The sequence below is a fragment of the Saimiri boliviensis genome, chromosome 18, assembly GCF_048565385.1.
Source record: "Saimiri boliviensis isolate mSaiBol1 chromosome 18, mSaiBol1.pri, whole genome shotgun sequence".
NCBI classification, from domain to species: Eukaryota; Metazoa; Chordata; class Mammalia; order Primates; family Cebidae; genus Saimiri; species Saimiri boliviensis.
The window spans coordinates 11,135,060-11,202,530 of NC_133466.1; the positions used below are offsets into that span (position 1 = coordinate 11,135,060).

General features: G+C 46.1%; 3 protein-coding genes and 1 non-coding gene across 6 annotated transcripts; all 4 read left to right on the plus strand.

Moving 5' to 3' along the window:
• Positions 1-10,120: 10,120 nt before the first annotated feature.
• Positions 10,121-24,044, plus strand: KCNE1 (potassium voltage-gated channel subfamily E regulatory subunit 1). Of its 3 annotated transcripts, none has more exons than XM_074389311.1 (2): positions 10,121-10,188; positions 21,758-24,044. In XM_074389311.1, the coding sequence occupies exon 2, from the start codon at positions 21,799-21,801 to the stop codon at positions 22,195-22,197; it is 399 nt and encodes a 132-aa protein (XP_074245412.1). In that variant the 5' UTR covers positions 10,121-10,188; positions 21,758-21,798; the 3' UTR covers positions 22,198-24,044. The 3 variants fall into 3 exon arrangements, with proteins under 3 accessions (XP_074245412.1, XP_010336596.1, XP_010336595.1); XM_010338294.3 differs by lacking the exon at positions 10,121-10,188 and adding an exon at positions 10,301-10,413; XM_010338293.3 differs by lacking the exon at positions 10,121-10,188 and adding an exon at positions 10,699-10,800.
• LOC120368519 (small nucleolar RNA SNORA11) lies at positions 14,524-14,651 on the plus strand. The gene has a single exon (XR_005582623.1). It is a non-coding gene; the product is annotated as a small nucleolar RNA SNORA11 (small nucleolar RNA).
• Positions 24,045-44,118: 20,074 nt separating the features above from the next.
• On the plus strand, positions 44,119-49,183 carry SMIM34 (small integral membrane protein 34). Its single transcript, XM_003927641.4, has 2 exons — positions 44,119-44,484; positions 48,294-49,183. The coding sequence occupies exons 1-2, from the start codon at positions 44,478-44,480 to the stop codon at positions 48,701-48,703; spliced, it is 417 nt and encodes a 138-aa protein (XP_003927690.1). The 5' UTR covers positions 44,119-44,477; the 3' UTR covers positions 48,704-49,183.
• Positions 49,184-64,008: 14,825 nt separating this feature from the next.
• On the plus strand, positions 64,009-64,764 carry C18H21orf140 (chromosome 18 C21orf140 homolog). The gene has a single exon (XM_003927749.4). The coding sequence runs from the start codon at positions 64,009-64,011 to the stop codon at positions 64,762-64,764; it is 756 nt and encodes a 251-aa protein (XP_003927798.1).
• Positions 64,765-67,471: the final 2,707 nt, after the last annotated feature.

Consider the following 67,471-nt stretch of genomic DNA (forward strand, 5'->3'; position numbering starts at 1 on the left):
GCATACAATGAGTCTTGGCTCTTTATCCAGCTGGCCATTCTGTGTCTTTTAATTGGGGCAGTTACCCCATTTACATTTAAGGTTAATATTGTTATGTGTGAATTTGATTCTGTCATCATGATGCTGGCTGCCTATTTTGCAGACTTGTTTATGTGGTTGCTTCATAGTGTCACTGGTCTGAGTACTTCAGTGTGTTTCTGTAGTGGCTGATAATGGTTTTTCCTTTTTCACATTTAGTGCTTCCCTCAGGAGCTCTTGCAAGGCAGGCCTGGTGCTAATGAATTTCCTCAGCATTTGCTTATCTAAAAAAAATCTTATTTCTTAATGTTGGCCAGGATGGTCTCAATCTCCTGACCTCATGATCCACCCACCTTGGTCTCCAACAGTGCTGGGATTACAAGTGTGACCCACTGCACCCAGTCAAGAATCTTATTTCTTTTTTGCTTATAAAGCTTGGTTTGGCCAGATATGAAATTCTGGGTTGGAAATTCTCTTCTTGAAGAATGCTGAATATTGGCCTCCTTGTGGCTTGTAGGGTTTCCATTGAGAGGTCTGCTATTAGTCTGATGGGTTTCCCTTTATAGGTGACCCGGCCTTTCTCTTTGACTGTCCTTAACATTTTTTCTTTCATTTTGATCTTGGAGAATCTGATGATTAAGTATCTTGGGGTTGATCTTCTCATGGAGTACCTTACTGGGGTTCTCTGCCCTTCCTGAATTTGAATGTTGGCCTGTCTTGCTAGGTTGGGAAGTCCTCCTGGATGGTATCCTGAAGTATGTTTTCCAACTTGGTTCCATTCTCCCTGTCTCTTCCAGGTAGCCTAGTTAGCCATAGGTTCAGTCTTTTTACATAATCCCATATTTCTCAGAGGTTCTGTTTGTTCCTCTCCATTCTTTCATTCTCTATTCTTATCTGCCTGTCTTATTTCAGAATGATAGCCTTCAAGTTCTGCAATTCTTTCCTCTGCTTGGTCTTTTCCACTATCGATACCTATGATTCCATCATAAAGTTCTCATGTTGTGTTTTTCAGCTCCACCAGGTCAGTTATATTTCTCTCTGAACTGGCTATTCTGGTTATCAGTTCCTGTTTGTTTTATCATGATTCCTAACCTCTTTGCACTGGATTACAAAATGCTTTGTTAGCTCAACAAAGTTCATTGTTACCCATCTTCTGAAGCCTACTTCTGCCATTTCAGCCATCTCAGCCTCAGCCCAGTTCTGTGCTTTTGCTGGAGAGGTGTTGTAGTCATTTGGAGGAGAAGAGGCACTTTGGCTTTTTGAGTTTTCAGCATTTTTGTATTGATTCTGATCTTTCTGGGCTTATCAATCTTCAGTCTTCAAGGCTGCTCACCTTTGAAGGGGGTTTTCTTTGTTGACATTGTTGGTGGTGCTTTCTGTTTGTTTTTCTTTTATCAGTCAGGTCACTCTTCCACAGGGCTGCTATGGTTTCCGTGGGATCTGCTCCAGACCCTAGTTGCTTTGGTTTTTCCCATACCTGGAAGTATCACCAGTGACGTCTGCAAAACAGCAGGACAGCAGTCCGCTCCTTTTTCTGTGAGCTCCATTTCAGGGATGTACTGACATGTTGCCTGCCTGATTGCTCCTGTAGGAGGTGTCTGGAGACCCCTGTTGGGAGGTCTTACCCAGTCAAGAGGAATGGGATCAAGGACCCACTTAAAGAAGCAGTATGGCTGCTTTTTGGTAGAGCAGGTGTAGCAGGTATGCTACATTGAGGGGGCCTTTCCTCGTTCCTCATCCAGAGCCAGCAGGCTGGAAAGACTGAGTTGACTGAACTGTAGAGACATCTGCCACCCCTTCCCAGAGGAGGCTCTGTCCCAGGAGAGAGCAGAGTTTTTTGGCCTATATAACCCTGGCTGAAGCTGCTGAAATTCCCACCAGGAAGCCCCACACAGTGAGGATTGGATCGGGGTCCCACTTAAAGAAGCAGTCTGGCAGCGATCTGGCACAGCAGCTGTGCTGCGTTTTGGGAGACTCTTCCTTGTCCAGACCATCTGGACTCCCCACAACTGGTAGGCTAGAATGGCTGAGTCAACCGAACCACAGAGATGGTGGCTGCCTCTACCCACAGGAGCTTGGTCCGTCTCAGGCAGACTCCAGCCTGTCACCACTGGCTAGCAAGAATTCCAAGCCAGTGAGCCTTAACTTGTGAAGTGCTGTGTAAGTGGGGCCTGCAGAACAATGCTTTTTGGCTCCCTGGATTCATTCCCCTTTCTAGCAGAAATACATGAATGGAACTCTCGCCTTGCTGAGATTCCTTGGGCTGGAGTATGTAAAAGTCCTGGGTCTTTGTGTGTGCCTAAGTGGCCGCTCTGCCATGGCTCTGCACAACTCTATGTGTTGGACCCAAGGCCCTGGTGTGGGCTCATGAAGAGATCTCCCGATCTGCAGGTTGCAAAGGTCCACAGGAGAAGCATGGTTTCCCAGGGGGTGTCGCACCATCACTCACCACTTTCCTTTGCTGGGGCTGAGGGTTCCTTTGGCTCTGTGCTGCTCTCAGGTGGGCCGTTTTCCCAGCTGCCTTTCTTTGTTCTCCGTAGGTCTAGCTGTCTGCCTAGGCAATCCCAGTGTGAGAATCTGGATATTTTAATTGAAGTTGCTATCACCCCATTCCCTGAGAGCTGTGGACTGCAGCTGCTTCAAATTGGCCATCTTGGCCCCTCAACCTTATTTTTCTAAAACCTTGGTCTCTAGGCAGCAGTGAGGCACTATTCTTTCTTTCAGGGCCCCACCCTAGTTCCTGACTTAAAGCAAGTAGTTGGTTCCTGTCTGCCATCTTGGGTGGGACATCTTGGGCTTGCCCAGCAGAGGTCAAACTCCCTGCTGATTTTAGACAAAGAGCCCAGTAGGTCAGAGGCTTCTGGCAGTGTCTCTTCTGCTTCTCTTGAGCCAGACATCTCTTTTTAGCTTTCTATTTTTATACCTACCTGTCATGGCTTTTTATTCAGAGCTGAGAGATGGATCAAAGCATCAACTCATTGAGCTGTCTTGCCCAGAATGTTCTTCCCTGCCTTTCTTATTTTCAATTCACTGCCTTATTGCACAGGGCTTTACAGAAGCTATTTTACTTCGTCACACTGACATTGAGTCAAATAGAGCAGGCATTCTTCTCATCTGAGCTACAAGTGAGAAAAACAAGAAATAAAGATCTCCAAGTACCTCAGCTCAGGTTTAGTGGATGGATGGCTAGCTACAGACCCCAAGCCCCATGCCTGGCTGCAGACCCCTGTCTCAGTTTAGCCTTTGAGTCTGTCTTGTTGCCAAGAGAAATGGGACCCTGAGCAATCATGGCATTTGTCAAAGATAATTCCCTTGCCTCGTTACCCATTGCTTTGATTCTTTGAGCATCTTGCAATTCTAGAAGGACAAATCAGAGGAGAAAAGGTCTGATCTTCTGTCATGGCAACAGATTTTAATTTAGATATTGTCATTCACACTTATGCCTCCCACTTACCTTCCTCGTCCAAATTTCCAGGCCCACCATTCCACTGAATTCAATTAGACTGATGAAATGTTCACTTAGTTCTGTTGTGCTAGGGCACCACCAAGTGATACAATGGGGTCTACAGTAAGTCCAGGAAGTGGGGGATCTCCAAAATCATGGATAGATGAGTAACCGGTTATCTACATGAGAAATATCTGTGAATCCCTTTTTAAGTATCAGGCAACTTTCTGGTCACAGTAGAGAGCTGAAAGGCCAATCATTTGATAGAAGTTGTTCCTTGGGGACTTGCAGCATAGAAGAGCTGATGTGGTCATCGATGGCCAACATATGAGGTGGAAAATGAAGTAGAAAATGGACAACCCAAAGAAAGATGGAAAGGATCTGACTGGGGTCAGGAGATCAGCCTGGAAACTTGTCAGATTCCTGGAAAAAGTTGATCCAGGTGAGCTTTGGTGGGGGCTTCAGGAATGAAGAGAGAGCAATAGTTCTAAGAGCAATGTGGGTCCCAAGGCAGTGGTCAGAGGGGCTACCCTGATGCCATTGAAGTCGATACATCTGTCCCAGCAGGGAGAGACCATTTCTGCCGGAAGTCTTTGGAGATGTGGGTGGGGGATGTGTTGGTGAGAAGAGGGGCGTTAGGTATTTTAGCTGTGTCCTGCACGGCGGGCAATTTTGGACACACACTTGATTCGTGCCCTATACTTCTATCCATGCAGAGACTCAGTAAATACTGAATTGAACCGACTAGACATCAAAGGCTTATTGAGAAAAATTTTAAGAAAAGGGTCTAAGTTCAGATTAGACCACTACTTAGAATAAGGATTTAAGTTGAAAATCATGATTGTCATCAAAATATTTTATACTTAAGCCTTTTTTTTTGAAATTTGCTTTTCTAAAGATTTCATTTGAATTTGTTTCCTCTCATCCTTCTTTGAGTCATGCCAGACACCACCTGTGTTCTATTCATTTGTTCATTTAATGCCCATAGAGAACCATGCCAACTCACATCCATCCAGACTTCCAGGCCTAAGATTCTGGTTGAAATGACACAGAAACCACAGCAATGACTATGGAAACTCATGTTTCTAGAAAGTGACCTTCACACACATTCCCATGAAGGCTACCTGTGGTAGTTTTAAATTCAGGGTTACCAACGTCCTTCCATTTCAGGGACTTCAACCACAACAGTGCTTCTATGTTATCAGGAATTGGACGTACACCAAAATAATAGCAAATATGCAAGCAACTAAAGAGATGCTAATCTTATTCCTGCAGCTCCTGGTTCTTTGGCTGGGTACAACACCCAGTATATTTTTACCTTTGTGATTTTAAAAATCCACAGCATTTAAAAGGATTATACCTATGTCTGCGTCAACTAGACTGATAGAGGTTTAAAAAAGCCATAAAGGCAATGTTTGTCTTTAAATGTCAAACATTGTGAGAGTAGATTTAGTGTTCTTTCCTACCCATGAATAACATTCCAGACTATAATTAATTTATCCACGTTCCTATCAGCACAGCATTATTCCGGGACAAAAACGGGGTGGAGAGTGACAGAGGGGGTAGGAACCTGTTATTTCTTCTGGAAAAGCTTTCTTAATTGGATTTGTGCTCTTTTCATAACAATGTGAAGGTTATGGTTACTTGTTAACTGCAAGGGCAGCTGTAACGCCCAAACCTGTGGGTCTACAGCCAACTGCATCTCATCTTCCCTGGGTGACTAGAGGGTGCTGTGACTTAGTGACAATGACTCCAAGACCTGGACAGAAGCAGCCTAAATGACCAGGTTAATGGACAGTCTTGCTATCCACCAGTCAGACAGCATTCAGGGGCATTTTTTGGGCACAGTACACAGTAGAGACCTATGAAATTGACTGTTATACAGTTGACTTTGTCTAATGGAAAAAACAGTCCTTCCTCTAAATCAGGGGTTCCTAATGTGGCAGCCATGAATGGCCTAGCATATCAGAGGTCTAGAAAGCTCTTGAATTGTAGATCAAATGTTGCATATGTGTGCATTGGGATGGGTGGGGGCAGGATGGTGGAGGAGAGCCATACTTTTTCTCAGATTCCCAAGAATCTGAAAAAATTAATAACCATTGTTGTAAAGTGGTAACAGAACATACACATCTGACATAGCCAAAAACACTTGCAACACAACTAATCAGCAAGGTCAAAGCAATTCCATGAGGAAAGGAGTTCTCAGGTATGCCATGGGAAGAAACAGCTGGGTAAGGGGCTTTGCAGAAAGTAGATCCTGGAACAGAGTGGCAAACGCTACCCCTACAGAACCAGCAGGGCCGTTCAGCACGGGAGCCTGCTGAGGGTCCTTGTGAAGGAGAATGAGGATTAGCAGGGCCTGTGGTAAACTCTGGTTTGCATTTTGTGTAGGAAGCTGACAGCATCAGCATCAGTTTCTGCCAGTTGGCCACTCTGCCAAAAGTGAGCATGACATTTCCAAGTCCCCTGAATTTTGTTGAATATGAGAGCTCTCCATTTTTAAATCTTAAGAGTGAATTCAGAATTAAAGTAAACAAACAGACCCTATGCCTAGAGGCTCAGAGCTGGTCAGAGGTGCCCATTCTTAGATCTTTGATGCAGAGCTGAGGTTTGAAAAAGTCCTGGGCCCCATTCAGAGGCAGGCGTCAGCCTGTGCTGTGTAAAGCTGGAAACATGCTAGACCCATGAAGAAGAGTCTGGAAGGGGGAAAGGTGAGTCATGCAGAGAACAGAGGCACCTTGAGTGCTGGTCTAGAAGCTCTGCTCGAGGGGCAGAGGAGTGGGGAATGAAGCTGGTGAGCTGGAACAGCCTGCAGGGCTCCAAACGGGTTGTGGGTGGTTTCTTTCTGGAACCAGAACAATCCTCTAGGAGGTCTTAGGAGAATGCCAGGAGGCCACACACATCGCTTGGGAGAGAGGCTTCTCATGTGTAGCATTCGTTCCCAGGCAAAAAGAGTCCTGGGAGAAAACTGACACAGGCCACCTATGCCCAAGCAAATCAGACAGGGAAATGTTGGTCAAAGGAGGGAAACAGAAGAGACTGGAGAGCATCCAATGGCTCTCAGAAGACATGGATGTGTTAAGCCACCCGTGTGGGAAGGGGATAGAGCTGGGGGAGGGGGAGGGTAACACAGCCAGTAGCTGGCTGGGGTCTCTTTCATTATTCTGTACCCCACTAGTGGGGCAGAATGGGGACTTCAGGGCCATTGTTTACCTTGGACTTTCTCATGGAGAGGAAATATTACGCTTTCAGCATACTGTGACACCCAGTTTATGCTCTGCTGCTGCTTAAGAAAGATTGTTGCCAGCCAGGCAACTGCAATCTCAGCTCTTTGGGAGGCCGAGGTGGGTGGATCACAAGGTCAAGATATCAAGACCATCCTGGCCAAGATGGTGAAACCCAGTCTCTACTAAAAATACAAAAATTAGCTGGGCATGGTGGCACACGCCTCTAGTCCTAGCTACTCAGGAAGCTGAGGCAGGAGAATCACTTGAACCCAGGAGGCGGAGGTTGTAGTGAGCTGAGATTGTGCCACTGCACTCCGGCCTGTTGACAAAGTGAGACTCTGTCTCAAAAAAGAAAGAAAGAAAGAAAGATTGTTAACCTTTAGGGATGTGTCTTGCTGAAGATCCAGAAGTCCCAGGGCAATAAGAGTTGTCCCTGAGGATAATAGAAACTACAGGGTAAAGGAGTAAAAAAGCAACAAGGGGCAAGGCACATTGGATCACACCTGTAATCCCAACACTTTGGGAAGCCAAGGCAGGAGGATCACTGGAGGTCAAAAGTTCGAGACCAGCCTGAGACTCCCATTTCTACAAAAAAAAAAAAAAAAAAAAAAAAAGTTTAAATTAGCCAAGGCATGGTGGTGTACAACTGTAGTTCCAGCTACTCAAGAAGCTGAGCTGGGAAGATCTCTTGAGCCAGGAGTTCGAGGTTGCAATGAGCTATGATTGCGCCACTGCACTCCAGCCTAGGCAGCAGAGTTAGATTTTGTCTAAGGAAAAAAAAAAAGTCGACAAAAGGGGCCAAAGGGCAAGGAATGTCCCCAGGTGAGCACAGGAGCATCTGGATACCAACTGAAAGGCAGCCAGTGGGAAGAGTAAAGAATTGCCCACATGACCCTGCATCCTCAGTGGGTTCCACTGCAGGTCTGCCCTTTCTGGTGGCAGGCTGAGCCTCTCTTCCTTTACTATCCTCTGAGCAGAGTTAGGCGCAAAAGCAGGACATCCAAGTTTCAAGTTAAGACTTGAGATTTTTCTGAGAAAGGATGAGAAGTGGCTGGAGCTTTGGCTTTGATCACATGCACTGAGGTGAGAGCTCATGAAAAATGAAGATAAACCCACTGAGGGGGCAGGGAGCCATGCTCACCACCCCTCGAGCAAAGGGACCAGGAAGAAAGGGAGAGGAAGAGAGAGAAATAAAGACAGAGTGAACCAAGGACTCTGTGGGCTATGGTTCTGTTATCATCATTATTTCAAGATCAGTCATACCTATAAGATGGAAAGAGGCAAGCATGAAAGAATGAAGGGAGAAGGAAGAAGAAGGAAAAAGAGAAAAAGAGTAAACCATTTCAAGCTCATCAAGGATAACAAGATACTCTTTCTCATCTGTAATCATGTCTTATCATTTCAAATAGAAAATGACAACCACAGCATCATCATAATAAAATAATTCATCATATGTGGGATAGAGAGGGAGAAGAGGAGACATAAAAACACCATCCATCACTTACCTAAGCCTTTACTTTCTGACAGAGCTTCCATTCATACTGTCTTCACGGTAACCAGGTGACAGGTGGGCAGGTATTGTCCTTCACTCTGACGGGAATAATGTTCCCTGCAGCTGATCTGGGCTGCTCCACACATGTTTACCTGGTCTACAAATTGTTACTAAAAGGATTACACATCAAAGCTTGGTGGGACAAACATTTTGCTTCGATCCATTATCCATTTGGAGAGGTAGGCAGGAGGATACTGCAAATGTACAGCATGACCTGGAGGAGAAGAATCCAGGGGATTTTCAGAAAAAAGTTTATGTAATGTTTCTTAAATATTAAAGTACGTAGAGTTTGATACGGTTTGGCTGCATCCCCACCCAAATCTTATCTTGAATTGTCATCCAAACTGTAATCCCCATGTGTTGCAGGAGGGACCTCGCGGGAAGTGATTTGATCATGGAGGCGGTTCTTCCATTGTTCTCGTGATAGTGGGTGAGTTCTCACGAGATGGAATGGTTTCACAAAGGGCTTTTCCTTCCTCTTTGCTCTGAACTTCTCTCTCCTGCCGCCATGTGAAGAAGGACATGTTTGGTCCCCCTTCAGCCATTGTAAATCCTTGAGACCTCCTCAGTCATGCTGAACTATGAATCAATTAAATCTCTTTCCTTTGTAAACTACCCAGTTTCAGGCAGTTCTTTATAACAGCGTGAGAATGGACTGAGTTGTTGCAAAACAAAAAAAGGAAGGAAAACATAGAGTAGCATAAATAAGATATTAAATCCCTGGGAGGCCTACCACTAATAGACAATGTTAACATGGTGGTGTGCTTCCTTATAGAAATAACGCTTGGCATCCAATATGTATAATTTAGGGCCTTAAGTTTTGTGGGGGTTTTGTTTTTTGTATTTGTATTTTTCACCTAACATGATAATATAAAGATCTCCCACGTCAGTTTTTTGTTTGTTTGTTTGTTTTGAATCAGAGTTTGGCTCTTGTTGCCCAGGCTGGAGTGCAATGGCATGACCTCAGCTCACTGCAACCTCTGCCTCCTGGGTTCAAGTGATTCCCTTGCCTCAGCCTCCCAAGTAGAGATTACAGGTGCCCACCACCACGCCCAGCTACTTTTTGTATTTTTAATAGAGATGGGTTTCACCATGTTGGTCAGGCTGGTTTTGAACTCTTGACCTCAAGTGATCCACCCACCTGGGCCACCCAAAACGCTGGGATTACAGGCATGAGCCACTGCACCTGGCCCCATGTTGTTATAAACTAGTTGTAAACATTATTTTAAGGACTGCATATAATATTCTACTATGTAGAATAATATGTACTGTAATTTACCTATTTTTCAATTTTTAGATGTTTAGATTCTAGTTATTGTAAGTAAATATACAAAGAACTTTGACATGCATAAGGTTTTTTCTACAGCTCTGATCCTTTCCACAGAATAGATCTCATGCAGTGCAATTTCATGTCATAGGCTATGAACATTTCAGGACCTTCCAACCCGGCTGTGTGGGTTCATTTTGCCCCCACATTGCAGGGCAATGCTGGTTCTGCCTGTCACAGACACATCGGTGCCCTCCTCGGAGAGCCACCAATCACCCTGGTTGAGGCCCAGGGTGACCTGCCGAGGAAGACCATGGGGACAGTGACCCTAGAGAATGTCTTCTAGCCCTAGGTCAGTAACCTGCCTCTGCGACCCCGCTGCGGAGCAGGAGCCTGAAGCTTGGGTGTCATTCCCCAGAAGATTCGTGGGATTGTCTTTTGGGGACTGCCCCTTCTCACTCTTCTCTGCCAAGCTGGTGAGCAATCGCTATGAAATTTGTTGGGAAGTCACTGGGGTCATTGCACGGTTTGCTCCCTGGAGAAAGACGGAAAGACGGAAAGGTCCCCAGTACGTTAGAGTGCGCGCCAAGGCTTTGGGTGCCTCCAGCGACTGCCTACCGCTCTGGGTTCCCTCCAGTCTGGCCCACAGCTGCACCCCGGGCTCAGGGCTGCACACTCAGTAAGTAGGCGCTTAATAAATGTTTGCCAAATAGGGGTGTGGCCGAAGCTAGGGTGCGGGATGAGGCTAAAACGAGCCGTGGGGGCGGAGGATAAGCGGTCTTTGGAGTGATTATGCTCGGAGATGTTTGAAGGCCCGCGCGTCCGAGGGTGGGGCGTCTCCCAGAGGGCCTTTCTCCGGGCTGCAGAAGCTTCCACCCTAGCAACCTCAAACTTTTGCCGGAAGGTAGGTGGCTCTGTCGGCCCATCGGCTTTCGGGATCCTAACGCAGACGTTCTGCCGGCCCTGAGCTTCTCGGGCAAGATCCAAAGCGCCTTCCCGCGCGCGGGGCGGCGTTGGTCTGGGGTGCAGGGTGCAGAAGACCCGGGTGATTCGGGGCTGGTGAGGGGTGGTCCCGGGGGACCCTGGGCTGGTCCGTGCGGGTGGGTGGAGTGGGGCGGGACACGTGGCGGCTCTGGGAGGCCCCGGGAGGTCCCGCCGGCCCCTCCCCGCCCCCAGCGCAGCGCTCAGGCGCTCAGAGGGTGCCACCCCGGGGCTGGGCTGTCGGTGGCCTCAGCGCTCGGCAGGCGCGCACTCCCCTCCACACCCGGCTTTCTCGGCATCTCAGACCCAGGTAAGTCAGGGGCTCCCACCTCCGCGGCCCTCTTCCGGGTCGCGGGTGACCTAGTCCGGCGACCCGGGGGGCTCCTAGAACCTGCGTCTCTGGACGCGCAGCGGGCGCGCTCCAGGCTAGAAGCGCCGCGACCCCCAGAGTGGGAGACAGGATAGGATGTTCACCCTCTCCCCTCCTTTCCTTCTGCCGTTCTCACTACTTATGCAACAAACGCGTAGGAAAGCATATCACCAACATAAAACAAAGAAAACATTCCGCCATTATTAAGTTATAGACATTCTTGTGAAATATTTGGAAAACACCTACCTGCAAGTTTCAAACGAAAAAGAAAATAAAAACCACTCACGGGACCTGAGTCCCCACTTGGTTTCAAAGATCTTCAGCTTTTTTCTTTTTCTTTTCTTTTATTATTATTATTTTTGGGGGCCAGCTCCTGGGCCTTGGCATCTCCCTGCAGAAAGGGCATGGGACTCGGAGAACATTTCTGATATCCGATCTTGATTGCCGTAATGGGAAAACTGGGGAACTTCAGAAGAAAGTTGACTAAGCAGCAGAGACATATGCATGTGCCCAGTCTACTGCATAACACATCGCCTCCCGGATTTGTCACATTGCTCTATGAGAATTGACAGTTCATCTGAGTCCACATTCAGATTAAGAAGGAGGTTCCAGCTGCATTAAGGAAGTACCTTGTCAATAACCGCAGCTATCATTTATGGTCCAGGTGGTGGGGACTTTGCTGAGTTCACCCAGTTGCTTAAATTCAGCCACGACTCTGATTTTCAGTGACCAGGCAAAACTGAGCTGCTTTCTCTGGCCAGTTTCACACAATCATCAGGTTAGCTGAGGAGCCCTTGGAGGAAGATATTCTCTGTATCCAAAGGAAATAGTCAAGGATGTTCAGGTAGGACCTGCTTTGGACAGGTTATTGGAAAATGAATTGTCTTGAAAATAAAGCTCACTTAGAAGACATCAGAGGGACTCACTGCTGTCGTCTTAAATCTCTGAGGGCGAGACAGCTACTGTGTGGTTTCGGTCTTTCTGGTAGTTGAATGGAACACTTATTATTCATGTGTTCATGCATGCCTGCCTGCATTTGCTGAATGTTTATGGTGCTCCTACCATATGCCAGACACTGTTCTAGCTGCTTGGGATGCAATGAAGAACAACCCAAACAAAGATCCTTGCCTGCAAAAGCTTGCATTTTGGTGGGAAAGACAAACATTGAACAATCAACATGATAATTAAGAAAACTTGATTATATTGGAAGGTGACAAAGACTATGGAGAAGGAGGAGAGAAAAGGTTAAGAGTTACTGGGAATGGGGAAGGAGGGAAGAAAATTGTGCTCTACTGTTAACAATCACTGAATGCCTGAAAGGGTTTTAGAAATAAAGTGGGTTGCAGATACATAGATAAGAAGACTGTAGATCCTAATATACAAAATGAGTAATGATAAAAATATATTTTTGTTAATTTATTATTTTACTATTATTATTTTACTATTAATTTACATTAATAATATAAATATAAATAATATAAAATTTAATATATAAAAACATGCTACATTGCAAGAGTTTTTCCTTTGATTACTAAACAATCTATTTTCAGAGCGTTGTATACTTCATCAGTTATTCACTCACTTTCCCATTGTCATGGTAGTGAATCTAATTCTTTGCATTCCCATTTAGTTCAGGAAAACCTTACTGAAATATTCTGGGTATTGGAGTGGGGACAAAGGTGAGCAAGTTGGTCTCTGTCCTTTGGGACCTCGTGGGAGGAAATGCCCAGACAAGTCTACAAATGGTTAGAAGTTAGAATATGGCCAGCACTGCAGGAGAGATATAGACAAGGTATGAGGGGTCAATGAAGGGGAAGAGATTCTGGATCAGAGTCAGACACAGTGTGGATATGAGCTGGATTTTGAAGGACCAGTAGAATTTTAACAAGGGAATATGGTGGGAATGCCTCACCCATAGAGGGAACAGCAAACAAAGCAAGAGGCCGAGCACAGTGGCTCATGCCTGTAATCCCAGCACTTTGGGAGGCCAAGGTGGGGCCGATGGCCTGAGTCCAGGTATGCCGAGCCTGGGCAACAAGGCGAAACCCTATCTGTACTAAAAATACAAAAAGTAGCTGGGATGATGGCACACACCTGTATACCCAACTACTCGGGAAGCTGAGGCATGAGAATCACTTGAACCCAGGAGGTAGAGGAGGTTTTAGTAAGTTGAGATTGTGCCACTGCACTCCAGCCTGGGCAACAGAGCAATACTCGGTCTCAAAACGAAAATAAAATAAAGCAAGCCAGGAAGGTTGGGGGCTGATCCCATGCTGCACAAAAACCTGGGGCATATACCCCAAACGCTCACACATGTTTTCATAGAGTTTGATCGAGTCTCCTCACCACCTTGCCCACTTAGTGCCCCCTGACTCTGGGGAGAGGGGAAAGACAGAAGACCAGGCACAGCCAGCCAACTTCCAGGAAGCATCTGGTGGCTCTGGGTGGCTTCTTTTCTGTAACAAGGTAAATGTGTTTCCAGAATTTGGACATAGTGTTGTGATAAAGATGAAAACAATAGACAGTTGCTTCCAAGGACAATTGACTCAGAATTCTTGTCTCAATAAGATCATATTCACCAAAATGAGGCTTACCCCATTGTGTGTGTGTGTGTGTGTGTGTGTGTGTGTGCGCGCGCGCAATTATATATAGTATATAATGAGAGTAGATTCCATCATTTCCACTGTTCAGGTGAGGAAACTGAGGCTCCCCAGATTTATTTCATTTGCTGAAGTTGAGATTCCTTCCTTCCCTCCTGATGGGTGACTTCAGCTGCCAAACACTCGCCCATGTTTTCATATCGAGTTGGATGGAGTCTCCTCACCGGCTCGCTGGCCTGACTCCCTGAGCATTCAGTGTTTCTATTTCCATCCTTTGCACCCCAAGCCCTCTCTCCATCACCTGCAGAGAGGTCCAGGAAGCTCCTGGTAAAAGCACCAGACTCAAGCCACACCCCGCGTCCCACTAGGATGTGACAGAAAACACTTTTCTGATCAGAGAGGACAGTCTGATTCTGGGCCTCTGCACGGTTTCATCCTGATTCTTGAGAGACCCTGGCCACCTTGGTGCCCACTGACTCTGGGAAGAGGGGAAGGACAGGAGACCAGACAAAGCCAGCCAACTGCCTGGAAGCATGTGGTGGGCCTGGGTGGCTTCTTTTCTGCAACGAGGTAAATAACGTTTCCAGAATTTGGACACAGTGTTGTGATAAAGATGAAAACAATAGACAGTTGCTTCCAAAGACAGTTGACTCAGAATTCTTGGCTCAGTACGATCGTATTCACCAAAATGAGGCTTATCCATCATTGCTTTTACCCTAATTCTGCTTCTTAAAAGAAATGAGGCCAAATGATGACGTTAAGAGTGGGTGCTCTTTGAGGAAATGTGTAAGGAGTGCTGTCAAGCGTGATAAAAATGCCACCCCAGTCAACCTAGGGAAGTAAGTTAAGGAGTCATGTAGTTTATCTAGGACTGAGCTGGGGCTGGAGCCCAGATTCCTGAGCTCTGACTCTGACATTTCTGTCTTCCCTACTCACCCCTAGAATCTATTCCTTTTAGAAGAAAGCTCGGAGTCAGCCACAAGAACCTTACCCAGTCAGTAAATGGGTAAGAAAGACTGATCGGGATCTGGGAGGATTTGCTAATAATAATAAAAGAATGAGAGGGATGTGCTCAGGGCAGGGGGCCTGAAGAACGGCTCCTCCCTTTTAAACACACTCAAAAGGAGTCCGAGGTCACAGGGACGAGGGAAACAAATTTGTGGCCTCCCCATGAGCAAATGCCCCACGCATCTCCCCGGCAGAATGAATGGGACAGGGCTCAATACTGGAAGTCTGCAGTATTTACTGGGGAAGGCTGCTGTCTACAGCCCGACCAGCTTATGCATGGGTAGGCCACAAATGGTCTTAGAAATAAAGACTTTGGAGAAAGAAAGTGAGAGAGAGAGAGAGCGCGCGAGAGAGAGAGAGGGGAAGGAAGGAAGGAAGGAAGGAAGGAAGGAAGGAAGGGAGAGAGAAAGAGAGAGGAAGAAGGAAGGGAGGGAGTAAGGGAGGGAGGGAGGGAGGGAGGGAGGGAAAGAAAGAAAGTTTCTCTTGCTGGGAAAGCTGTTCGGAAAGCTTCCAGGCTGTTATCAGTGCTGATAGGCCACACAGCTGGAGCACGGGGGATAAATCAGAAGGGTGGTGTGTGCTGGGAGCAGCGAGGCGCCACCCACTGCCCTCTTCTCCCCTGGATTCAGCTGGGGGCCTAACGGAACTCCAGGGAGCAGGAGTCTCCGTTGGTCCGCACCTACAGGTGCTTCACTCAGCTCAGCTACCCAGAGCCCTGTGTCCTGAATGATTTCCAGCAGACCAGCAGCTCTGGGTCTAAGCTTTTAAGAAAACAAAAATTATGCTACCCTTGATAAGGGGCAGCATTCATGTCTCACACCCAGGCAGAAGCAGAAATGGCCAGAATCCACCCCTACTTTCTGGGCCAGACAAGGCCACAGTTTGAGAGTGTTCAGCACACGCCGAGCATCAGATGGACTTTGTTTGGAGTTGAACATCCCTGACCCCTACCGTTTCTGTCTTCCTCATCCCTTTAATCACTGTGCAAGCCACAAAAAGCTGAAGGGAAAGGAACAGGGATGACTTCTGATGGCATATTTAGGTAAGAAGCCAACCTCCATTTGCATAGATCCAATGCTACCTGACAGAAGTGGCCTATTCCTCAGCTACTTTGAGCCTCAATAAAGGGTCGGTTTCTTCTGTACAAAGTCCTGGGAATTGCTCTCCTTCTAAATCAAATACGAGTCAATAGCTAAGAGGTTACATTTTAGATATATTTTTGGTTGTTAGTTTTTGTTTTTATTTATTTAAGTTCCAGGGTACAAGTTCAGGACGTGCAGGTGTGTTACATACGTAAACATGTGCCATGATGTTTGTGGCACCTGTCAACCCATCACCCAGCTATTAAGCCCAGCATGCATTAGCTCTTTTCCCTAATGCTCTTCCCCACCCACCTTCCCCCCACCCAGCAGGCTCCAGTGAGTGTCGTTCCCCTCCCTGTGTCCATGTGTTCTCATTGTTCAGCTCCCACATATAAGTGAGAGCATGCAGTGTTTGGTTTTCTGTTCCTGCGTTAGTTTGCTAAGGACACGTATTTCTGATAGGAGAGATTACTTTTGGCAAGCCATCTCACCTCTAAGGAGCCCCATTTTCTGTAAATTAAGATGGTTGGATCAGTTGCTCTCCCACTCTGTTGGAGTCCAGCAGTCTGAGAGTGCAGCCACAGGGGCATGTAGTGCTTTGGAATCATGTACAATAGAACGGAACCTAGAGAATCTGACATAAATTCCCAAATGACATGCAGATCCCAGACTCTGTGTCATTTACACGACATTAACTATTAAGAAGACATTGCCAAGAGCGAAATGAACCAAAAAACGAAAACAAAAAAAAAACAAAAAAAGAAAACATTGCCAAACTCATTTTGGGACTCATTACAGAAAAGTGCCATGGTGACCCAGCCTGCAGGCATTGGGAGTATGGAGGACATTCAACAAAAGCCATGCAATAAATTACATGTAAAGTTTTTTAAAAATATTTTAAAAATATAGGGTTGTTATTTGAAAGGCGGTTAATTCGCTTGACCTAAAGCTTGACCTAAGCTTTGACAGGCGGATTGTAATTGAAGGCATCAGCGTGCATGAGAGTGGGGAGAGCTGAGGTTACACTGAAGACTGGAGAGTTTCGTTCTGCCGTTTCTCTTCAGACTGTGTCAGAGGCAAACAAGACCAAAAAAGAAAATATAAAAAACAAACAAGATTTGAAAAAGAGTCAGCGAAATCATAGTTTATATTCTTGCAAAATTCCTCCAGGTACCCTGCAGCACAAAAGGCTGGTGGCTCAGTTTCCTGGGGACCCACACCGCAGCTCAGTGGTTCTCCAGCTTGGCTACAAATTAGCATCATTTGAGAGGTTTCTAAAAAGTCTCCAGATCAGGCAGGAACCCAGACCAGTGACATTAAAATCCAGGAACCATTATTTTCTAAAAGCTCCCCCTGTGACTCCAAGAGATCACCAAGCAGGGCCTACAAACCAGCAGCATTAGCACCACGTGGGAATGTGTTAGGAATGCAGATTCCAAGGCCTGCCCCAGCTCTACCTAATCAGAAATTCCATAAGTAGAGCCCAGCAATCCGCATTTGTTTAGACAGAGTCTCACTCTGTCACCTAGGCTGGAATGCAATGGCACAATCTCAGCTCACTGCAACCTCCACCTCCTGGGTTCAAGTGATTCTCCTGCCTCAGCCTCCTGAGTAGCTGGGGCTACAGGTGCCTGCCAGCATGCCTGGCTGATTTTTGTATTTTTAGTAAGAGACAGGGTTTCACCATGTTGGCCAGGCTGGTCTCGAACTCCTGACATCAAGTTATCCACCTGTCTCGGCCTCCCAAAGTGCTGGGATTAAAGCAGCATTCTGTATTTTAACAAGGTCACCCTAAAGCACTCTAAAGATTGGGAACCACTGCCTTAGAACAAGGTGGGGGATGGTTTGGGCTTGGGAGGTTTTCAAAGCAGGTGTTTCCGCTTGCTTCTTTGACCATAGAAAAGTCCATCTGGTTGTAAGTAACAAGCCTTCTTAGTGAACTCCCTATTATGAATTAACTACAGACATTATTCTTAATTTAATTTGCTGTATGTATTTATCAGTTTTAAGCCAATTAACATGTGGATCTTCAAATGCTGCCTTTCATAATTCTATTATCACATGGTCTTGAAGTTGTAAAGACTCTCTAACAGTAATTGGTGGCAGAATTATTTTCCAGTTGTGATCATTCTGGGTTTTTGGAAATAACATCACAGTATCAGGTCCAGGTCTGTCTGTTTTCTGGGGCAGGATTTTATGCATTCATAAGTGGTTTCGGCTCATTTAAAAAGAAATGGTTGAGCATCTAGTTTGGATCTGTTACCAAACAATTCCTCACTACCCCTGTGATTAGAATGGAGCTAAATGCTAGTTTTGTATAAGAACAAGTACCTGAGTCACTTGAGCCCAGGCAGCTTAACCCCTGACATATCTCTGCACAGACTCAAAAGCCTAGAAACCAGGAAAGGCCACAATCTTTGATTCTCATTCATATCTGATCTCTCCACAAAGTAAAGGAGAGCCGCCATGGTTAGCCACGGGAACGCCAAACGTAAACATCTAAAGCCCCATATCCTTGGGCTGCAATTTCTTAACGAGATGGAAAAACCAATAAACTCCTACCCAGGACCACTGAGTGTGCACCTGCCACATGCCACGTGCTGTCAGCCACTCTACGCACCTGATCAGTGATTCAACAGCCCGCAGATGTCAGTGGTGTTTCTCACTACTTTGGAAAGAGAAAGACTTGACTGAGCAAATAAGGAACCTGTCCAGGATCATGTGGCCGGGAAGCAGCAAAGCAAAGCTAGAATCAACCCTGGGGGTGGCAGTGGAATCCCAGAGTCTGAGCTCTTTCTGCTCCTCACACCTGCCTTCTGAGACTGTGGCTCAGGGTGGGAGATGACTACCCTTCTGGAAAAGGGAGTCAGTTAAAGCTTTGGAGCCAGCTCATTGGCATCTGTTCATCAGAATAAGTATGTTATAAATAGTCAAGCCCCACTGGTCAAAAGATACTAAGTTCCAGTGGCATTTATTCAATAAACGCTCATGGCCAGCTCCTGTGTTGCTGCATGCCCAGCACCAACCTAGGTAGGCAGGGCAGGGATAAGGTAAGGGGCCTGGAGATCCCGACCATGATAAGGTTAGCAGGGGTCATGGTATACACAGTGCTGGCCCAGCCCCATGCATCAGAGCAGGCTTCAGGAAGGGAGAGCTAGGCTGAATTTTAAGCAGGAGTAGGCATCACTGAGAAGTTTCATGAGCCAAGAAGGAGGTGCAAGTCTGAGCTGGAGATGCGCAGCGTGTGGAGGCTCTGGGGCCAGCAGGGACCATAGGACATAGGGTCTGGATGCAGTAGCAATTGCAGTGAAATTGCAGCCCGAGGATTTCGGGCTTTGGGGGTTTAGGCTTGGCGTTCCTGTGGCTGACCATGGTGGCTCTCTTCTTTACTTTTCGGAAAGATCAGACATCAATGAGAATCAAAGATTGTTCATGGCCTCTCCTGGTTTTTACGCTTTTGAGTCTGTGCAGACACAGAATTGGAGAGGGATGCAGAGATTCTCAAATTTAGGGCCTGTATCCTTGAAGAAGACCAGGAGTTCCACCTTGAAGGCAGGGAGGAGCCAAGGAAGGCCTTCAAGGTGGGGACTGCCATGACAAGATTGCAGTCATCAGGGAGAATGATAAAGATTTTGGGGTGATTGGTGTTGCCACTCAGCTCACTGAGGCAGGGGCCAGTCTCTGACAGCCCAGGGTGGGGTGTTAAGTTTGAGGAGCCAGGGGATGGCCAAAGGGAACCATCTCCTTAGCAGGTCATTGGACACATGTCTCTGGAGCTTAAAGAGGGCCCTGGGTCGTGGCCATGCCAGTGAACTGGAGCAGGTGCGGTCATCCTGGGAGAGAGGAGAGTGGGAAGAGGAGACAGCAGGTGATAGAACTCTGAGATACAGCCACATTTCAGAGGTGGGTAGAGGAAGAGGGCCCTGGATAGGTGCCAGATGTCTTCACCTGATGCTGGGTTCAGCGTATGTTTTACAGTGAAGCCAATTCAATGAAGAATTGGCTCTAGGTCTAAGCTGCAGAGGAGCCAGATTTCGGAGGTTATCGGTCCTACACAAGATGATGTGCAATGTCACAGTCCCTATCCTGGCTGGGAAAGACAGAGCTGTCCCAGCATGTGTTGGGGATTTCTGTTTCCGTAGCGATTCTGGCCATAAACAGTCTTCCCAAACACTCCTTCACCTCTAGTTACAACAGTCATCCCGAGAGTGCCTCCAGGCCATATTCTACTCAGCTACTAAGAAGTGAGTAAGGGACAAGCGGAATAGCTCATGCCTGTAATCCTAGCACTTTGGGAGACTGAGGTGGGTGGATCTTGTAAGCCCAGGAGTTCAAGACCAGCCTTGGCAACACAGGGCAACCTCACCACTGCAAAAAATGCAAAAATTCACCAGGCATGATGGTGCGTACCTGTAGTTCCATCTTCTCTGGAGGCTGAGGTAGGAGGATCACCTGAACCCAGGAGGTTGAGGCTGCAGTGAGCTGAGATCACACCATTGCACTTCAGCATGGTGACAGAGTGAGACTCTGTCTCAATAAAACAGAGAAAGAAAGAATTGAGTGGGAGCACTTACATGTGATAAGCGCCGAATGGTCCCCTCCGGCTTGAGTTTGGAGTGTGACATCAACAACTTGGCCTCAGGGCTTTTGTTTCCCAGCAGAAACTAGGGGTAGAGGCTGGCATTTGCTCAAACAAACAAACAAACAAACAAACAAAAAACAATAAGGCCTGTTTTTTTTTTTTTTTTTTTTTTTGAGACGGAGTTTCGCTCTTGTTACCCAGGCTGGAGTGCAATGGCGCGATCTCGGCTCACCGCAACCTCCGCCTCCTGGGTTCAGGCAATTCTCCTGCCTCAGCCTCCTGAGTAGCTTGGATTACAGGCATATGCCACCATGCCCAGCTACTTTTTTGTATTTTAAGTAGAGACGGGGTTTCACCATGTTGACCAGGATGGTCTCGATATCTTGACCTTGTGATCCACCCGCCTCGGCCTCCCAAAGTGCTGGGATTACAGGCTTGAGCCACCGCGCCCGGCCAATAAGGCCTGTTTTTTAGCTTACCAATGATCTCAAAGTCACCTAGATGGGGTTTCCACCGCACACCAAACCCCTGACAGAATTTCACAGCTACTTGGAGACAATTTTTCCAATTCCCAGGCCCATGATGAGTATACAGGGACAGCGATATCAAGATTAAATGATAGGGAAAGTGTCACTTTCTGCAGAGCCAGCAAATGGTGAATGGAAATAAAAGGCAACCCATGTATCCACCGATCAACCCAGAGCGGGCATTGTGTAGACCCATGACGGCACACACCAGGGACCAGGGAGCATGTCAGCGCACCCCTCACCTGAGGTTTTAAGATTGTGTATGTGTGTGTGCGTATGTGTGGGCAAGGAGGGAAAACAGCACAGCTGCAACACTGGCCTCTTCAAGGGGAGCTCTCTGTGAAATCTCCCTAAACATTCTGAAGTCTACCATGTGACAGAGTGGATGTTTCATTCAAATGAATGTAAGTGCTCATAGGGAGATGCTCCGTGGTGAAATAGACCACCCACTGCACAGTACCTCCAAGGGCGCCCTGGCAGCACCCCAGTCTGACTGGTCATGCATAAGACCAGGAACTAGTTGTATAAAATGTGTGATTTTTTTAGGTCCATAGGAGGTCAAGGATAGGGATATTTGTCCCCCACGTATTTGTGGAGTTAGCAGCCAGAGCAGTGTTCATCTCTGGGAGAGGGCAGAGAAAAGAAGTGGGTATTCACCATGGGTTGTATACAACCATTGGAAGTAAGGGAATGCACACATCCAGTAACACAGGTGAACCACAAAAACACAGTCGTGAGGAAAAGGAAGGAGACTGAATGAGCTGAATGACTTGATACAATTTAGATAAACTAAAATGCACACATGCAACCCCATACAACCATAATATGCAGCAATGCATATTAAAGACGCTCATTCTGATGGTCACGTTTAGGGCTGGAGAATAGAGGTGGTGGATGGAAATAGAAGGAAATCAATGTATCCATTCATCAATCAAGAGAAGGCATTGCACAGACCCAAGATGGCACATGCCATGGCCTGGGGAGGTTGTCAGCTTACCCCTCTCACCTGAGATTTTAAAATTGTTTACATGTGTGTGCATATATGTGGGTTTTGGCCAATACATGCTTTTTGATTTGGGGTTGCATTTTGCTTTTAAGAGGTGTGCCTGGGAAGTTCGAGCTCCAGGAGGGGAACGTTGATGCCCAGGATGATCCTGTCTAACGCCACAGCGGTGATGCCTTTTCTGAACAAGCTGTGGCAGGAGATAGTTCAGCAGGGAGGCAACGTGTCAGGCCTGGCCCGCAGGTCCCCCCGCAGTGATGACAGCAAGCTGGAGGCCCTCTACGTCCTCATGGTGCTGGGCTTCTTTGGCTTCTTCACCCTGGGCATCATGCTGAGCTACATCCGCTCCAAGAAGCTGGAGCACTCTCACGACCCGTTCAACGTGTACATCGAGTCTGACAGCTGGCAAGAGAAGGACAAGGCCTACGTCCAGGCTCGGGTCCTGGAGAGCTACAGAGCATGTTACGTCGTCGAAAACCAACTGGCTGTAGAACAACCCAACACACACCTTCCTGAGACGAAGCCTTCACCATGAACCCCACCACTGGCTAACACTGGACACATCCTGCCTGGCAACCTGATTTTCTAATCACATTCCTCTCATACTCTTTACTGTAATGGGTACCACTGGATTTCTTTTTTGCTACTGTAAGGGGTGAGGGGTGGATTAAGGACATTGTTTTGCTGTTATTCTAAAATCACATTCTTCTGTGACAGACTGTCACTGGTTCCCCCATATCTGTCCCTGCCTTGTAAAATTTAGCAGAATCCCTGAGGACATGGCCTCTGAGAATAGAAGCTGCATTTTCCAGATTCCCTTGCAGCTAGCAAGGTTGTGTGACTAAGCCCTGGCCAGTAGCTATGGAAGTGAAGATGGCAATGTCCAAGGAATTCTTGGAAAGAAAATGACGTGTCCTTTACTTCCCTGGTCCTGCTTCCTAGTGGCTGGACATGGAGGGGGTGGAGAGCAGCTCTGAGTCTGGAAAATAACCAGGCACTCAAAGAACCACACACATCCGGGCCTGGGCGATGTGGTGGAGCAGGGTCCTCCTTACCACCCACAGGCCTGATGTACAGGAGAGAGAAACCCACCCCACTCTTCCTTAAGCCACTGTTATTTTGATCTTTGTTAAAGTAGCAGAATCAATGCCCTTACTAATGCACCTACCTTATAGGACTGAACCTAAAGGCATGACGCTTCCGTACTTGTCACAAGCACACACTGATTCTGCCCTAGTCACTTCTGTGCTCACTCCTGTGACACTATTCTCCTGCCCTTCCGCCTCTCACTCCTCCCTTGCACACACCCTTCACACATCTCCCCAAAAACACACATACACTCATATACACAGACACACACAGACACACATGCGTGCACACACACACACACACACACATCCCTCAAGCTAGAAAGAACTCACTTCCTACAGGGCTGAGATGGAGGAGGAAAAAATGCCCCCTTCAGAATGCATAGCAAGGGGACGGTGCTTGGTCACTGTGGGAGTAGGGAGAGGTGCCCCCACTCCCCGAGAGCCAGGGGAAGGAGTGGCTGTGAGCAGGGAGCGATGTGTGGCACTGGGGTGGCAGGTCCTTTTGAGGTGATGGGCCTGTTTTGTGAGTTGAATTGTAACCCCCCAAAAAGACAGATACCTTCAATGTGACCTGGTTGGGAAATAGGGTCTTTGCAGATGATGTAGTTGAGATGAGGTCATTGGGGTGGGCCCTCTTCCGATGTGACTGGAGTCCTTATCAGAAGAGGGGAATTTGGACACAGACACATAGGGAGAACACCGTGCCGTGACAGAGGCAGAGGGTGTGGCGGTGACAGGGCCGCAAACCAGGGAAGGTCAAGGATGGATGTGCATTCCCATCCCAAGAAGCTGGGAAGAGGCCAGGAAGGCTCCTCCCCCACAGGTTTCGGAGGAAGCACGGCCCTGCTTGAATTCAAACTTCTGGCCTCCAGAACTGTGAGGCAGTGAGTATCTGCTGTTGAGGCCACCCAGCTCGGGATACTACAGGGAACATACAGCACCTCTCACCCACCCAGAGACGGAGCCATGCCGCCTTCCAGTGGGGCACCCGGAGGAGCTGCCCCAGCAGATAGAGAGGGCCTCTGTTCTGCCACCTGCCTTGAGAGGGTCTCCAGCTGCCATCTGTAGCTTCGGAGTCCTCTGCAACGTGACATCCTGAAAGCTCAGCTGCCTGGGCATTCCTGAAGAGTGTGGAATATTTAAGTGAAACATACTGGTTTAAAACCTGCACCTAAGATAAATTAAAAGCAGCACGTGTGCATCTTTGGCCATCCTCAGTTGGATCCACGTGGTCTCATGAGGTTCCAGTCCTTGCTTCATATAATAAACACAGGCATGGCTCAGCCCCTCAGCTACCACAGTCCTTGAGATGAGCGGTCCTTTGGGTCACAAAGTCCTTTGAAAATCCAGTGAGAGCTGTGGTCTTCACCCCACCCGAATAATGCATATGGACACCACACCTTGCCTCCCATGTCCAGGGTTCGTGGGCCAGTGGCAGCCCAGCTATGCCTTGTGCATCTCACAGCCCCTGTGCGAGCCGGACCCGTCTGAGGCAGTTGTATTTTCCCAGACTGAAGGCAAGGCAGGTTTGCAGAGAGAGACCCAGAGCGCACGTGACCCGCCGCATGATCCCTGGCACACACTGACTTTGATATTTCAGGCACACGGACTGGCTTTTTATCACCACTTCATTTTCCCCACTAAGATTCCTGTGCCTTTTAAGGCAGAGGGAGAGCCCTGTGGCTTTAGTCTTCCCAGGCCTTAAAGGGCCCCTGTCTTCACTCACAAACCTCTCTTCCTCCCTCCCCTTCCTCTTCATCTTAAAGGGGGAGAGGGAAAAGTAAGTGGAAGACAAATTGAGCCACATATTTTCAGGCCCTTGTTACTATATTTTAAAAATTGCCTTCACATACAGAGCCCTTGCTATGCACCATGTACTGTTCTAAGCTCTTTACAGATAGAATCTCAATGACTGTTTTGCAGGCAATACTCTATGCATTCGTTAGCTAGGACAACAATGCTTTTGCAGTATTGAGATTTTGTTGAAAAATTAAAGCCACTTATCATGATCTGTGATGTGTGTTCGCAATATCACTATGTTAATTCTAGAAGATGGTTATCAGTTCTTGCAATGCTCTGATGAGGCAGCCCCGCAGACTTGGGAATAAGGAAAGTAAGATTGCATGTGGATGATGAAACTCTGCCATCAACACACAGCGGGTCAGAGCAGAGAGACGTGGGTACCCCTGATGCCTGCAGGTAGAAAGCAAGCAAAGCCCTAGGTGGAGACAGTGGCCACCTGTAGCACCCTCCTGCCTTGTAGAGGGGACGCTGCTATGCTGTGGGCACAGTCAGGACAGAGCGGGGAATGTGGGCACAGTCGGGACAGAGCAGGGAATGTGGGCACAGTCTAGATGGAACAGGGAATGTGGGCACAGTTGGGACAGAGCAGGGAATGTGGGCACAGTCTAGATGGAACAGGGAATGTGGGCACCGTCGGGATGGAGCAGGGAATGTGGGCACAGTCGGGACGGAGCAGGGAATGTGGGCACAGTCGGGACAGAGCAGAGAATGTGGGCACAGTCAGGAAGGAGCAGGGAATGTGGGCACCATCTGGGTGGAGCAGGGAATGTGGGCACTGTCTAGATGGAGCAGGGAATGTGGACACCGTCGGGGTGGAGCAGGGAATGTGGGCACAGCCGGGATGGAGCAGGGAATGTGGGCACAGTCGGGATGGAGCAGGGAATGTGGGCACCATCTGGGTGGAGCAGGGAATGTGGGCACAGTCTAGATGGAGCAGAGAATGTGGGCACCGTCTAGATGGAGCAGGAAATGTGGGCACCGTCTAGATGGAGCAGGGAATGTGGGCACAGTCGGGATGGAGCAGGGAATGTGGGCACCATCTGGGTGGAGCAGGGAATGTGGGCACAGTCTAGATGGAGCAGGGAATGTGGGCACCGTCTAGATGGAGCAGGGAATGTGGGCACAGTCGGGATGGAGCAGGGAATGTGGGCACCATCTGGGTGGAGCAGGGAATGTGGGCACAGTCTAGATGGAGCAGGGAATGTGGGCACCGTCTAGATGGAGCAGGGAATGTGGGCACTGTCTGGATGAACTTCTGGATATTGTAGGAGAAGCCGTGAACTCTCCTAATGTTTACACGTTAGCAACTAATTTGCTCTATGAAACTTGTGTGGGTCAAACAAAATATAACCTTGAGCTGGATTCTGCCCAGAGCCCACCAAGTAACTGCCTGTGCTTTACAGAGGGAGAATGGCTCCCAGCCAGTCCCATGCCACACTTGAGAGAAGCATAAACAGAGTCAGTGCTTGGGCGCCTGTAATCCCAGCATTTTGGGAGGCCAAAGAGGGCAGATTGCATGAGGTCAGGAGTTTGAGACCAGCCTAGCCAACATGACGAAACTCCATTTCTACTAAAAATGCAAAAATGAGCTGGGCATGGTAGCAGGTGCCTGTAATCCCAGCTACTCAGGAGCCTGAGGTGAGAGAATTGCTTGGACCCGGGAGGTGGAGGTTGAAGTGAGTCAAGAGTGCGCCACTGCACTCCAGCCTGGGCAACAGAGTGAGACTTTATCTCGAAGAGAGGGAGAGAAAGAGGAACCCTGCTCAGCCACAGTGGCAGGAACAGGCATTTCCTTGAGTGTGGTCCTGGGGCCAAGGGACCAGAGGTCCCAGCCTCACGATGAAAGGCTGTTATCAGGCTGTCCTCACCTGACACTGTGAGAACATCCCATTCATCTGACCCTCCCATTCAGATTCTAGATTCCATAATCGTTGCATCTCCAGGCCAGGCTGTGTGAGCACAAAATAATGCATGTGTCTCTGTTGAAAGTGTCCTCCATCTAAAATCCACATTGGTGTATGACTTCTCTATGGGCACAAGTGAGATGTAAATGCTAGATCAGGCGAGGAGAGATGAGTAAAGGCTGCCAGTGCTTGAAGACAAAAGAAATGGACATAAAGTTATGAATGGGTGGATAGGGACTGTACATTTTTTTTTTTTTTTGAAATAGGATCTGGCTATGTCACCCAGGCTGGAGTGCAGGGCTACAATCATAGCCCACTGCAGCGTCGACCTCCCATACTCAAGCCATCCTCCCCACTCAGCCTCCTGAGTAGCTGGGACTACAGGTACAAGTCACCATGCCCAGCTAATTTTTTTTTTTTTTTTTGAGACTAAGTCTCACTCTGTCACCCAGGCTGGAGTGCAGTGGTGTGATCTTGGCTCACTGCAAGCTCCGCTCCCCAGATTCAAGCAATTCTGTCTCAGCCTCCTGAATAGCTGGAATTACAAGTGCCTGCCACCACACACAGCTAATTTTTGTATATTTAGTAGAGACAGGGTTTCACCATGCTGGCCAGGCTGGTCTTGAGCTCCCGCCCTCAGGTGATCCACCTGCCTCAGTCTCCCAAAGTGCTGGGATTACAGGCATGAGTCACTGCACCCAGCTTCTGTTAAGTCTTTGAGTAAACAGAATCGCTGGGTATGTAAAACAAATCTAAATACAAAAACTGTATTTATTTATACAAATAAATTCCAAAATACTGGAATTTATTGATCTGAAGGTGCAGCGAAAGGCAATCTGGGTACTGCTGCCCCCTGGTGGTCACTTGAGGATATTGCTTAACGCACAGGGCACCCTGAAGACCCGGCAGCCAGCAGGTGCCTGCTGAGGCTGGGTGAGGGGCTCTGCGTGCCTTTACATGCCCTTGGGAGGCTACACTTCTATTCAGCCGTCAAGTTCAGGGAGATGGGACCCATCGTGGGCACGACTTCCCGGCCCCGAGGACTGTGAGAAAGAAACATCTGTTGTTTCAAAGCCACCCAGTCTATGGGAGTTTATTACAGCAGCTGGAATGGACAAAGGCGCCTTCTTTTCCTTCTTTCTTATTTCGTTTCTCATGCAGGATCAGCCTTTGAGTGTGTGACCTCAGCCTCTCCATCAATTCATAAATTCCTGACTGGGAGGGGTCCAGTCCTGCTAGCTCTTGAGGACTTGCTCAATAGCTAACACTTTGGAGATTTCTCTCTCTTTTTATAAACCAGAGATATTAGAAAGACCACACTTTAAGGCAAAATGGGCAGAAAGCTTAGATCTGGTGTATGTTCAGCAATCAGCCCTAGGAGGCGTCTCTAACCTCTAAGGAGCAGCTCATGTGGTTCAGTTTACACTTCAGCCCTAAATACACAGCTCTGCTTCTCATTCCCTGCTTTAGGTGGTCCACGCAAGGATTTATAAGGCAGTAGGCTGCGGAGCCAAGTTTGTGCTACTGCACTTTAGCCTGGGTAACAGAGTGAGGCCATCTCAAAAAAAGAATGAGAGTATTATTGACTGGCTTATTCCACTTGGCTTATTCTGTGGATGGCCAGAGCTCATCCCAGAGGCACAGGGTCAAGGCAGACTCCAGCCCTGGGCGGGGTCCTCTTCCATCACAGGCACCTCACCCACTCCCACACCCCCTCACACTGGGTCCATGGAGACATGCCAGCTCACCTACCGTGCATAGCTTGGGAAGTGGGGGTGAACCGGAGGACCCAGAGGAAACCCACACAGACCTGGGAGAATGTACACCCTCCACTGAGACAGTGGCCTGGCTAGGAAGTGATTTTTTTTTTCTTATCAACTTTATAGCAAAATGGTGTTGAGCAAGATGGCATCATCCAAGGACCTGCTGTATAATGACATGCGTCCGCCATTGTAGTAGCATACAGAGTATTTTCGCTGCCCTTAAAGTCCTGGTTATCCTCCCCACACCCCTCTCAACTGCTGGCAACCACTGATGTTTTTACTGTCTCCATAGTTTTGCCGTTCTCAGAGTGTCACATAGTTGGAGTCATACAGCAGGTAGCTCTGTCATTTGGCTTCTTTCACTTAGTCATATGCATGTAAGTTTCCTCCGTGTCTTTTCATGTCTTGATAGCTCATTTCTTTTTAGCACCGAATACTATTCTGTTGTGTGGATACAGCACAGTTTATTTACCCATTCACCTACTGAAATGCATCTTGCTTGCTTCCGAGTTTGGGCAATAATAAATAAAGCTTGTTATAAGCATCCGTGTCCAAGTTTTTGTGTGGACACAAGTTTTCAATTCCTTGGGTAAATACCTAGGAATACGATTGCTGGATCATATGGTAAGAGTACCTGTCGTGTTGTAGGGAACTGCCAAACTGTGTTCCAAAGTGACTGCACCATTTCGCATTCCCACCAGCAATGAATGGGGATAGAAAATGCCACGTCCTCACCAGCATTTGGTGGTGTAAGTATTCTGGCTATCATATATTATATATATATACACACACACATAATGGAATATATATATTCCTCTCTCTATATATATTCATGTATATATATATGTGTGTGTGTGTATATATATATAATATAAATAATATTTAAAATATCCTATATATATATTCCTCTCTATATATATGCCTATATATCTGTCTCTCTCTTTCATTGTATGTGTGTGTATATATGTATAGAATATAAGGAGAGTTTCTTAAGTATTAACTCACACAATCACAAGGTCCCACAATAGGCCATCAGCAGGCTGAGGAACAAGGAAAGCCAGTCTGAATTCCAAAACTGAAGAACTTGAATCCCAATGCCTGAGGACAGGAAGCATCCAGCGCAGGAGAAAGACGGAGTCTGCGAGGTTAGGCCGGTCTCTCCTTTCACATTTCTTACCTGCTTATATTCTAGCCGAGCTGGCAGCTGATGAGATGGTGCCCACCAGATGACGTGTGGGTCCGTCTTCCCCAGCCCGCTGACTCAAATGTTAATCTCCTTTGGCAACACCCTCCCAGATACACCCAGGATCAATACTTTGTATACAGTCAAGTTGACACTCAGTATTAACCATCACACCCACCATCTGTTTTTGTAAATAAAGCTTTATTGGAACACAGACACACTTCGTTTATATTAATACGATTCATGGCTGTATTCATGCCACAAAGGCAAAGTTGGGTCCTTGTGATAGAGAACATATGAAAAAAAAAAAAAGCTAACCGGTAACTATCACTAAGCCCAGATTTCAGCACTGACGTGTTTTATTGCTTTCCTCTGTGATTGCTTTGGCACGTGCATGTGTAAAATCCACACATCTGACTGTTGCTTTGCTTCCTAGCGCACACAGCTCCCGCCTGTAAACACGGCTGCCTCATTGGCACCCTAGACACCCGGGGAATCCATCTGCGGGGGCTCCTTGCCGGTGGCCCTACTGTTATAGCAGCTTCTCGCCACAGCGGGGCAGAACATCCGTGGGTACCACGGAGCCCCGCTGTGCAAGACTCCCGCAGGTCTCAGAGTGACTTAGGAGCCTGCTTCCAGAGCCTACGAGTCTACACCAGCAATGCGGGTGGGTGCTGAATCGGAGGCAGACGGAATCACAGAATTTCACAGGGCCTTTGGGGTTAAAGTCAGGACAGTTCGCACACGCGGTTCACTTCGCTGTCGGACTGTGAGCCAATATGTTTCTTTTGTTTGTTTTTTCCTCTAAAACTGTTTCCCCTTTTTTTTCTCTTTTAAAAATTTTTTTTTATTTTCTTTTTTGTACAAACCTTTATGTCGAGAGCCGCTTTCAATAGATCGCAGCGAGGGAGAGTTTGTTTCTCTTAAACAGGGGAACATTCCTGCAAGAAGATGCGAATCGAGCACATGAGGCACAGGGATGGAAGTTAAAACAGATTTAATAAAATGTTTGAAGCGAGAGTTGCAAACCTACTCTCATAGAAACGGCTGATTCCCTGAAAGAGTTAATATGTGTGTTGCAAACTCTTGACACTTAAAAAAGTAAATTACCCTTTCAACAGATGATAGCTATATAGTAAAAATAAACAAATAAACTATTTTTTAAAATACTGCCTAGAGGTAATAAAGGGATCCTTATGTCTCCTTTTGGAAATATTTTAAGCACATACAAGAATATGCAGCTTTTGTATACAAATGATGGCATACGGCACACACCGATGGGTGCCAGACTTATTTTCCCCCCATTTAGCAATATATGGAAGATTGTTCTTTTGTTTTTTGAGACAGGGTCTCACTCTGCTGCCCAGACTGGAGTACAGTAGTGGATAGGGCTCACTATGGCCTCAAACTCCTGGCTCAAGGCCGCCACCCCTCTCAGCCTCCCGAGTAGCTGGAACTACAGGTGTGCACCACCATGCCTGCCTGCCTGCCTGCCTTTCTCTTTCTTTCTTCCTTCCTTCCTTTCTGTCTTCCTTCCTTCTTTCCTTACTCCCTCCCTCCCTCCATCCCTTCCTTCCTTCCTTCCTTTTTTCTTTCTTTTTTTCTTTTGTTTTTTTTGGAGTTGGAGTCTCACTCTGTTGCTCAGGCTGGAGTGCAGTGGTGCGACCTCGGCTCACTGCAACCTCTGCCTCCCCAGTTCAAGCCATTCTCCTGCCACAGCCTCCCGAGTAGCTGGGATTACAGGCACCTGCCACCACACCCTGCTAATTTTTGTGTTTTTAGTCGAAACAGGGTTTCACCATGTTGGCCAGGCTGATCTTGAACTCCTGACCTCAGATGATCCACCCACCTAGGCCTCTTAAAATTCTGAGATTACAGGCATGAGCCGCCACACCCGGCCATTCCCTGTTTCTTTTAGTGCTTGCACCGGAGCTCACTGCATGGATCTTCACGCTGTCTTTAATCAGTTCTCTCTCGATGGGCATTTATGTAGTTTCCAGTCTTTTGCTGTTACAGACAATGGAGACAACGGGTCAATGACTCTCTGTGTCTGTGCCCTGTAAACAGGCTCCTACCTAAGTCCTCCAAATTCCTAGAAGATGAATGACTGATTAGAAGTATATACAGTATACATTTTAATAATGCCAGTTATCCTTAAGCATGCCAAGAATAATGACTGGCCTCTATAGCTTCACTGTGTCAGACACCATTCTGACTGCCTTAGATATACGAACCAAACTGTGGAGAAGGCTCTGCGAGTAGCCTCATTTTACAGGTGATCTTTACTCGTCCACTGGCAGTTGAATGAAATATCTTGATAATTTTAATTTGCATGTATATGATTATGAGTGAGGATGAGCATATTTTTATCTATTTAAAAGACATTTGTGGTCGGCCATGGTGGCTTACTCCTGTAATCCCAGCACTTTGGGAGGCCGAGGTGGTCAGATCACCTGAAGTCAGGAGTTCGTGACCAGCCTGGACAACATGGTGAAACCTTGTCTCTACTTAAAAATACAAAAATTAGCCAGATGTGGTGGTGGGCACCTGTAATCCCACCTACTCAGAAGGCTGAGGCAGGAGAATTGCTCGAACCTGGGAGGCAGAGGTTGCAGTGAGCTGAGATCGCACCACTGCACTCCAAAAAAAGACATTCGTGACTAGTTAGTTGTTTGTTTCCTCTATCTTTCTGCTGAGTTGCTGGTCTGCTTCTTTTTCTTTATTTTTTTCTTTATTTTTTTTTTCAAGATGGAGTCTCGCTGTGTTGCCCAGGCTGGAGTACAGTGGTGCGATCTGGGCTCACTACAACTTCCACCTCCAGGTTCAAGCAATTCTTGTGTCTCACCCTCCAAAGTAGCTGGGATTACAGATGTGAGCCACCGTACCCACCTACATTTTGTATTTTTCGTAGAGAAAGCGTTTTGTGGTGTTGGCCAGGCTGGTCTTGACTCCTGACCTCAAGTGATCCACCTGCCTCAAGCCACCATGCCCAGCCAGCTGGTCTGTTTCTTAATGTTAAAGCTTTTGACTATTAAAATATTGGACAGTTTATCGTATGTTTTATAAATGTTTCCCCCATTATCACTGATCTCTTGACTTTTTGATGGCAATTTTTGCTGTAAAGAAATGTCTAACTTTGTTGGATTTATTAGTCTTTTTTTTTTTTTTTTTTTTAATGATTTCTGACTGGTACCACACTTGGAAAAATTGCCACAATCTGGGATTATAAAAATAAACTTACCATGTTTGTTCTAGTTCTTTCATTGCTTTATTTAAACATATGTATATATATAATCTTAGCTCCATCTGGAATGTCTTTCAGTGTGTATTAGAGCTCCAATTTTACTCTTTCTCAGTCTATTCAATTGTCCCATTCATTTCTGAGATAACTCATCTTTTCTGCATTGATTCGAAATGCCCCTTTTATTTTATACTGTTTTCCTGAATGTTTTGAGACTATTTCTGGATTTTATTCTGTTCCACTGATCTGTCTGTGTCCTATTTATGTATGTATTTATTTATTCATTAAGATGGAGTCTTGCTCTGTCACTCAGGCTGGAGTGTAGTGGCACAATCTCGGCTCACTGCAACCTCTACCTCCTGGGTTCAAGTGATTCTCCTACCTCAGACCTTGAGTAGCTGAGATTACAGGTGTGCACCACCATGCCCAGCTAATTTTTGTATTTTTAGTAGAGACAGGGTTTCACCATGTTGGCCAGGCTGGTCTTGAACTCCTGATGTTGGGTGATCCACAGAGCCTCGGCCTCCCAAAGTGCTGGGATGGGATTACAGGCGTGAGCCACTGCGCCCAGCCCCCTGTCTGCCTGTTCATATGCCAGAATCAAACACTTTTAATTTCTGTGGCTTTCCAATATGTTTTAACGTCTTGTGGTGACATTTTTGTTCATTATTTTTTCCCTGGAATTTCCTTGGCTATTTTTGCATCTTCGATTTTCCATAAGAAACTTTAGCATCAACTTCTCTCTGTTAATTTCAATGAGGCAAAACTCTCAAGCTCTTTGTTTAAATAAGAAATCTAACAGATTTGTGTATCCCTTGTCTCCTGTGAGAGCAGAGAGAAACCAAAGAAAGTTTGCAACGTCTTACACCTTTGAGGAAACAGAGGTATCAATTTAAATCTCTTCCAGAGCCAATCAGCTTGCATCTTAACCTTTGAGGAAGTTAGGGTTGCTTTTTTTGGGCATAGCCTCAACTTCTGAAATCTGGGTGATTTACTTACTCCTTTGTTAAAATGACATCAGTGAGGATAGGTATTTGTTTGTTTGGAGACAAAGTCTTCCTCTTTTCACCCAGGCTGGAATGTAATGACCCAGTCTCAGCTCTCTGCAACCTCCACATCCCAGGTTCAAGTGATTCTCCTGCCTCAGCTTTCTGAGTAGCGGGGATTATAGGCACCGGCCACCAAGCCCAGCTAATTTTTGTATTTTTAGTAGCGACAGGATTTCACCATATTGGCCAGGCTGGTCTCGAACTCCTGACCTCAGGTGATCCACCCACCTCAGCCTCCCAAGGTGCTGGGATTACAGGTGTGAGCCACTATGCCCAGCCAAGGATAGGTATTTGTGATGCAGGATCTATCTGTCACTTTCTGCAGCTGCAGAAGAAAAAGGAACATATATATGTATATATATTTTTTTAATTTTGCTGCAACTTGGCTGTGATTTTTCAAGCCTAAAAGTTGGAACGTTATTCGTTGGTACCAAGAGAAAGAAATGTGGGTCTGAAAAGCACAAACTACGTCATTGGAAAGGAAAAGAGAAGAATAAAATCATTAAATGGAGCATTTGGCATTCAGTGTAGTATAGAAAACAAAACACCAACATGACAATAACAAAGTAAGGGAAATTTCCATTGGAATTATACTAAATTTGTAGATTAATTCAGGGAGAATTGTCATCTTTATACAAATGAGTCTTTCTACCCTAGATTAAGAAATATATTTGAATTTAGTCAAATCTTCCATTTGTCCCTCTGTCATTTAGATTCTCTTAATGCAAATTTCATGTATTTATTATAGTCTTGGGTGTTCTATCTTTGGGGGTTCCTATTGTAAATGGAATCTTTTATTCAATTACATTTCAAAGATATTGCTGTTAGTATAGATTCTTGAATATTGTTTCGTAAACATGTTTATTTTCTGCCCACTGAGCGTCCTGAATTATCCTGCTCTTTCTAATGGTTTTGCAATTGATTCTCTTATTTTTTCCAGTCGTACAGTCAATGGTTATGTTTGCCTCCTTCTTTCTGGTTTTTGTGCCTTTTCCTCACTCTTGTCTAATTGAATTGGTAATTCAGCACAATACTAAATGGTGGTGGTGATAATGGATAATTGTGTCTTATTCCCGACTAACCTGGGATGCTTCTGTCATTTCAGCATTGAACATAAGTCTAGTTGCTAACTTGAGATCATCACGGAATGGATTTTCTATTATTGAACAACTCCTCCTGCAAGTCTTTTAACGCACTCTTAGATCTATTGCCTAATATTATATTTAGAATATTTACATCTATATGCGTAAGTGAAGTTGGTCTGTGTTCCTCTTTTATTGTGGTTATTTGATTCTATGGTTATTGCTAGGGAATCGTTGATACACAAGCTTCATTGGAATAATTTGGAAGCTTTTCTCTTTTCTCCATACTCTCTAGAACACTTTTAAAACATTAGTGTTCTCAGTTCACCAATCAATAAAGGTTTAATACGATACACTTGTGAAACTGTTGGAATCAGCTGCTTCTCTGGGTCAATGACTTTTTATCAAGGTTTTTACCATCTCTGCGGTAAACGATATTTTCTGATTTTAAAAATCTCTTTTGGGGTCAGTTTTGGTAATTTATACTTTCCTAGAAAATCATCCATTTGGTCAAGGTTTTGAATCTATTTGTGCAGAATTGAGCAGAGGGATTGAGGAGTCACTTATTTGATTTCCTCTGTATCTACGATTATTTCATTCACAATTCTTATTTTGTATATTTTTCTCCTTTATTTGTTTATTAGGGTACTCTTCTTTCTTTTTTTAAGGAACCAACAGCTAGATGTATTATCGATTTTTTTGTATGGTTTCTTTATTTTTGCTCTCATCCTTTCCAATTACTTTTTTTCTTTGCTTTCTTTGGGTTTATTTTGTTATTCTTTCCTTAACATCATTAGGTGCTTAATTTCAAATTTTAAAGCAACCCTACTGAGAGGAAATTTACATACCATTGTAAGGGTATGGTCAATAATTTTTAGTTAATTTATACAGCTGTGAACCATTACCACAATCCAGTGTAAGAACATTTCCATCAACCCCGAAAGGTCCCTCCCACCTGCTTGTGTCAATCCTCGCCCCCACCTCTTGCCCCTGGCAGCCACTGATCTGCTGTCTATAGAGTTTTGCTTTCTCTAGAAATGTCATATAAATGCAGTCTTACACCTTGTGGTCTTCTGTGTCTGGGTTCTTTCACTCAGAATAATGTTTGAAAGTTTCATGCATGTTTATTGCTGAATTACTTGTAAGGATTTTGGTTTTGCATTCACAGTTAATGGACATTTGGATTCCTTCCAATGTGGGGCTATTTCAAATAGTGCTGATATGAACATTATGTACAAGACCTTGTGTGGACATGTATTTTATTTTTCTTGGGTACATAACTAGGAGTGGAATTGTTGGGTCATATAATAAGTGTAACTTTTTAAGAAAATGCCAAACTGTTTTTCAGAGTTGCTGTATCATTTAACATTCTCACCAGAAAGGTATGAGAGTTTCTGTTTTTCCACATCTTTACCAGCACTTAGTATTGTCATTTTTTAAATTACAGCCATTCTAGGGGGTGTGTAGTGATATATTATGGTGGTTTTAGTTCTTCTTTCCCTAATGACTAAATAATGTTGAGCATCTTTTCATGTGCTGATTAGCCATTTGTATTTTTTCCTTGGTGAAACATCTGCTCAAATATTTTTTCTACTTTTTATTAGGCTGTTTGTCCTCTTTTATTAAATTGTAAGACTATTTCATATATTCCAAATGAAAGTCCTTTATCAGATATATGACTTGCAATTATCATCTCCCCATCTGTGTTGCCTGTATTTTCATTTTCTTAATTGTATTTTTTGAAGTTTAAAGTTTCACATTTTGATGAAGTCCAATATGTCAGTTTCTTTTCTTTTACAGATTGTGTTTTTTGATGTTCTAGCTAAGACATATTTGCTTAATGCTAGGTCAGAAAGATTTTCTTCTGTGTGTGTTTGCAGAAGTTTTATAGTTTTAGCTCTTCTATTTAGGTTGATAATCCAGTTTGTATATGGTGTGAGGTAAGGGTTTCAGTTCTCTTTCCTGGTATATGAATACCCAATTTTTCCCAGTAATATAAATTGGAAAAACTATCTTTCTTTCCTTCTTCTGTAAATGTATTATTATTTTTTTCTTGTTTATTAATGTTGGCTATTTCACATAGGTTCAGATATGTACTGTTTTGCAGTTATTTTCCAGATAACATTTTACTTTTAGTTTTGATTTTTTTTGACCCAATAACTTTTCAAGCCTTAATTTCCAAGTGGCAAGACTTATTTTTTTAATTTTTAAAATTAATTTTTATTTTTAATAATTGTAAAACTGATTTTTCTACTTTTTAAAAAAGTGCTCTGGCAGTGTGGTGGCTCACGCCTGTAATCCCAGCATTTTGGGAGGCCAAGGCAGGTGAATCACCTAAGGTCAGGAGTTTGAAACCAGCCTGGCCAATATGGTGAAACCCTGTCTTTATTAAAAATGCAAAAATTAGCTGGGTGTGGTGGTGGACACCTGTAGTCCCAGCTACTTGGGAGGCTGAAACAGGAGAATCACTTAAACCTGGGAGGCTGAAGCTGCAGTGAGTCAAGATAGCACCACTACACTCCAACCTGGATGACAGAGTGAGACTCCATCTCAAAGAAAAAAAAAGTGTCATGAGGTGTCCTTTACAGCCAATATACGATATTTTATGTGTGTTAAAATTCCTTGGTTCTTAAAAACAAAGTATATATCATATGTTCAGAGCATAGAGTTTAATATATATCAAATTACGTCTGCCTTCTTAGCCATATCAATTATACATTTTTATTTCTATACTTAAACATTGCTGCTTACTTGTTCTTTTATTCACTGAGCAGTAAATTTAAATTATCTAACTCTAAACTGTTTCTTCATTTTTTTCTTATTTTCTGTAAGTTTTTCTTTATGAGATTTGATGCTGATTTAAACAGAAGCACCATTCCATAAAATACATCCACCAGTGTGTGCCACATACTACGGAGTTCACCATTGCCGCAGCAACCCCGGAAGTTGCTAATTTCCAACAGCCTGGAAATTAGCACTCCTTTTCTAAAACTTTCTGCATAGTCCGCCCACTAATTTGCATATAATTTAAAGTAGGTGTAAATGGGGCTGCAGAACTGCCTTTGAGCTGCTGCTCTGGACACGCTGCCTGTTGGGTAGCCCTGCTCTGCAAAAGGAGGGCCTCTGCTGCTGCTGTCCACTGCTGCTTCAATAAAAGTTGCTGTCTAATGCCACCAGCTTGCTGTTGAATTCCTGGGTGAAGCCAAGAACGCTCTCAGGCTATACCCCAATTTGGGGGCTTGCCTGCCCTGCGTCAAATAACCACAAACTTGGTGGCTTAGAACGTCTATTCTCTCTTATTCTGGAGTCCAGGAGTCCAAAATCAAAGCATCTGCAGGGCCCTACTCCCTGTGAAGGCTCTAGGGGAGTATCTTTCTTTGCTCTTCTGACCTCTGGTGGCTCCAGGCATTCTGTAGCCTGTAGCTGCAACACTCCAATTCCTGCCTCCGTCTTCACATGGCCTTCTTCCCTACATCTCTCTTTTTTCCTTTTCCGTCTTATAAGGACACTTGCCATTGGATACAAGGTCCACTGTAACCCAGGACGATGTCACCTCAAGATTCTCACCTTACTTAATTCTGCAAGAGCCTTATTCCAATAAGGTCACCTACTGAGGTTCCAGGTGGACATATCTTTTAGCGGGACACCATTCCACCCACTGCACCCACTAATTAAGTTCTGTGCCTTCTACCTTCTAAAAATCTCTTGGATCCATCGACTTTTCTCCAGGCTTGCTCCCACTGCTTCTTTCAGATACTGTCATCTCTGGCCTGGATTATGCCTGCAGCTGCCTAACTGATTGCTCTGCCTCCAGTTCTGTCCCCTCTTCCATCCACACTCTGTAATGCAGCCTGAGTGATCTCAGACAGGCGGCTTTAGTCTTTGGCTGAGCATGTGCTGCAGACTGGCTCGATTGCTGGAGCCATCTTAATGCTACAGCAATTGCCCGCAGTCGGTTCCTGACTTAGGCCAGTGAGAGCCATGCAGTGAGATTTCCCTGGCTGAACAGGCAGGAAAGCCCCTCTCCCCGCGTCTACTGGTGGAACTGTTGAGGTGGGAGTCTGAGCACTACCGGCCACAGCTTGTGTGCTTCTCTGCAGTTGGGGGAAATTAGGCCGACCTGCAGGGAGAGGCAGATATGGAAGACAGGATAGGGATGGAGAACTCTGAGGGGACCCTCCTCCCTGCATCCAGCCCCTTGGCTAGCTCTCCTCTTCCTCTCTGTTGCTCACATGAACCAGTAAACTCTCCCCTGTTGCTAACTCTGAGAGGTGGCTCTGCACCCTGGAGCATCCTCACTGTAACCATCATCCTTACAGACAAGACTCATGGGATCTGATAACCACACAGATTTATTTCTGCCCCTACTCTTTCTTTAAAATCTTTTCTGTGGGCCCTCCACACTGGGGTTTGATCTTTCCCTGCCCCTCTGGGCATGTTAGGTTGGAAAATATAGTCTGAATTCAGTAATTAAGATGTGCAGTCTCATGTCATAAATAAAATTCTGAATTTGATTTAAGGTTGAGGCTCCTCCCTCTCCCAGCTAGGGCCTGCCGTGGGCAGAACTGCAGCTGGGAGAGTTCAGGTGGCATCTTGCTTTCATCCGAACTCTTCCGTTTCTGTGCCCATGCCTCAAACTCCCCAGACTCGAAAACTGTGGTTTCTGGCTGGGATCGCTGGCTCATGCCTGTAATCCCAGTACTTTGGGATGCTGACGCAGGTGGATCACTTGAGGTCAGGAGTTTGAGACCAGCCTGGGCAACATGACGAAACCCCAACTCTACTGAAAATACAAAAATTAGCCAGGCGTGGTGGTGGGCATCTGTAGTCCCAGCTACTTGGGAGGCTGAGAAAGGCGAATCATTTGAACTCGGGACATGGAGGTTGCAGTGAGCCAAGATTGTGCCACTGAACTCTAGACTGGGCAACAGAGCAAGCCTCTGTCTCAAAAACAAAACAAAACAAAACAAAATTGTGGCTTCTGACCTCCCTAGAACTGAAGGCAGGAAAAAGAGAGCACTGAGAGAGCAGAACAATCTTGTCTGTCTGTTCTCTAGTGTACATTAGCAGAGGCAAGTGTTTAGAGCTAATGCCTCCCCTGTGGGCACATTGTTCAAGTCTTGAAGACCCAGAAGCATCATCTGGCCAACTATATCAGGCCGGTGTTCAACAGGGGCCCCATGTGGCAGCTAGAAGCATCAGCGCAGAGAATTGCTCAGATGCTAGTCCTCTCTGATTGGCTGAGGAGGCCAGGCCGCCCACTCTACTCATTAGGTACAGAGCCCTGGGAGTCCTGGTCAACCCGGAAGGCTCTAAGAGGGACGTGAACATAGGTTGTCCTGCCAGCCAGGCAGCCAAGGGTGCAAGTAATGAACTGAGAGAAGAAATGAGCTGTGATGATATTTGCCCTTTTCGTCTTCATTCCGCAAATGTCATCATATGTTAATCCCCCCTTTTCTAAATAATGGCAAAGGGATAAAGTGACTTGGCTGCAATCCCACAATTAGTAAATGATAAAGTCCCTACTGGAAAATGGTTCTTGCAGTTCTAAAGGCCGTGAGCTTTCCTTTGAACCTCCCTAGAGATGAATCCCTACATGCTGGAGAAGAGAACAACGAAGTTAAAAGGAAGGGCAAAGGTGACATATAAATTAAAGATTTTAAAGATATGCGATGCCTCTTTAACCTCCAGCAGAGGAAAAAGCATCTGGAGTCTGTGCTCTTAGCTGGGAGGGGATGCAGGGGTCCTTTATCTGGAGAAGCAGGGCAAAGAAGAGACTCAGTTGTTCTCCACAGGGGTCCTTTACTGTCATTTTTAATGTCTTTTTACACTGCAGGGCTTCGGAGCTAACCGATGAGGTCTGCCTCCTCTAGAAAATCCTCCTTGGACAGAATGTCAAGTGTGGATATGAACATTTATTTGTTGACATTTTCAAAATGCCAATCCTGACCCCCTGAAATGCAAAGACACTTGTTTCTTTTCTTTTTAAAATTTCTTTTGGAGTCAAGTTCACATCATTGCCACCTTCGCTCCCAATTTAGACATCTTTCTTCTAAGCTGACTGGCTCCTCAGCAGACAAAAAAAAAAAAAAAAAAAAAAAAAAAAGCCATTGCCCTCTGGGAGAGTTGGGTCTTTGATGTCAAGGGGACCGCAGGATGTCGGAATTCTTTCTCCCAGAACTGTGGCTCACACAAATATTTACCGGGTGGTTGGCTTCGCTTGGTTGGGTTCAGGGAAATATTTGCCTAGGCTGAACCAGAGGCCTAAAGAAGGAGGTATCCACAGTCCGAAGAAAACTCTTGGCCCGCGTGCTGGTACAGGCTGTTCCATTCCGCTGTTATGTAAGCACTGGGAGCGACAGGAGGCTGGCGTCATCCACTCGGCGTAGGAAGGCGCAGCAGCTGCCGGGCCCCACGATGACCATGATCCTGACCACTCCCCACCAGGGACAGGACACTCTATGAGATGGCACCATGAGGCCAGATACAGAATCCTTCTTTAAAAGTAGCATTTGTATGTTTCCATGAATACCTTAAACTTTGTTTTCCCACCGCCTATCAGGGCTTTCTGTTAAAGAAACAACAGGTAAGCCTGGCGTGGTGCCATGCCCCTGTAATCCCAGCTACCTGGGAGGCTGAGGCAGGAGAATCGCTTGAACCTGGGAGGCAGAGGCTGCAGTGAGCCGAGATCAAGCCACTGTGCTCCAGCCTGAGCGACAGAGCAAGACAAGACAAGAGAGAAGAGGGGAGGGGGAGGCGAGGGGGAGGGGAGAGGAGGGGACAACAGCGAGAGATTTATATTGAAGCATACGATGCCTACCAAAAAAGTGGGCACAAGGATGCAGCTCTATGAAGTGTCTCAAATAGAACAAACCTGTAAAACAGAATAACCAGCCCCAGAATTCCCCTCATGCCCTCGTTGCTTACCCTCCCCTGAAAAGAATCCACTATCCTGCCTTTTAACATCAGAGATTGCTTTTACCCAACGGGGAGAGTTTAAGGTCGTGGATGTGCCTCCACAGTGACAGTGTATGATTTAACCTTTGGGGAAGTGATTGAGACAGTTCCCGACACGGGACCCTGGGTCCTGCGTGAAGGTGACATTTAGGATATGGAAGCAGAACGACTTTGGTGTGGATGACCCACTCTGGCACCCGTGAGCTGTTGGGCCAGTCACTTCCCTGAGCCTGAGCCTCTCTCTAAATGGGGATAATACTCCTGCCTTGCAGGATTCCGGGAGGTGTGGGAAGCACTTGACGGAGATCTATTCCCTAACATCAGCGCCCTTCCGACGCGGACTAGCCGGGACCCGCTGTCCTTCTGCGGCACCATTGTTTTAGAGCTTATGATTCCCCACATCTCATGCCAGCGTCCTCCTGAGCCGAATGTCAACTCTGTTGACCTCACAAATGACACACTCTCCAAAGCCTCCGTCTCTGGCACATCCGCTGCCCAGTGCGCTCTCCCTGGTCCATTCAGACACCTCCCTAGGTAGCAGCTCTTCCCACACAGAGCCCCAGGCTTCTCGCCTGCCTGCCTTGGGACTAAGGACATGGGATCGTGTTCATTCTTCACCGCCTTCACCTTGCAGATGAGGAAACTGAGGCTCACAAAGGGGAGGGGGCTAGCCCAGGGTCATGCAGCATTGGCGTGGCTGGAGCCAAAGCCCTGACTCCCACCCTCATCACCGCCACCTGCCCCTTATTATCGCAGATCAGGTGCTCTCCCCTCGCACCTTCCACCAGCACTGTCCAAACCCCTGTCTGTGTGGCAGAGGGGGAATACCACAGTCCGTTCCATAGCAAGAGACAGCAGGAGCCAAATTAAACTTCAACAAAGACTTATATATAACAAACAGGGGCATTTATTATTGAATAGGTAATGCACATATGGTTAAAAATATTTTAAGTGTGAAAATATTTAGTGAGAATTCTCCCCCCCTCCTCCCCTATATCTACCTGGTTCTCTCCTCCACTAGGTAACTCCTCTTCTTAATTTCTTGAACATTCCACTGGTGTTTTAAATGTCTGCACAGGCAAAATCAGGTATCTATGCTTCCTCTTCATTTTTCATACATGGTAACATGCTCTCTTCTTTACCTTTTACAGTTAACAACACACCTTAGAGAACTGTATACATCAGTACAAAAACAGCTTTCTCATTCTTTTTCATGGCTGTGTAATACTCCATTGTATATGTATATTATAAATTTTAACAACTTTATTGAAATATAATCCATATGCATAAAATTCAACCATTTAAAGTATACATTCAATGCTTTTTGTATATTCACAGATTGTGGGCAGCCAGCACACAATTTTAGAATAGTTTTATTACCCCCCAATAATGCTATACCCTTAGTTATCACCCCCCAATCCCTCCCCCTAGTCAATCATTAATCTACTTTCTGTCTTTGTAGATTTGCCTATTCTTGGCATTTCATGTAAATGAAATCCTACAATATGCAGTCCTCTGTGACTGACTTCTTTTATTTAGCAAATGTTTTCAGGGTTCATCCATGTTATAGCATATATCGGTACCACATTTCTGTTTATTGATGAATAACATTCCATTGTATGGATAAACCACATTTTATTTATTCATTCATCAGTCGATGGACATTTGAGTTGTTTACATTTTTTGCTATTACAGATAATGCTGCTTTGAACATGTGTGTTCAGGTTTTTGTGTGAACTTATGATTTTATTTCCTCCGGGAAGATATCCAGGAGTGGAACTGCTGGATCATATGGCTTATTTTACAGCTTACTTACCCAGAACTCCATTAACAGGAACTTCATCAAATTGTATCTTAAAAACCAGCAACCATCACAAACATGGCAGGTTAAAGTCCTAGAGTGAGGACTGGGGGAAAATGGAGCTGGAAACAATGGTTGGATTATTGAACTTGCTAGTCTTCCAACTTTTCCTTCCCTGCTCCTGGGGAAACTTTACTCCCAGACACTTATTCTAGCACTTTCCAATTAAGCCTACCTCAACTCCAGTGGGGTCTGTGACTCTGGGAAGGAGAAGAGCCATTTCTCACCACCTGGCACAGGAACCCACTGCCCACTGACTGCCCAAGGCCCCTCAGTGTGTCACCCTGGGGGTGGCACTCCCTTCCTGTCTGGGTTTCCTCATCTGGGAGACTGTCCAGAGGAAGCTGGTGACTCTTGACCATGGCCTTTCCTGGCCCTATGATGACAGATCTCTGCCACACCTGGCCATCTGCCACACCTGCAACAGGTGCACAACACAGGATAATTCAATAGCCATCCAAGGTCTAAGCTGAGAGCCACCTCAAGGAGAGCTTCTGGCCACCTCAGCTCACGATGGGACCTGGGAGAGCTGGAGATTCTTTAGTACAAGCACGTTTTAAAAAATTGTTTTGATTGAGAACTTCTTAACAAGTCCAAGCTGGGAAGTGCTTTCTGTTCTGATGCAGCAGAAGACAGAGCGAATTGGATCCTCTGACTAATTGCATGAGAGCGAAGTCATCCGCTTACTAAGTTTCTGCTTGGTGCTGCCCTAAGATTATTGGGGGATCATATTACTCCCCGCTCAGGAAACTGAGTGCAGCCCAGCTGCAGTAGGACTGATCCTTCCCTAGGAGAAGGAATTCTCCTTTCACCATCTTCCCCTTCTGTACACGGCAGCTGCTTGAATTTGCCCCTCCAAGAGTCAAGGACAAGACCACCCCATGGAATGTGAGTACTCAGCTATAATGCAAGGATTGGTGGTTTGAGGTTTACTTACATATTTCACGTCATTAAATTACAAGTGCAAAATGACATGGAGGGAGAGTTTTCTCTCTTCTACAGGATATGTTGGTCCAAAGGTAAAATGTAATGTATTGCAATAATTAATATAGTGAGTTTCTTTCATGTGGAAAATGGATTGGTTTTTATAACTTAATGTTCTGTATGCAGTTCTTAGTTGGGAATATTTTATATGTACTTGAATATATTCCATTGTTCTATGACAATTTCCAGAAAGTTATATGAGTTAATACATGAGTTCCAAGTTTCAATAAGTTCTCTTTCCCTAATATAAGGACACTGTTTTCTTGTTGGGTTGATTTGCTGTCAGTTATTGTAATAATTACGGGAAATTTTTGCCTTCCTTACTTTAATATCTCAAACCATTCACCAAACAATGGTGTAAAATTTATGCTCTCAATTTATGTTGTTTCTTGAGAGTGACTCATTTTACATAATTAAATCTGTTCACTGTCCTGGGCTTTGTCACATGTCGTTTGAAAAGTAATTTTTAAATAATTTCTTCCTTCATGTAAAAGTAATAAGCTCATTCACTCATTCTGGTAACTAACTATAATTAAAAAAAAAATACTGACTTCGCTGAGTCTTGCATTAGCAAAATGAATTAGCAGAAAACAAACACATAATTATCAAACGGGAAGCATTTTGGAACACCTTGAGTCTAGCCAGTGGGCTAGGAGATTGATCCTATGATGTGTTTTTAAATACATCTGTGTTCACATAGAGCAAGAAACAGGGGTCTGAACCAGCAAAGCCCCACTGGGAAGCATTTCACAGGATTGCACCCTACACCCTTGGTTTTCATTGTTTCATTTTCTCCACTGCCTCTCCAAGTACAGAAAACAGTTTTGAATTAAACAGCAATTGAGATCTTAATCGACTGGTCTTACAAGGGCACACAACGTCTTTACCCAGGGGCACTTCACCAAGGAGACCAGAAAAGTATCAACTTGTACACTCTTTCTTTTTAAAAATAAGTACACGCGGTACCAAGTGCACAAAAGGGCATGCGGTGAAAAATGCATCCTCTTCCCCCAGGTCTCTTCCCCAGAGATAACTGCAAATACTAATTTCTTATGCATTCTTTCAGAGATGTTCTATACATACAAAAACTACAAGCAAGTAACATATAACTTCCCCCTTTTTTACAAGTGGTGTTGCATAGCATATCACGATTGGCTTGTTTTTTTCACTTACTAACATTTAGTATCATAAAAAAAACTCCTTATTACTTTTTATGACTGCATAGCATTCCACTGTGCAGAGGTTCCTAAATGAATTTCCCCATTCCTCAGTTGCTGCTATTCAAGCTGCTTCCAAGCAGTCGTCATCACAAGCAGGTCTGCGAAGACTAACCTTCAGCATATATTGTTTCTAGATGTTCTAGAGCATCTTTAGGATAGATTCCTAGAGATAGAATTGCTGGGTCAAGGTAAGTGCATTTGTAATGCTCCTAGATCTTGTCTGTGTGCCTCCATGTTGGTTGTATGAATTTACCAGCAATAATACAAGGGCCTGCTTATCCTGCAGACATATCCACATAGCTTATTCTGAAACATCATGAATTTGCAAACTCGACAGGTAGCAAAATGTTATCTAGTTGTCATAATTTTGTGGTTTTCTTATATGAGTGATATTGTGAAACTCTTCTTATGTTGAACGTTCATTTTTTCCCTATGAACTATTTGTCCATATCTTTTGCACACTTTTCTACTGCAGTTTTGAACTTTTTCTTACAGAACCGAAGGCTATTTAGAAAATCAGTGATATAGATGGCTCTTTGTCATCTACCTCATGGCTTTATGGTATGAAATAGCTTAAATTTTTTTATGTAGTTGAACTTAATTTCTATTTCATCCTTTATGCTTCTGAAGTTTTATTATGCTTAAAAAGGACATTCCACTCTGAAGTGATCAAGAAAAAATCTGCCATGCTGTATTCTAGTACTATAAATTGTTTCACTTTTTATGTTAAAATATTTGATTTATCTGGACTGTGTTTTTCAATCTGGACCTACTTATCAGGTTATATGGTGGAGGGATGAGTATCTAATGCTATTTCCACCAAAGCTACATATTGAATAATTCATTTTTTCCCTAGCAATCAGAAATGCTCCTTTATTAGGTAGCTACCAAATTCTAAGTCTTATTGATGCTGTTTTTATTCTGTTCCATTGGTCTGCTTGCCTGTGTTTTCAGCATCACACTGTTTTAGCTGTTGTAGCTGTTTATTTTTATTTTTATTTTTTAGGATGGAGTCTTGCTCTGTCACCCAGGCTCAAGTGCAGTGGTGCGATCTTGGATCACTGCAACCTCTGCCTCCTGGTCTCAAGCACTTCTCCTGCCTCAGCCTCCCAAGTAGCTGAAATTACAGGCATGCACCACCACACCCACTTAATTTTTGTATTTTTAGTAGAGATGGGGTTTTGCTGGCCAAGCTGGTCTCGAACTCCTGACCTGAGGTGATCACCTGCCTCAGCCTCCCAAAGTGGTGGGATTAAGGTGTGAGTTGCTGCTCCTGGCGCTGTTGTTGTTTCATAGGGAGAGTTGTATCTGGTTCTGAAGAATCCCCAACCCACACACTCTACAAAGTCCAGCAAGGCCCAGCTGGGCTGTGTGCATATAAAGCATTCACTTATTGAAAAAAATGTAAATTAGTTTTTCTGGCTGGCTAATTTAAAATTTGTGGCTAGGCTAATTCATTAATCATTCTTTTTTATTCAGATTTTTTTCTAATTATTTTTGACAGTTGATTTTTCTTTTCTCTTTCTTTTATTTATTTATTTCTTTTTTACAGGGTCCCATGCTGGAATGTAGTAGTGTGAACAGTTCACTGCAGCCTTAACCACCTGGGCTCAAGCAATCCGCCGGCCTCAGCCTCCTGAGCACTTGGGACCACAGGCTTGCACCACCATACCTGGCTATTTTTTTTATTTATTGTAGAGACAGGGTCTTGTTGCATTGTCCAGGCTGGTCTCAACCTCCTGGGTGCAAGCGATCTTCCCACCTAAGCCTCCCAAAGTGCTGGGATTACATGCATGAGACAACAGTTGCTTTTTCTAAATGAATAGTCTGTCGATTTCACAAAGAAATTCTATTGATATTTTTATTGCTATTATGTTTGTTGTATAGATTATTTGAGGGCTAACTGACATCTTCATGATGCTGTGTCTCCTATCCAAGAACTTAGTGTTTTTCTAGGCATAGTGGCTCATGCCTGGAATCCCAGTGCTTGGGAGGCTAAGGTGAGAGGCGCTCTTGAGACCAGGAATTCAAGTCCAGCCTGGGCAACATGGCGAGACTCAATCTCTACAAAAAAAAAAAAAAGAAAGAAAGAAAGAAAGAAAGAAAGAAAGAAAGAAAGAAAGAAAGAAAAACTAGCCAGGCATGGTGCCACATGTCTATAGTTCCAGCTATTTGGGAGGCTGAGGCAATAGGATCGATTGAGCTCAGGAGTCCGAGGCTGTAGTGAGCCATGATCATGCCACTGCACTCCAGCCTGGGTGACAGAGCGAGACTCTGTCTTTCCGAAAACAAACAAAAAGCATAGTGTTTTGGACTCTTTGGATTTTTAAAAATATATGGACATACCTGTTGTTACACTCCTGCTCATGCCTCAGAGAAGGGCTCTGAGCAGCGCCATGTCTGCATGACCATGAAGGCTCCAGTGTCCTTGGTGTGGCCAGGCGGCCCTCAGCCCAGGACGCTGGGTCTCATCTGGACCTCTCTGTTTCTCAGGGGCCAAGTGGACTCCTGAAGCCTCCAACCAGACCCAGGCCAGCATCCTCCTGGGGCTCCTGCCGGGTGACCACGCCGAGGGGAGGAACGCCACCAACTCCACCAGGGCCCTGAAGGTGCCAGATGGAACTAGTGCCGCCTGGTACATCCTCACCATCATCGGCATCTACGCGGTGATTTTCCTCTTCCGGCTGGCCAGCAACATCCTCAGAAAGAACGACAAGTCCTTGGAAGATGTTTATTACTCAAATCTGACCTCTGAACTCAAAATGAAAGGGCTCCAGGACAAGGTCGCCAAGTGCCCCACACTGATCATCAGCAACAGAGCCGTGCTGCAGCCCTGCCAGGCCCGCCTGGGGCCAAAGGGCGGGAGCAGCGGGCCCCAGACCGCAACCCCAGAGAGCCCCTGAGAGCCAAGGCCAGGAGGCCTTCCCCAGGGTGGCCGCAGACTTCTTGGAGGGGAGCAGCTTTGGGTTTATTCGGAGCCCTTGGGTAGGGCTGGGGTGCATCGCTGACTGGGGTGCCTCAGGCTGCCAGGTTGTGACCAGTGCCAACCACCAAGTTCCTTCTCAGGCTTCCAGGTGCTTGGAGAAGAGAGAGCCGAGCAGCGGCTTCTAGCCAGATTCATTCTTCCCTGGGAAAGCCTGTGCCGTGGAGAGCTGCACTGTTCCAGGGTTCTCAGAGGAATCCGAGTGACTCCTGGGGGCATGCAAGGCGGTGGCTCCTTGTCACGGGAAGAGTAAACTTGGATTAAAATTCAACCTCTGGGGAATCACGTAAACTGAGCAACTAGTTCTCACCTGGGACATCCGGGGGTTGGGGACAGATTTAAAAGGCTATTTTACTTGAAAGACTTCGGCTCGAACATAGGACCAAGGTTATTAATAACAGAAGTTGAAAATTATTCATTTTTATTAAAATAATTAGGTATGTCCAAAAAAAAAAAAAAAAAAAGCACTGGAGCCGGGTGTGGTGGCTTATGCCTGTAATCCCAGCACTTGCGGACCCTGAGGCAGTAGAATCACTTGAGCCCAGAAGATTGAGTCCAGCCTGGGCAACCCAGCAAGACCCCATTTCTACAAAATTGTTTTCTGTTTGTTTGTTTTTTGTTTTTTTATAGATGGAGTTTCACTCTTGTCACCCAGGCTGGAGTGCAGTGGCAGGATCTCGGCTCACTGCAACCTCTGCCTCCTGGGTTCAAGCAATTCTCCTGCCTCAGCCTCCTGAGTAGCTGGGACTATAGGCATGTGCCACTACACATGACTTTTTTGTTTTGTTTTGTTTTGTTTTGAGACTTTTCCTGCCTCCAAAAGGCATGTCCTCGCCTTGTGAGAGACAGTGGGTCTTGTGGGAGTAACAAGTGTCACCAGACGCCAGGCTGGAGTGCAGTGGCATGACCTCAGCTCACTGCAACCTCCGCCTCCCAGGTTCAAGCAATTCTCCTGCCTCAGCCTCCTGAGTAGCTGGGACTACAGGTGCGTGCCACCACACCCAGCTAATTTTTTTGTATTTTTAGGAGAGACGGGGTTTCAACATGTTGGCCAGGATGGTCTTGATCTCTTGACTCCATGATCCGCCCGCCTTGGCCTCCCAAAGTGCTGGGATTACAGGTGTGAGCCACCGCGCCTGGCCTTGTATTTTTGATTGAGACAGGGTTTCACCATTTTGGCCAATCTGGTCTTGAACTCCTGACCTCAGGCGATCCACCCACCTCAGCTTCCCAAAGTGCTAGGATTATAGGCGTGACCCACCGCTCCTGACCTCTACAAAAAAATTTTAAAACACGTTAGCTGGTCATGTGCCTGTGGCCTCATGAACTTGTGAGGCTGAGGTGGGAGGATTTCTTGAACCTGGGAAATTGAGGCTGCAATGAGCTGTGATCATGCCACTTCACTCAAGCTTGGGTAACAAAGCAAGACCTTGTCTTAAAAAAAAAGATTTTTTTTTAAAGCAAAAAGCATTAATTTTTGAGTCAGAAGAACCAAACTCTAGTCTGAGTTTGATTATCAACCACTCTGGTGTCCTTTTACGTGTAATTTCACTTCTCTAGGACTTAGTTTGATACAGACACAATGAGGCTAATGATGTCAGATCTGCCAATCTTACCAAGTAGATGAGATCTAATGAAACCATGCATGTGAATGTATTTTGAAAAGTGAAATAAGTATGTCAATATAAGCCTTGTTGTGGTGAGTGGCGATGGTGGTGACTGGTGGTGATAGGCGATGCTGATGGTTTTGGTGGTGGTGATGGTTTATGTTGATGATGGTGTTGGTGTTGGTGATGTTATTGGTGGCAGTTATGATGCTGATGATGGTGGTGTAGGTGGTGGTGCTTGATGTTGGTGTTGATGGTGGTGGTGGTGATGCGATTCTGAAACAGGAAATGACTAATTCATTGACAATTAGTCTCTAAGCAATGGTTGTATTGTCTTGTTCCACAAGAGAATTCTGTCTACATATCAGTTGATGACTTCAATCTCATTGAATCCCTGAGATTTTCCATGTAGACACTTTTAGATTTCCTTATATTAGATATCATATGCTTCACTCAAATGTTCACTCAACAGTACAGATACCTGTTACTTATATACTTTTCTTTGTCTAAAAAAGAAATAAGATCTTATCTAGATGACTGATTAACTTAGGGAGATTCTGATTAACAGAATTTCTACAAGTGGCTTTCTGCAGGCAAAGAGAAGATTATGTTTTGTATATAAATTTGTATATAAACTAGATAAACAATTTATATGAAGTTCATCTAGTTCAGCTTTTGAAGATGTCCCTGGGGCTAGAGATAAAATATCTTTTTCCTGTCCATAGACAGTGGTCTGCAGTTCACCCCATGACCTCATGAAGGTCAGAATTAAACCTCAAGCTTTGTTTTTGGAGGTGAGATCTATTTCCAAATATTTATTTTTCTCTACATGTTTCCCACATCATCAGTGCCATCGTCATCATTATCCTACAGGTTGAAAACAGAAGCGTTCGTTTATCTGTATAATTTATACAGGCTTTATGCATACGTTTGAGATGCGTACAGGGCAGGACAAAATAGAAGACACAGAGGCAGACAAAAATGTCATCCACAGTCATAGGACAGCAGAATGCATTCAAATGGGGCGGAATGGCCAGAACGTGGGTGAATCTGAAGATAGGAAGAGTGAATTGGCACAATCGCCCCTTGGTGGTGGTCTCTGCAGGATGCAGGTCCCCTTCTCTAATGCAGCTGTCCCAGATTTTCAACTGAGGACCCATATAGCTCTAGGGAGGTTGAAGCTACCCCCAGTTCAAGAATTGGAGTAAGTTTCGACCTGAGAAAGCTAACTGAAAATAATTTTTGAAAAAAAAAATAATAAATTCTTAAGAAGTGGGAATAGGAGGCCTGGATTGACCCAGTTGTTGCATCCATGTCCCGGCCTCACTGCTTGGGACCGGGATGGACACCTGGCCTAAGCAAAACAACACAATAAGAAGGACCAGAAGAACTTTAATGGGAAATTCTGGAACAAAAAACCTTTCTCTTGCTCTGTATGGTGCTAAAAGCAGATCTGAGCCTGGAATTGTTAAGAGAGTCGGATCCTGATCCAGACTCCAAGGGAGGGTTCTTGGATCTTGCACAAGAAAGAATTCAGGGCGAGTCTAAAGTAAAGTGAAAGCAAGTTTATTAAGAAAGTAAAGAAACAAAAGATGGCTACTCCATAGGCGGAGCAGCAGCACAGGCTGCCTGACTGAGTACGCTATGATTATTTCTTGATTATATACTAAACAAGGGGTGGATTATTCATGAACACTCCAGGAAAGGGGCAGGGATTTCTCAGAACTGAGAACTCAGAACCCTCAATTCTTTTAGACCACATAAGGTCTCCTTTAAGACCATATAGGGTAACTTGTGGACATTGCCATGGCATTTGTAAACTGTCATGGCGCCAGTAGAAGTGTCTTTTACCACACTAATGTATCACAGTTAGCATATAAGGAGCAGTGAGGATGACCAGAGGTCACGTTTATCACCATCTTGGTGTTGATGGGTTTTGGCTGGCTCCTTTATTGCATCCTGTTTTATCAACAGCATCTTTGTGACCTGTATCTTGTGATGCCAGTCCTGCTGGCCTCCGGTCTCACCCTGTGACTAAGAATGCCTGCTCTCCTGGAATGCAGCCCAGCAAGCCTCATCCTCATTTTACACAGCCGCTAATCAAAGAGTTGCTCTGGTTCGAGCGCCTCGGACAGGATTGCTGGATCCATTTTGCCACCATGAAGAAAGCCAACTTGAGGGCAAAAATAAAATAAAATAAAATAAAACAGCATCTAGAGGGGAACAGAACAAAGAAATTACAGAGACCAGAGCCTGGACCAACTGGACCCAGAGCCTTCATTTACCACTGGAGTTTTTCAGTTTGTGAACCAATGAGTTCCTTTTATTAAGTCTGTTGGAGCTAGGCTTTTGTACCTCACAACCAATAATATCCTAAAAGATACCATTGGATAAATTATTTCCTGAAGGAAGTGGGCCCTGGAGTCAAATTTGAAAAGAGAAGATGTGTGATGTGCTGTGTGGGAAGCTGGCATCATTTTTCTTTCACCAAGATTTTTATACTTATAGGCTTTATATTTATAGGGAAAAAAACATTCTGTGCACTCCTTCAGCTCAATCATTTGTAAGACTTCTCATTGCTTGGCCTCTCAAAGAGTATACAGTGAGACTCTGTACCATTTAATCCTTACCCCTGACTGTCAGTAGACTGCCATGGAAACTCCAAGGATGCCTGTTCTGTTAGACATGTGATCAGAGACTAGCTCCAAAGGTACCTCCTAAGGAGCAAAAGCCACTGTCTTCCTGTTGTTGGCCAGACACAGGTGCATGAACTCCAAGGACACCTTCCTAGGCCACCTCTCTGCTGCCTGATCTAAAATCACTCCCTTTCTGGGAGCTGGTCTGCAAGTCTGCCTTGGAGATGTGTTGGATGGGAACCAGGGCTGTATTGGTTCCATTGTGAGCAATACCAGTGGGAAATGATCCCAAGTAGTATGGGTATTTTGCATAAAATGCCTGAAATCTGACATGCTCAGGGTCAGGACCATAAACCGCTGTCTTGACGAACCTCATGTACATGGACTAATTGGAAAGGTGTGGGCACCTTGGCGTTAGTGTTCAACCAGAGAGTGGAAAAGAGATTTGCACCTGCCACCGGTCCCGATGGAGACAGTGACAGAACACACAGATTCTTAACATTCCAGACACCTACTGTCTTTGTCCCTGTGTAGATTTCCCCTAAGATTTAGGGGATCAGGTCAGAAAAAGCCATTCCTCTGAAATGGAAATTATTTAAATTCAATAAGGAAGCCATCCAGGAATGACTTCCTCTGGGAATCTGTGGCTGACGGTACCAGGGTTTGTAACAAACCAAATCAAGGTAACTAGAGCTTCCCTGGGTGATTGTAATCCATCTCTTCTAAATAAAACTCGCATTGACTTGGTTGCATTATGATTTGATTTTCTTGTGTGATGTACTCATCACATTTTTTAAAAGAAGGATTTAAAGAAAAAATTCAGGGACTAAACATTTGTTGGTATTTATGCATCTCTTCCTGGAGTCACAGGTGGGCTCTGATTCTCATAACCGATCTCTTTGACTCCTACTGGAGCAGAAGAATGCCAGCTCATTCTTCAAATACAGTTAGTGTTCTGTTGGCAATTACAGAAAACAGCTCTACCTAGCTCATGCGTGTGTGTGTGTGTGTGTGTGTGTGTGTGTGTGATTTGGGGGAAGGTAACTGAGGTAGCTCACAGAATCGAAAGCACAGCAGCTCCTCCCAGCCTCAGGAGACGGGTTAGTCTGCCTTGAGGTCCTCACTTGGCTTCAGCTGGAGAACGTTCTCACTAGGATCTGCCCAAAAGACAGCTCAGCTCCCATGTCTGCCTCTTTGTGCTTTTGCTCAGATTTCAGATGTCAGAGTAAGGGCATTGTAGTGGACCAGGGAAGAGCAGGTATATAGGTGGTCCAGGAAGTAGAGTGCTCTGATTGGCTGAGGCTGGGTCACGGGCCCCTTCTATGTCCAGAGGGCACCAAAGTCTTTGAAGAAAATGCCAATTAAAAGTACTGTAGGCTGGGCGCAGTGGCTCATGCCTGTAATCTCAGCACTTTGGGAGGCCAAGGTGGGTGGATCACTTGAGGTCAGGAGTTAGAGACCAGCCTGGCCAATAATAGTGAAAAAACAAAAATAAGCTGGGCATGGTGGCAGGCACCTATAATCCCAATTACTTGGAAGGCTGAGGCAGAAGAGTCACTTGAACCCAGTAGATGGAGACTGCAGTGAGCCGAGATTGCATTATGGCATTCCAGCCTGGGCGACAGAGCAAGATTCCTTCCAAAAAAAAAAAAAAAAAAAAAAAGCGCTGTTGCTCAGATATCACCCACTCTGTGAAACCTTCTTGATCCCTAAGGCAGAACTGCTTATTCCTCCAGGGCTTCTATAGCACTTTGTAAACATTTGGATGGATCAAATGGAGAAAATTTTATTCAACAGAATTTTTCTAAGGACAGAAACTACATTTGTTTGCCAAGTTTTGGTACAGGAAGTGAGACCGGAAGGGCCCATGAATTTGAGCAGAACTATTCCACAGGAGTCAAGGAGAAGCTGTTCTCTGGAGGGAGAGAAAGAAGGGGAAAGGTGGTTTAGGGATCTGCAGGATGGCAGAACACATCCAGAAATGTCTTTCCTATCATTTCCTCACCACTGCCTCAAGCCTGATCTTCTATGATTTTATGAAACTCATGGGATAAATGCCTGGAGTGGGTTGGAAGCCAGCAAAGGGACACAGGGATGTGTCCAGACACACACAGGTGGAGTGGAAGCAGCACTTGGGAGGTGTCAGGAACAGAAATGCTTTCCTAGGGTAACCTAGTTAGGGGTAGTTTAAGCTAATCAGGAAGTAACTGGAGTCATGGGGAGGCCGTGAAACTGAGGTAGAGACCAGATTTCACCAAATCATTGCAGAATAAGGGCAAGGATGAAGGAGGGGTGGAGGTAGGTGCTCGCAGGAGGCACCTTGATATGGTTTGGCAATGTCCCCACCCAAATCTCATTTCGAACTGTAGATCCCATAATCCTCACGTCTTGGAAGGCACTTGGTGGGAGGTAATTACCTCCATGCTGTTCTCATGATAGTGATTGAGTTCTCACAAGATCTGATGGTTTTATAAGGTTTTATAGTTCTCCTTTGCTCTGCACTTCTCCTTCCTGCCATCATGTGAAGAAGGATATGTTTCCTTCCTCTTCTGCCATGATTGTAAGTTTCCTGAGGATTCCCCAGCCATATGGAACTGTGAGTCAACTAAGCCTCTTTCCTTTATAAATTACCCAGTCTCTGGTATGTCTTTATTGGCAGTATGAGAACAGATTAATACACATCTGAAAACGAGAACATTTACCACATAATTCTGTAAATACAGGTCGGGAGTCTGTTTCCCACTGAACCAGGAGAATATGATTTTTAAGAATAAAAGATATTGACTGGATGCGGTGGCTCACGCCTGTAATCCCAGCACTTTGGGAGGCCAAGGCGGGTGAATCACAAGGTCAAGAGATCGAGACCATCTTGGGCAACATGGTAAAACCCCGTCTCTACTAAAAAAATACAAAAATTAGTGGGGCATGGTGGCACATGCCTGTAGTCCCAGCTACTCGGGAGGCTAAGGCAGGAGAATTGCTTGAACCAGGGAGCCAGAGGTTGCAGTGAGCCAAGATCGGGCCACTGCACTCCAGCCTGCTGACAGAATGAGACTCTGTCTCAAAAAAATAAATTTAAAGAAAGAATAAAAGATATCTCATTGATCAATTGATCTACATATCTTATTGATCTTTACTCACTTATTGCAAAACACACAATAAATATTTGCAACTGTTCTTTTTAAAATAGCGATAGTTCTTTCAAAAATAGCAATACCCATTTAAAAATAATGGAATCCAGACTAAAATAACTTGGTGTGTACCAGGCACTAAGTGCGCTGCACGCATCTCCCTGCTTGCCAGTTGCCCATCCCCTGTGCCCCCATGCTCCGTGCTTGCCTCTCTTATGGTACCAAAAAATGAAGCTGGAGGCAGAAACCATATGGTCACTTTAACAGAGGAAGTTTCCTGTAAAGAAATGATTAAGCTTAGTGAGGAAGAAACTATAAAGTACAAAAAGAACTCTCAAGGGCTCAGTACCCAGGGAAGGTTCCACTCCTTAGTTCCCCAAGGCTGGGCTTCAGAGAAGATGTGATTGCAGCCGCTGGCAGGAGGGGAAGTTCACGGGTGGCCAGGGCCACAGTTGGCCCCCAGTCCCCAGGGAGCAGGTCCTCCATTGCACAGGAGCCGCAAGACTGGTAGATGGGTGACCAGAGAGAGCCAGAGTGCCAGGAGCTCACTCGCTGGTGGGGTGGCCCGGAGGCGGCTGTGCACCTCACGCATGGCATACAGGACCCATGGCACACGCCTCCAGGACAGAGGCCTGGCGAGGCTGTGGCGTGGCACTCACAGAAATCGGGGCACTGGGCATGTGCCATGGACTGAATGCTTTTGCCCTTCATCCCCGAGAATCCACATGTCAAAACCCTTATCCCCAATGTGATAGTATGGAGGTGAGCCTTTCGGGAAGTTTAAATGAGGTCTCGATGGTAGAGCCCCGTGATGGGATCAGTGACCTTACAGGAGACACCAGCCACCTCCCTCTCTCTTTGCACCATGTGAGGACACAGCAAGAAGTGTCCTTTCCAGGCACCAGGAAGCAGACCCTCACCGGCACCGAATCTGCCAACACCTTGATCTCATACTTCCAGCTTCCAGAACTGTGAGAGAGAAACGTTTGGTGCCTAAGCTACCCAGCGTATTGTACTTGTTCTAACAGCCCGAACTGACTAAGTCACTAATCAAAGAAAAAGCGCTGGACGTGTGTTTCAGGCGGCAAGGCTGACTCCTTCAGACTCCTGCAGCAAGGGAGACAGATTCCAGTACCAACCAAGCTCAACCCCAACTGAGAAAACGGTGAATGAGGTCTTCCAAGAGAGAACAGAAAGGGAACAAAAAGGGACTAAGAAGAAATGAACATGGAACGGGGGCCACCTGGAAGTGGAAAGTTCCAGAAGGGTGAGGGGAGAACTACTGAAAATGGTTTTTAGCAGGGTGGGCTGGACGAGGCATATTTTGTGGTTTGGCTGCATTGCAAAGTCTTGAGCCAAGACTCAGCCCAGGCTGGGGTCACCTTTGGGGACGCAGCTTAGTGCAGGTGGAAGCCAGGTGACAATGTAGTGAAGTCTCTCAGCACAGTGTTGGCGTGAGTCCTCTGTGCCCTGTGGAGTTCCCAGTTCACTGGAGGCTCCCTGGCAGGGCAAGTATGACCTGGAGGCTGCTGTGCCCCTCACCCATGGCACACAGGGCCCGTGGTGCACACCTCCAGGACAGAGAGTGTACTGAGGCCTAAGGGGGCACTGTCCATGTCAGGCAGGCATGATTGATGATATGAATTGATGATATGAATTTCTGTGTTGCTTTTCTATTTGCTAAAAATTCTGAAATTCTTTGGAGAGTATTATCAATGTCATTATTCTTTGCCAGAGAGATGCTGAGCTGTCTTCCCTAAAGCAGTGTTCTTCCTGGATTGTTTGAAACCCTGATTGCCACGTGCCTTCTGTCCTAAGCTGCCACCTAGGCCCAGACAGGCACTGGCATGCATGTGTCTCTTTATTAATACATAGTGCAGCAGGGAGCTGCCTCCTCTCCCAGCCAGGCAGGGCCGCTTATCCCACACCCCCTGCCTGCAAACACACTTAAGAGTGGAGTATATTAGGAAGTTTAATTAGCAGAAAATAAATTAAATAGGTGTCCCAGCTTGAGCCCAGGCTGTCTCCTGCTGGGGTGGGATGCGTCTGAACATGTTGATGAGGACACATCTCCTAGAGGAAAGGACACGGAGAAAAGCAGTTCGATTCCTTCTTGGAGGAGTCTGAGTGTCCAGAAGTCCAAGCAAGAATCTTGAGATGTATCTGGGGGTGGGGCGCTTAGATCATGAGCACACTCCCGAACCTGGCAATGGGGCAGAGCATGGAATGTGCCGGCTGGCTTAAGCCTGGAGCGGGACTTGGCGTGGCTTCCTCCAAAGGAACCTGAGTTCTGGGGGAGATGGATGAACACCTGAATGAGTCAGGGCACTGCTGGGGAAATGGAAGCTGGCAGGCAACCTTTACCATTCAAGGTGCAATAGGGGGAGAAGATAACCAACATTTAACAAACTCCACCAAATGCTAGGTGCGTTGACACGTGCCAGCCCCGGGGATGCTCTTAGAAACTCTATGAGGGGAGTGTCATTAGAGGACTGAGGCTCAGAGAGGTTAAGAAACTTGTATATTGTCACACAGCTAGCAAGAGATTCAAGAAGCTAGGTCTAATGGATTCTAAAGCCCATGAAATGTCTCCATTAGGTATTTGTCCAAAAAACACTTTTCTTCAAGGTGAGGAGTGGGAAGACTACTCAGGTGGGGGCGCGGTGTCCTGGCAGTTCGCAACTCATTGCTGGACTGGGAGTGAGAAGACCAACGTGTGTCCCGTGTCTGCCACTTCCTATGGGTGTGACCTCATGACCCTCACCTAGGAGGGTGGTGAGGTGTCACTCCAGGCCTGGTGTCCTGACTTTCAAACAATTGTCTAGGGTGTGCAACCCAGCACCTCCCCCTCTCTGTTCCCTAGATGGATGGATTTTTTTTTTTTTTTTTTTTTTTTAGACAGGGTCTCGCTCTTGTTGCTCAGGCTGGAGCTCAATGGTGCGATCTCAGCTCACTGCAACATCTGCCTCCCAGGTTCAAGCAATTCTGCCTCAGCCTCCCGAGTAGCTAGGATTATAGGCGCCCACCACCATGCCAGGCTAATTTTTGTATTTTTAGCAGAGACAGGGTTTCACCATGCTGGCCAGGCCGGTCTCCAACTCCTGACCTCAGGTGACCCACCCACCTTGGCCACCCAAAGTGCTGGAATTACAGGCGTGAGCCACTGTGCCTAGCCGATAGATGGATTTAGCTAGACTATTGCTTTGTGAGAGCAGAGGGGCCCGAGAGCCTCATTCCCCATCTATATAACTCAAAGACTGTGTGAGTCAGGGTGAGCTGGTTTCATCATGAAAACCACTACCCCAAACTCTCAGTGGCTGCAGACAGTTGGCTCTCTTTCTTTCCCAGCCACATGTGTGCAGCAGGTCCGCTGTAGGCTGCGTTCTGAGATTCAGGTTGCCCCCCGCAGACCCTCTGGAAACATCGCCATTCTCAGCGCCTGGGGGAAGAGTCCCTGAGAATTACACCTGGACAATTAAATGCTCTAGGCCCGCAAGAGACACGTGCCACTTCCATCCACCACTCATTAGCTAGAATAAGCCCATGGCTCCTCTCAATCATGAGGGGCAGGGAAGTTGCAACCCACTGGCACCTGGAAGGCTGAGAGCCAAAAGTTGGGGGAGCGGTACTCACGGCAGAGTGGAACCAGTTCTGAGGCTCCCAAACCATGTTTTGAAAGCAAGGGGAAGCCTAATCTCATTACCTATTTTCTATCTTTTTTACCTATTTAAAACCCAGGCCAATACTTTGGGAGGCAGAAGCAGGTAGATCACCTGAGGTCATGAGTTTGAGACCAGCCTGCTCAACATGGCAAAATCCCGTCTCTACTAAAAAAAAAAAAAAAAAAAAAAAAATTAGCCAGGCATGGTGGTGGGCGCCTGTAATCCCAGCTACTTGGGAAGCTGAGGCAGGAGAATCGCTTGAATCTGCATGGCCGAAGTTGCAATGAGCTGAGATCACTCCACTGCGTTCCAGCCTGGGTGACAAGAGTGGAACTCCACCTCAAAAAACAGAACAAAACAAAGCAAAAAACCCAAACCTCTCTTTATTAAAGCATCCTCTCTCTATATGTATATATATAAAAGTCTCTCTCTGTATGTCTATATGAGAAAAAAAGTGTGCTCTGTTCCTTTCAAAACCAACCCTGAGGCCCCTGGGAGGGCTAATGTTCACACTCACAGTTCCCTGCCAGGCTGTGATCAGACCTGGTTCTAGGACTGGGGTTCTCACCCTGGCTTCCCCGTCGAATTACCTGGAATCTTGTGAAAATACCATGGACACCAGGCCTCACCCCAGACCAATTCTGTCAGACCCTCTGAGCTGGGGCCAGGCAGAAGCAATTCGGTGAAGCTCCCGGAGAGACCTGGATGGGCCCGTGGTGAGTCTGCTGTTTCTGGGAGGGGAGGTCCCAGGGGAAGCCAGAAATGGGGATTTGCCTCAACAAACCAGGAGCTGAGGAAGGTCAAAGAGAATTTGGTGATTACCCTGATTCGTGATTCCAGCTGCTTCCCGGTGGTGGGGGCTGGGAATGCTGTGGGAAGCAGGTGTGGGAGGGGTTCCGGGGGGTTGGAGTGCTGTCACTCAATGCCAGGCCCAAGCTCGGCTGCTGAGGAAACAGGAAGTGCATCCGGAGCTGAGTGCTCCATAAGTCCAGGGTATTCACACTTCACACGGACACATGCATGCATTCACACACACATTTGCACATTCCCATAAGCATACACACAGACGCACATACTCAGCCAGGCATGGTGGCTCATGCCTCTACTCCCAGCACTTTGGGAGGCCGAGGCAGGAGGATCTCCTGAGGTCAGGAGTTTGAGACCAGCCTGGCCAACATGGTGAAACCCTATCTCTACTTAAAATACAAAAAATTAGCCAGGCGTGGTGGCAGGTGCCTGTAATCCCAGCTACTCGGGAGACTGAGGCAGGAGAATTGCTTGAACCTGGGAGGCGGAGGTTGTAGTGAGCTGAGATGGTGCCACTGCACTCCAGCCTGGGCAACAGAGTGAGATTCCGTCTCAAAAAACAAGCAAACAAATACACACACTCATACACACAACCTCACACACACATACACTCACATGGGTCAATACACCCCCACATATACACACACGCATTTACATACTTTGCCACACCTGTGCACACCTCACACACACATGCTTACATGCACACCCATACACCTTTCTAGTTTCATAAGAGAAAGGTCAGACTCTTAGGGTGAATGAACCTCAGTCTTTGCCTGGTCTAATTCTCTCATTTTCCATATGAGGAAAAGAAGGTCTAGAGAGAGATCGAGAAAGGTGAAGAAGCCTCCTTGGTCCTGGTCAGGTATCTTAGGTCTTGCTGCTTGCCACACAGAAAGTCAATCACTGGAAGGCTGGGCATGTTGGCTCACGCCTGTAATCCCGCCACTTTGGGAGGACGAGGTGGTGGATCACTTGAGGTCAGGAGTTTGAGACCAGCCGGGCTAATATGGTGAACCCTTATCTCTATTAAAAATACAAAAATTAGCTGGACATGGTGGTAGGTACCTAAAAGCCTAGCTACTCTGGAGGCTAAGGCAAGAGAATCGCTTGCGCTCACAAGATGGGACCACAAGGGCTTGGGTCTGGGCACCTAACTCAAACATCAGGTAAGGGTGACCTCAGGGCCCCACCTGTGCACTGGCCTTGGGAAGTGGAGGCGGGGGGCGGGGGTGGTAAGAGCCTCCAACCATGTCCAAGTCCATTATGACTTGATTTAAATAAATAAATGTAATGTTTCATGCAGAACTGAATTTGTGGCTAAGATTCATATATGCCACATGTATACACACATCTATTTATATTGGCAACTGCTTTGTTTTGTGTGTGTGTATTTTGGTGTTCTGTTGTTGTTTTCGTTTTGGGGTTGTTTTTGTTGGTGGTGGTTTTTGTTGTTGTTTTTCGGTACCACTAGTTTCTAAATATTTCGTCCTCTTTGATGAAGAATGTGATCGGTGGCAGGTGGAAGATGGCCCAACGGTCCTGCAGCGACACTCACACACACCGGGTTTAGGAACCCACCCTGTCCTGGAGTTCAAGTTAAGACTTTGTCTTGGAACTGAACAATCTTGATCTCCCAATTATATGAAATCAGTTTAAATGAATTAGACAAATTACAATGCCTCACTTGAGGACATCAGTTACCTGGGCAGTGGAGAGGGCATGTGGAGGGCTCCTGTCTTTTGATGTGTCTGCAAAGGTGTCTGCCTGTCCAGTCCTATGGAGACCTGTCCACACTGCCCCCTGGTGGTCACTCCATCACCCTCCAAACACTCCAAAGCGGGAGGTGGCCCCAGGAAGCCCATTTCTCTCTCCCAGGCCTTTGGCAGCCCCTGCTGGAGCTGGCAGCGAGGAGGGCAAGCCCCAGGAGGGCTGGAAGCTCCAGAGGAAGGGAGGACGAGGAGCCTCAGGTGGAGGGAGGGGAGCCCTAGGACCTGGCTGCTTGACTTGGCAGAGGCTGCAGAGGAAGTGAGAGTATGTTAACCAGCACAGGAAGGTTCTCTGAGTTTCTCTGGCCGTCCATGGTGCAATGGTTTGCGTGAATCCAGGCCCCCACTTACTGGGTAGACTACTTCCAGCTCCTTATGCAAAAGTAGTTCCTGGCCAGACTCTGGCTTAGCCTGTCCTGGAACAGTGAGTCTGGGGCTCAGATGGGTTTCTGCAGAGACCTCTCTGTTATTGCCTCTTAGGCTCTGGGATCACACCCCCAGTTCCTGTGTCCCACCTTGTGGCCCTAAGCCGAGGCCTGGCAGGTGTCCCTGTCAGAACCAGCCTGAGTCTGGGCTCCGAGTGAACCCCAGTCAAAAGCTTCAGGATCCCATGAGTCTGCCTTTGGCTGGTTTTCTCCACAGTCAGCCCCCACTACCAGTGCCGCCCCACTTCATGCTGGCTCTAAAATGATCTTTGAGGACATCTGAATTTGCACATTTTATATCAAGTTCCTGTTGTTATTGTTTTCATAAAATACTGCCAGATTTACTCATAAGTAAGCAAGTTAAAACAACAAAATGATCTTTCTGCCTAGCAAATTGACAAAAGTCAAAAATCACTGGCTGAGCACAGTGGCTCACACCTGTAATCCCAGCACTTTGGGAAGCCAAGGCAGGCAGATCACCTGAGGTCAAGAGTTCGAGACCAGCCTGGCCAACAAGGCAAGAAAATATAAAGGAAATCGAAGAAACTGTTGAAGCCAACTGTCATTTTGCCTGAGTATGTAAAATTAAAAGTGCTTTCCAGAGTGGGTACTGAATTAGCTCAAGCTAATTCTACTGCAAGCTCCAGTGGAAGGTAGCTGTGCAGACAGACTGTCTTCTGCTATTTGCCATACCTTCCTCTGCCACCTGTAAGAATCACTCTTGGTTGCACCAACGGGAAGGCAGTTGGCACAAATTCTGTGCATACACAGACACACAACATGCAGGTCCAGGACTCCCTGGGTGTGTCGTGACTATACCCCTGGTGCCTGGCACAATGCCTGGTGTATAGCGTGTGCTCAGTAACTATTTTTGAAATGGATACATGAATGTAAACATTTCTCTCCATCTTAAGCCAAACCAGTAGACTCATTGCTACTAAAAGATTGCAAACCTCTGTCTCAGACCTTTGCAGAAGTGATGCCAAAGTAGCATTTTTGTGGGTAGCATCGGCAATTCCCACATTTTATGGGTCAGCAGGGAGTTCGTTGTTCATGATGTCTTGAAACCTGAAGTGTATCTGTGGGACTGGCACAGCTGTAAGAAAGCCCTTTATGAGGTCATCATCCCCCACTTGCCAGCTTTCCCCAGACGCAGACATGTAAGCTTTTAAAAACACTTGAGAAACCACCATGCCTCGCTTTGCAAACGCTCTTTTCAGAAACATCATTAACAGAAGTCAATTTGATGGCATCAAGAGGACGCAATGCCTCCAATATCTGAAAACCCTGAGAACACTGCAATATGATGGATTTAAGACCGTATATTTTGGGGAAACCAGTATCCCAGAAAGTCTCGTAACTGGGGAATATGTTAGTGATGGATATTACATGCAAACCCCAAGTTGGTGTATTGTTCACGCTGGCGGTAGTCAGGGATGGGTGCCTTGGCAACATCGGATGTTCCTAAGAGATGAGCTGTGTATCAAACAAGAAGACAGCCTCTTCTCTGAGTTCTGTGACGTGGTGAGGAAGGCCTATGGAAAGTGTGTTATCGTGGTCAAAGAAAGAAGGCAGCAGGAAGAGCAGAGGCCAAAGGAAGACAGAGAAGCTGAGGGCCAGTTCTACATCCCTGCAGTCATTAACTTCGCAAACATTGTGTGTTGCCCAGAGGTGGCCAAGTCCTGTGGCCACGAACTACTCTCTCTGCCTTCCCCCTGCAATTACCTGAACCCTTTAGACTCAGCCTGGTCTTGTCTGAAATGGTTTATCTTCAATAACAGAAAAGAGTTTTGTTTGCAGTCCATTGACGATGTCTGTTCTTACCAATATATACTTTTCAGCAGTTTAATTACCGAAGGGATTGAAAGGATAAACCCAAGCAAGTGGAGAACGTTAACTAGCAGAGTACGGAGATGGGAAAACCACTATCTCGGGAAATGCTCTTAAGGGCGATTCCTCCAACAAGCAGTGAAGCTGCTGCGTGTTGGATTCCACACCACTACAGCCAAATGGACTTCCAACAGCGCCCTCCTGCTGCAAGAACTGAGCGGTTCCTAAGGATGCTGGCAAAGCACTTTTTCTGGAAGTTTCATTAAAATTTATTGGTAAGTTAGGGGTCTTGACTTTGATCTTGTAAAGGCTACTTTGAGGGCTCTGTCAGGGGGTGAATTAGGGTTAACCCAGCTCAAAGGAGGATGGGGGTGAGCAGGCTGAAAGGTTGTGTGGTCAAAATTTAGGTCTGAGAAGAAAAGAGAACCAGTGTGCAGTTATCCCCCAAAAAGTCCAAATTAAATAGGGTGCCAACTGGTTTCCACCCACCAAAGTAATCCACCGGGATCCAGTTTGCCACAGGCGAGACATTGCCGATGGGCTGGGTGGCATGCATCTATAGTCCTAGCTACTTGGGAGGCTGAGGGAGGAGGATGACTTAAGCCAGGAGTTTGAGACCACAGTGAGCTATGACTGTCCACTGCACTCCAGCCTGGGTGACAAAGTGAAACCCTGCCTTTAGGTCTGTCAAGCAAGACTCCCTCCTCCCAATTGTCCTGCCTTGTCGGCAAGGTGAGGGAGGATGAGCGAGAGGCACCTGTAGAGGTAAAACTCCATCCAGACCCTCCAAGGGGAGTAGGTGGTCCCAATTAGGACCTGGAAAGTTATGCAGTAGTGGGTTCAAGTGGGCTATGTGGGCACGGGATGGCACACATGGGGGTCTGTAGAGACCACTTATCCAGCCAATTTCCCGGCCAACACCAGGAATCCCAATAGGTCCTTAGACTGTGCCATGGAGTTCCATCCCAAGACCCTGTAGCTGAGCCACTTGCAGTGGGACAACACCCCCCTCCCACACTCTTTAGGTTTGGGGCTGCTGCTGATGTCAGTTGTGAGGGTTTGTGGTTGTCTTTTTCACTTTTATAGAAAAAGGCTTGACCCCTATTAAACCTATCATAAAATCCACTCTTGGTTATATATATGCAGACAGTAATTTTACAATAGAACTAATCATTCTAAATGTGTAAGAAGAATACCTTACGGCTCGGCACGACGGCTCACACCTGTAATCCCAGCACTTTGGGAGGCCGAGGCAGGAGGACTGCTTGAGGTCGCGAGTTCAAGACCAGCCTGGGCAACATAGCAAGACCTTGTCTCTACGAAAACACTTAACAATAGCTGGGCTGGGTGCATGCATCTATAGTCCTAGCTACTTGGGAGGCTGAGGAAGGAGGATCACTTGAGCCAGGAGTTTGAGACTACAGTGAGCTATGGTTGTCCGCTGCACTCCAGCCTGGGTGACAAGGTGAAACCCTACCTCTGAAATAAAAGAAGACTTATAAATTCATATGGGATGTTGATAGCATGGTGGGTGGTGGGATACCCTCTCAATTCACTCAATTCTACATGAATCTAAAAAATGGTGGGGGTGGGCTCTAAAAACATAAGCTCTTTGAAATAAAAACAAGTCATAAAAATTTCTGAGCTGGGCACAATGGCTCACACCTGTAATCCTAGCAATTTGGGAAGCCAAGGTGGAAGGATTGCTTGAGCTCAGAAGTTCGAGGCCAGTAATATGGCAAACCCTGTCTCTACAAAAAATACCAAAATTCGCTGGGCATGGTGGCACACACCTATGGTCCCAGCTGCTCGGGAGACTGAGATGGGAGAGTCTCTTGGGAGGCGGAGGTTGCAGTGAGCAGAGCCCGCACGACTGCACTCCAACCTAGGTGACAGAGTCAGACCCTGTCCCAAAAAAAAAAAAAAAAAAAAAAAAAAGTAAAGAAAGAAAAACTTTCTACACAACCCCAAACGGGCTCAATAAAATTGTGAGTCCAGGTTTCTGACAGCCAAGTGCAGAAAGCGCCTCATCCTCTGCTTGGCTTCTTTCTCTCCTGAACCTCCCTGTATTATTCAAAAAGACTTTGCCAGACCCAAGTGGGTGTTCAATGCTTTTCAGCAACTAAGTGGTTAACTTCCGTGGCACTTTGTCCTGGTTACAAAGGAAGTCCTGGGAGCATTTTTCCAGGAGATGAATCACACCTCAAACAGTCAACCACTCAGAACCACCAACTTTCCACTGCTCCAAGCCTCACTTGACAGCCAACAGTGCTGTATTCGTTTGCGGTAGGTAACAGCAGTTCCCACATCACAGACAGTGGTGTGAGTTCCGCATGTGTAGCTGTTGGTGCCTACTGTTCCAGAACCCTGGGAGGCGTGGAAAAAAAACAGGACATAGGGTGTGGAATCAACTCATCTCCCAAAACTTGGGCCCTACACGTGGGCCTGCACAATGACAGCACATTGAAGTGACTAAGGAAGTCTGAGTACCATGGTTTGCTCTCAAAGAACTTAAATCCTAAAATGTACATGAAATCCTGAGGGAAAAAGACCTTACAAATATACTACGCAATAGGAGTTGTTTCACCAGGTTAATTACCACAGGTCTGGGGGCTTAAAACAATGAAGCCAGGTGTAGCGGCTGTGGTTGCAGGCACTCAGAAGCCTGAGGCAGGAGGATCGCTGCAGCCTAAAAGTTTGAGGCTACAGTGGACTCTGATTGCACCACTGCACTCCAGCCTGGGTGACAGAGTGAGACCCTTTCTCAAAAAGAGAGAGGGAGGGAGAAGGCAGAAAGAGTGGAATTATAGCAAGAACTCCACCT

What these genes read in the sequence shown, in the direction of transcription:
- KCNE1 (XM_074389311.1), top strand. Translation starts at nt 21,799, where the DNA reads ATGCCCAGGATGATCCTGTCTAACGCCACAGCGGTGATGCCTTTTCTG.
- C18H21orf140 (XM_003927749.4), top strand. Translation starts at nt 64,009, where the DNA reads ATGCCTCGCTTTGCAAACGCTCTTTTCAGAAACATCATTAACAGAAGT.